The 70,614-nt window shown below is 46.9% G+C and overlaps 2 protein-coding genes across 6 annotated transcripts; one reads left to right on the forward strand and one right to left on the reverse strand.

Annotated features, from left to right (window-relative positions):
- The first annotated feature begins 2,845 nt into the window (after positions 1-2,845).
- Positions 2,846-11,385, forward strand: Ddx39a (DExD-box helicase 39A). 2 transcript variants are annotated; one of them, XM_041663461.1, is made up of 11 exons: positions 2,846-2,975; positions 7,545-7,756; positions 7,918-8,045; positions 8,717-8,809; positions 9,126-9,309; positions 9,934-10,052; positions 10,370-10,501; positions 10,584-10,693; positions 10,776-10,920; positions 10,999-11,146; positions 11,237-11,385. In XM_041663461.1, exons 2-11 carry the CDS (start codon positions 7,549-7,551, stop codon positions 11,251-11,253), a joined length of 1,284 nt encoding a protein of 427 aa, XP_041519395.1. In that variant the 5' UTR covers positions 2,846-2,975; positions 7,545-7,548; the 3' UTR covers positions 11,254-11,385. The 2 variants fall into 2 exon arrangements, with proteins under 2 accessions (XP_041519395.1, XP_041519396.1); XM_041663462.1 differs by lacking the exon at positions 2,846-2,975 and adding an exon at positions 3,218-3,916.
- An 18-nt stretch (positions 11,386-11,403) lies between these two features.
- Adgre5 (adhesion G protein-coupled receptor E5) lies at positions 11,404-31,507 on the reverse strand. Of its 4 annotated transcripts, none has more exons than XM_041663458.1 (19): positions 31,324-31,507; positions 22,893-22,943; positions 22,562-22,693; positions 22,007-22,165; positions 20,118-20,255; positions 18,602-18,748; positions 17,873-18,019; positions 17,749-17,792; positions 17,567-17,644; positions 16,602-16,779; positions 16,405-16,521; positions 16,015-16,238; positions 13,997-14,164; positions 13,220-13,411; positions 12,851-13,077; positions 12,693-12,759; positions 12,513-12,604; positions 12,231-12,399; positions 11,404-12,122 (listed from the first exon to the last, which is right to left on the reverse strand). In XM_041663458.1, the coding sequence occupies exons 1-19, from the start codon at positions 31,352-31,354 to the stop codon at positions 11,988-11,990; spliced, it is 2,496 nt and encodes an 831-aa protein (XP_041519392.1). In that variant the 5' UTR covers positions 31,355-31,507; the 3' UTR covers positions 11,404-11,987. The 4 variants fall into 4 exon arrangements, with proteins under 4 accessions (XP_041519392.1, XP_041519391.1, XP_041519393.1 ...); XM_041663457.1 differs by having other exon boundaries at positions 20,118-20,273; XM_041663459.1 differs by lacking the exon at positions 20,118-20,255 and having other exon boundaries at positions 11,405-12,122.
- Between the last annotated feature and the right edge of the window lie 39,107 nt (positions 31,508-70,614).

A 70,614-nucleotide genomic window follows, 5' to 3' on the forward strand; every position in this document is an offset into this window, starting at 1 on the left:
CAAATAAATAAATAAATATAAACAAAGGACCAATGAGATGGTGGTACTTGCTGCCAAGCCTGGACGACCTGAATTTGATCTTCAGGACTCCCTGACTTCCATACACACTCCTTCCCCCTCAAAAACCAGGGAAATATAAAAATAAATGACCCCATGTGTGTCCCCATCCTCCCAAATGATAATGGTCTAATCATCTGAAAGTGTAAGGAAACCCCCAATTAAATGCTTTCTTTTATGAGTTGTTGTGGTCATAACTGGGAGTAGTTTCGGTTCTGCAGGGATGGAAATGATTCAGGCATACTGGGCTAGTGCTGTCTTTGAGTTGTAACCCAGATCTCTTTGGACATTTTTCTTTTCTTTTCTTTCCTTTTCTCTTTTTTTCTTTCTTCCTTTCTTCTTTCTTTTTTATTTTTATTTGAGACAGTGTCTCTTCATAGCTCTGGCTATCCTGGAATTTACTGTGTAGACTAGGCTGGCCTCAAACTCAATAATACTGCCTGCCTCTAACTATACTATGTAGATCAGGCTGGTTGAACTCACAATTCTCTGCGTCTGGATTGTTGGGATTAAAGGAGTGTGCCACTATGGCGTGGTTTTGTTTTTGAGATTGAGTCTTACTATGTAACCCTAGCTGTCCTGGAACTCACTATGTCAGCTAGAGTCCACTGCCTCGCTTCAGCCTCCCAAGTGCTAGAATTAAAGGTGCTTTAAATTTTTTTCTTCAATATAAGTGTGGAACACAGGATCTTGTGAATGCTACCTAAGTGCTCTGCCACTGAGTTACACCCCAGCTCTCGGTAAAGTTTTGTTAACGACCGGGTGATGGTGGCACACACCTTTAATCCCACTCTTGGGAGGCAGAGGCAGGCAGATTTCTATGATCTCGAGGCCTGCGTGGTCTACAGAGAGAGTTCCAGGACAGTCAAGGCTATGCAAAGAAACCCTGTCTGGGGAGTTGGGAGGTAGGTAGGGGGACAATGACTACATCAAAGCACCCAGTTTGGAATCTCCAGTTGACAGGGGAGCATTCCAGCCCCTCCACCCCAGTATGCTAAGCAGCAGCTCCCTGTGGAGATCAGCGGCTCCTCCTGGGAGATGCCCTGGATGAACCCACACCCCACCTCCCACCCCCGTGGTTCTCTCTCCTGGATTTCTCTTCTCTTGGAACCACCTGACAATACTTTGCTTAGATTAAATCTGGATTTATGAATTCTTAATTCCGGCTCGGTTTGATTGGCTGTGTCAGCGGAGAGCTTTAATACTGGGAACAGAAACCATCCACAAGTTTTGTTCATTACTGTCCAAGGCAGGCCTGGTGGTGGTCTCCAGTGATCCCAGCTACGAGTGTCTGAAGAAAGAAAGAAAGCAGGGTTTAGACATTAGCAGCTAGAGCAGGCTTTATTTTACCTGGTAAATGTTCTCTGTATCTGACTACACCATGACCAGGATGTAGCACCCAGCAACACAGTGACCAGAGTTCCAGACAATGCAGACCACGTGTGCTTTAAGACCCGGTTTGTTTTTGTAGCTAAAGATGGGGAAGGGAGAAGGGGGTTTCACAGGGACAGAATGGGGAAGTTTTTCTATAAGGTGGATTTGAGGCTGCAGGGTCTGTTGTCTCTTTCTGTAATGTCCAAATAGCTGGCTTCCTGGAGCTATGAGCTCAGTTTAGAACCTCCACTTTTTTTTTTTTTTGGAGGGGATTCTTTTACTAGGGAAGATGAGCCCATTGTGTACAACGTAGGAGTAAACGTTTTGTTTTTGTTTTTGATTTTTTTAAAGGTTAAAAAAAAGTTGGGCCACCTCTACCTTTAAAATGATTAACTGACAAGGCTGGGTTGGCAAAGATCTATGGCATCAGAGAAATTACAGGCCTTAAAATAGCTGGCTCAGAAGAAGCTAAGTGCTCAACATATTTTTTGGCGGGTGGAGACTTTTTATGACTGCTTCTATTTCCTTAGGGGTTATAAGTATATTTATGTTGTTCATTTGGTCTTGATTTAATTTTGATATGTGGTACCTTTTCAGAAAAAAAATTCATTTCCTTTAAATGTTTCAATTTTGTGAAGTACATGTTTTTTTTTTTTTTTTTTTGGTTTTTCGAGACAGGGTTTCTCTGTGGCTTTGGAGCCTGTCCTGGAACTAGTTCTGTAGACCAGGCTGGTCTCGAACTCACAGAGATCCACCTGCCTCTGCCTCCCGAGTGCTGGGATTAAAGGCGTGCGCCACCACCGCCCGGCAAGTACATGTTTTTGAAGTATGATCTGATCATTCTCTGGATTTCTGAAGTGTCTGTTATTAAGTTCCCCTTTTTATTTTTGATTTTGTTCATTTGACTATTTTCTTTTTGCCTTTTGGTTAGTTTGAATAAAGCTTGGCTTATCTTACTGATTTTCTCAAACAAACAAACAAAAAAGTTGGGGCCAGGCGGTGGTGGCGCACACCTTTAACCCAAATATTCAGGAGGCAGAGGCAGGTGAATCTGTGAGTTCAAAGCTAGCCTGGTCTACAGAGCGAGTTCCAGGGCCGCCAAGACTACACAGATCCCACGACAGCCAGGAAACTACACTTTAAAAGGGTAGGGCACAAGCATGGGCAATTAACAGGCCGTTGCCAGTACTAAATATGGCAGCATCCACTCAGGGCTCAACTCACCTCACGTGACGGGGCGGAGCTTATGATTCGCTCAACACCCCCCCCCACACACACACCCGGACACGCCCACTTCTGGATTGCCCAATGAACCTGAGTTTTTTTAGGCACGCCCTTTCGTCCCTTCCACCAATAGCCGGCCGACAGCGTCCTTATAATCCAATCGTCATTTCCCTTCTCCGTTGAGTGATAAGACAGCGGCCCAGTGAGCAGGACTCGAGTCGGGCTCCAGATAGGAAGCGTTGCAGCTCGCGTCCAGAGGCGCGACGTACAAGCCGCCGGGCGGGTCTCTTCGCAGCTCGCGGACGCGAACCGGGCGACAGGTAAGTGGTGGGTTCCGAGCTCGGGCCGCGGTGCGGGGCTGTGGGTTTGCTGAAGCGGACGCCGCAGTGCAGCGGGAGGAGCCGGCGCGAGGCGGCTGGGCGGTTAGGCACCCACCTCGATTTGGCAGCCGTTGGGGTCCCTTGCGCATGCGCCAGGGGCGGGCCAGCCGTTAGTGCGTCGGCTTCCGGGAGCGATGTCAGGGCTGCACCCCGACTCCCGCCTGTGTATGGTGGCGGGATCGAGGCAGAGGGCGGTTTCACGCTGGAGTTCGGGACGACCCAGGCTTCGGCTTCGCGAGTTTGCAGTCACCTCCCTCCCATGTGGCTCTGCCGCTCCCCCGGCCGGCGTGGCGACCCACCGGAGCCCGATTCTTCACCCGGGGTCGCTTTCCGCGTGTGAGCCGGTCCAGCCCGGTTGCAGCTCAGCTTCCCTGGACCTGATTGGAACTTGTTTGGGGCAGCCACTTCCTGGGTTCACTTCTTTCATTTTCTGTCCCTGATAAAACCGAGGCCTGTCGCATTTGGGGGTATCCGCTCCAAGTAGCACCCCAACCCGTTCCTGGAACATTTGGTGTTGGTGTATCAGATCTCGTTTTTCGAGACAGGATCTCTCTACAAAGTCCTGGAATTCATTATGAAGACCAGATCAGCCTCGAACTCACTGAGATTCACTTGCATCTGCCTCCAGAGCTCTGGGATTAAAGACGTGTGCCACTTGGTCCCTCTTCACATTTATTCCTTAAATAGCACAAGAAACGTTTTTAGAGCTATATTGCCTAAAAGCATGAGGGGCCATAAGATAGGTTCTCGTTGAGTCGAGGCTGTCCTTGAACTTTTAATTTGTGTGTGTGTGTGAACGAGTTACTTGTGTGCAGGTGTTCCTGGAGGCCGGAAGAGGGAGTCGAACTTCCTGTACCTGGAGTTAGAACGTGGTTGTTAGGGTAGGTTGAAAGTTAGGTTGAGAACACTAACTCAGGTTGTCTGAAAGCAGCATTTTAACCGCTCCGCCCCCTCTCCTGGCTAGTCTTGAACTCTTAAGATTTTTGTTGTCGTCATTGAGACAGGATCTCACTCTGCAGCCTTTGCTGGCCGGAATTCACAGGGTTCTGCCGGCCCCAGCCTCAGGCATTTTTTAAAGTTCATTTTAAATCCCTGCAGCTGTGACACAAGCCTTTAATCCCAGCACTCGGGAGGCAGAGGCAAGCTGATCTCTGAGTTCGAGGCCAGCCTGGTCTACAAGAGTTAGTTCCAGGACAGGCTCTGAAAACTCTCAGGGGAGTGAGGGAAAGTGTTAATTTTAATATATGCTTGGCATTGCTTAGAAATTTAAGCACACATGTCCTGGGCTGTCTAGCTTCTCTCTCCTAGCTGTCTGCTTTAGTCCTGTCGCTGGGGTCTGGTGCTTTAGTGACTGATAAACTTTTTTTTGAAGATTTTATTATGTATACAGTGTTCTGTCTGCACACTAGAAGAGGACACCAGATCTCATTACAGATGGTTGTGAGTTGCCATGTGGTTGCTGGTACTTGAACTTAGGACCCCTACAAGAGCAGCCAGTGCTCTTAACCTGGCAGTGCTCTCCAGCCCCCACTGATAACTTTTGAAGGCATTTTTATTTTGTGTATGTGTGTAGATCAGGGCCATTTGTCAGTTCTCCGCTATGTGGAGTTTGGGGAATCGTACCTTTACCTACTGGGTAGTAAGTAACCTTTCTTGATGGGCAAATGTCCTGGAGCTCAGAGATCCTGCCTCATCCTCTTGAGAACTGGGATCAAAGGTGTGTGCCACCACACCTAACTGAGGAGAGCTTTTTAAAATTGATGCTAAAAGGAAGTACACGTCTGAAGAATAAGCACCCGACTAAGTGTGCGTTGGAGAGGGGAGGTCATGACCGTGTGCAGGCAGCAACTGCAATAATATAAGGTGTGTGTGGGGTTTGTTGTTAAGATAGGATCTCATTGCAGTCCTGGCTGTGTAGACAAGGCTGGCCTGGAACTCACAGAGATCTGCTTGCTTCTGCCCTGAGTGCTAGGATTAAGGATGTGTGCTACCACCTGGCATTATGAAAATATTTTATTTGATGGTGGTGGTGACCAACAACTTAATCCCGGCACTTGAGAGTGGGAGGAAGATCTCTGAGTGTACAGAGCGAGTTCCTGGACAACTAGGGCTACACAGAGAAACCCTGTCACAAAAAAGAAAAAAAATGAAGCATTGGTTTATGTTGCATTGTGGATGTGCACTGAGAACAGTGCAGAATGAAGGATTGAAGAAGTGAAAGGCCATGTGATGCTGTCTGAATCTGTTTATAGAAAATGTCCAGGAAAAGCTAGTCTTCAGAGATGAGAAGCAGATTAGTGGTTCTGGGAGGTAGGTGGAGGCTAAAGGGTAGAGGTAGTTTCACTTTTGTGGTTGGGGATGAAGACCAGGGCCTCTCACATGCTCCGCATCTACCCCTGAGCCACACCTCCAGACCCAGAGTCTTTTTTTTTTTTAAGTTTATTCATTTTATTTTCTGTGACCGTTTTGCCTAAATACATTTATATTTACTGAGGGCATGCTTTATGACTGGAGGTCAGAGAGGACATTGGGTCTCCTGGAACAGGAGTAAACCATGTGGGTGCTGGGAATCGAACCCTAGTCTTCTGAAACTTAACCACTGAGCCATCTCTCCAGTCCATCAGGTTTTCTCTTATAAAGGTGGTGGCGTATGTTAGAGTTGATTGTGCTGATGCCGACATGTTTGTTGACTCCTAAATTATGTACTTTGGAGAATTGTATAGCATTTTACTGTTTTCAGTAAAGCTGTTCCAATTTTAAATAAAAAAGGCCTTCACCTTGGGGCCAGCATGGTTTCCTATGTGAGAAGTGACTAGGTAGACATGACTGGATTTGGTGAGTGGGCTTGCTGGACAGGATTTGCTGCTCAGTCAAGACTGTCTCTGAGAATAGAATAACTTTCTGAGATGGATGCGGCCTCGAGGAGAAACAGAAATCTTTGCCCTAGGCCTTTTGAATTCAACTCCTAAGGGTATGGGAAGATAACTGAGAACTGGTCTGGAGTGGAAAGGCATATGACTGGAAACAAAGTTGGGACCTTAGCATAGACGTGACTGAATTTGGATAAAGTCAGAGGGAAGAAAGAGGGCCAGAAGTGGGTCTAGTATGTTAGCGTCTGACCTCAGCAGACCAGGGACAACAGTAGATGAGCCTGGCTGGTATATGCCTTGTACTTGGCATTTGAGGAATTAATGAAGTGAGCGGGGAGCTTGTCCCCTGTGGATTCCATTTAGCATCTCAGCTGGCTGGCTTTCTTGCTTGCCTGGCCCAATGGGAACCCTTTTCATAAAAGCACTTAATGATTCCCCTGTGTTGACCACAAACAGCCAGGGTGGGGTGGGCAGGGCAGGGCAGGGCAGATGCTGCCTGCTCCCTTGCCACCATTCCTTTCTCAGCACCCAGGCAGCCACAACTGCAGGTCCTAGGTCTTGCTTCATTCAGGTTCTGGGAGGTCCTTGGAGGGGATGGGTCTGAGGAGCCTTATTAGTGCTGAAATTTGAATGTCAGGGAGGGCACATTAATCAGGCAAGGTGGTGTCTGCCTGTAATTCAGAAACTTGTAAGGCAAAGACAGGAGGATCACTGCAAGTTCTGGACCAGCCTATATATATAGTAAGATCTTTTGTATTTTTTTAAAGATTTCTTTATTTATTATATATACAATATTCTGTCTGCATGTTTGCCTGCACACAGTAGAGGGCATCAGATCTCATAGCCGTTGTGAGCCACCATGTGGTTGCTGGAAAAGCAGTCAGTGCTCTTAACCTCTGAGCCATCTCTCTAGCCCTATTAAGATCTTTTAAAAAACAAAACAAAAACCTCACAAAGAAAGGGAGGAATTCCTCAGTTAGTGAATGCTTGTCAAGGAGACACAAGCCCCAGCATGATATTAAAAAAGGAAAAAAGTGAGGTGGCATACACCTGTGATCCCAACACTTGGGAGGCAGAGACAGGCAGATCCCTATGACTTCGAGGCCAGCCTGGTCTACATAGCAAGTCTCGGACAGCCAGGGTGATGTAGTGAGATCTGTTTCAAAAACAAAAGTTGAGTGTGCAGAGACTTAGGAGCAGGGCATCCTTGGGGTGGAAGGATGGTCTGATGAGATGAAGAAGGGGGAAGGAATCAGAGGCCAGGCCAGGAGGTGTGATCACTATCACGTATTTTATCTGTGGTGTTGGGGACAGAACCTGCTAGGTAAGTGCTCTATCACTGAGCCTCATCTCCAGCTGTAATGTGGGATTGGTATTTCACTGAAGACCTTAGCATGCTTGACGGTGGTGGCATTGGATGGGGGAGTGCGGTATGTAGCAGATGAGAGGTTGCTGGGAGGGTGGTGATGAGGGGCAGTATAGGCCAAAGTGGGAGGCACTGTGTAGGCACACCACTGAGCTCTGCCTGCTTAAGGGTTTGCCCTGCCAACCCCTTTCCTGACCTGCCTTCTCTACCAAGTGGATTTTCCTGCCTGCATCTCAGCTTCATCTCTGCCTTCCCTCTGCCTTCTGTTCTCAGTGCCATGGCAGAACAAGATGTGGAAAATGAGCTTTTGGACTATGATGAAGATGAAGAGCCCCAAGCACCCCAGGAGAGCACTCCAGCTCCCCCAAAGAAAGATGTCAAAGGGTCTTACGTGTCCATTCACAGTTCCGGTTTCCGGGACTTTCTGCTGAAGCCGGAGCTCCTGAGAGCCATAGTTGACTGTGGCTTTGAGCATCCTTCAGAGGGTATGTTTCCCTGGTGTCACCCCCCTCCCAGCCACACCCGCCCCACGAGTCAGTTATCAGCAGTCCCTGTGCAAGTAGGTGGCTGGTACCTGACCTCTGCCAGAGGAGTGTGTAGGGAGGCAGCATCCAGTCTCTTACTCATTTACCCTTTTCTTCCCCAGTCCAGCATGAGTGTATTCCCCAGGCCATTCTGGGTATGGATGTCCTGTGCCAGGCCAAGTCTGGGATGGGTAAGACAGCTGTGTTTGTGCTGGCCACCCTGCAGCAGATCGAGCCCATCAATGGCCAGGTAAGGGTGTGGGTTTCTTTCTGGGCTGGGATCCCATGTGTGCAGCTTTGGGTGTCATGAAACTTTCATAGTCTCTGTGTACTTTTGATTTTAAGCTGGGGATTGAAGCTATAGTGACAGTAACAGTCCCCAGTGTTACTGCTGATTTGTTAAGCAGGTGTTCTAATACCACCATTGTAGGTCAACTACAAGGTCTTAAGAGTTATACTTGAGTCCAGGATAGGAAGCTGAGGCAGGATTGAGAGTTCCAAGCTATGGGAAGACTCTGTTTAACAAAGAATGTCAGGTTGGGGTGTGCTGGAGTTTGACTGTGTGGTAGAGCTCTTGAGTGGCATGTGTGAGGCCGTGGTGTGTATCCTTGGGTGGGTGGGTGTCTTTTTCAGGGCCTGGCACGAGTGTGGTGAGGGCTATGCTGTGGGTGGGTGAGAAGACATGCCATCCTGGGGTAACCCTTTCGTTGCTACCTTTCTGTTCCTGGCCTCTTGAGGGAAACAGGCTTTAGTTGCCATGAGAGAGTTTGAGGAGGATAGGTAGGCTTAAGGAGAAGGTGGAGATAGATGTTCGGGCCTTCAAGCAGCTGTGTGGAAGGAACTATCGTGATAGGCACACCGTGTGTTGGGGTGGATAGGTGTGGATTCTGGGAAAGCATGTGTTTCTTGCCTTCTCTACAGGTATCAGTACTGGTCATGTGCCATACAAGGGAGCTGGCCTTCCAGATCAGCAAGGAATATGAGCGCTTCTCTAAGTACATGCCCAGCGTTAAGGTAAGCCTCCTCGGGTGCTGTGTTGGGTCATGCTGGCCTCAGCTCCAGCCCAAGAGGCATTTATCAAGCTTAAGGTTAGTGGTAATTTGTGTTCTTAAGTCTGATGAATTATGCCCAGCCTCCACAGGCTTGTGCTGGTCCCAGGTGTCTCTTTTCATCAGAGCTAGCCTCTCAGGCTTGCCCCTGCTCTTCGGGCTTGCCTGGGTTTTGAGAGAGTGGGGCTGGTGTACCAGATGCCCCCAGGATGGGTGGAGCCTGTGCTGCAAACATTACTGATCCCAGAAAGGTGAAAACAGCTCCTTTTCTGTCCCCATAGGTATCTGTGTTCTTTGGGGGCCTTTCCATTAAGAAAGATGAAGATGTGTTGAAGAAGAACTGTCCCCATGTTGTGGTGGGGACACCAGGCCGGATCCTGGCACTCGTACGGAGCAGGAGCCTCAACCTAAGGAATGTGAAGCACTTTGTGCTAGATGAGTGTGACAAGATGCTGGAGCAGCTGGGTGAGCATCCCACTGGCCTGCCCAGCCAGTTCCCCACTCAGAGTCACGGCAGTTTTCTAGGGGGCCTGATGGATGGGACAGTGGGTCACATGGGTGGCCAGAACTCAGGGCTCCTGGGAGAAGCCTAAGGGGAATGTCCAGTGTTGACAGAGTATGCGCTGCTTCTGAGCCCAAGTTGAGTGGAACCATAGGCCCCATGAGTTGCCATCCCTTTAGGACATGTAGGCATACCCAGGGGATCTGGAGGAATAGTGTGGCCTCTGCCACCCATCGGGGGCTGGGAGAGATGGGCATGTGTCCTGGGAAGCCACTGCAGCTCTCACGCCAGCGGGTGTCTCTGCCTCAGGCTCCCTTTCCCGAAGCATGGCTCAAGGCGCACTGGCAGAGCCGCTCCATGCTGGCAGCGAGTAAGTGGACCGCGGCTCCTCCCATGCCTGCGCTCCCGCACGCCCGCCCATCCGAGCCCAGCCCCTCAGGCAGCGGGGGACACCCCTGGGCCCACTCCACCATGACCATGGTGCCAATGTTCTCTGGCCCAGGTTGGGGAGGGCTGGTTCCTCTCTGGTGTGGGTCTGCTCAGTCAGACAGGACACTCAGCTTGTTGTATGTTGGCATCCCATCCAGACATGCGCCGGGACGTGCAAGAGATCTTTCGCCTGACACCCCATGAAAAGCAGTGTATGATGTTCAGCGCCACCCTGAGCAAGGAGATCCGGCCAGTCTGCAGGAAGTTCATGCAGGATGTGAGTAGGGGATGGCCCGGCTAGCCACCTGCCAACAACTGAGGGCAGCAGCTTTGGCTCTCCCAGGGCCTGAGCCACTCCACGACACACCAGCCTCACTTCCTCTGGTTTGTCAGACTAGGAGCTGAGAGTGCTCTGCACCCGAGCCAGAGCAGAGCTTACATCTGGCTTTTGGGAGGGAATTGTTTACTGAGGTTGGATGCAACAGGCCCTCTGGAAGTCATACTACAGAGGAACTGTTCCCTGGAAGGTTCCGGGCACATGAGATGCCCAGAAGTGAGCCCTACTTGCTCCTTCCTGCTTCCTTTCCTATACAGCCCATGGAAGTGTTTGTGGATGACGAGACCAAGCTCACACTGCACGGCCTACAGCAGTACTATGTCAAGCTCAAGGACAGCGAGAAGAACCGGAAACTCTTTGACCTCCTTGACGTCCTAGAGTTTAACCAGGTGATGTTCCTACTTGCCCACACCAAGATCTGGGACCATGGGTGATTCTCCATGGGCCTAACTAGCATTCTCTTTTCTTGAGGTGGTGATCTTTGTCAAGTCTGTGCAACGCTGCATGGCCCTGGCCCAGCTCCTAGTGGAACAGAACTTCCCAGCCATTGCCATTCACCGAGGCATGCCCCAGGAGGAGCGGTGAGTGCATGATGTCCACCATGGCCAAGGGTGCCCCTGGGACCCACCTGTGTTTGATGTCTCTGTTTGTCTCCCACTCTAGCCTGTCCCGCTACCAGCAGTTCAAAGACTTCCAGCGGCGCATCCTGGTAGCTACCAATCTGTTTGGTAGAGGTATGGACATTGAGCGAGTGAACATCGTCTTCAACTATGACATGCCAGAGGACTCAGACACCTACCTTCACCGGGTGAGTGAGTGCCCCCTCCCAGTGTGGGTGGATCAGGGCCCTCCCTTTCTCAGATCTGCTGACCCCATCTCCCTGCAGGTGGCTCGTGCTGGTCGCTTTGGTACTAAAGGCCTGGCGGTCACTTTTGTATCTGATGAGAATGATGCCAAAATCCTCAATGATGTTCAGGACCGGTTTGAAGTGAATGTGGCAGAGCTTCCAGAAGAAATAGATATCTCTACATACAGTAAGTTGCTAGGGCCATTCTGGGCACAGGAGAGCTGGGCTTCCAGAGCAAGGCCCCTCCTCCCTCACTGCCTCACTCTTGTCTTTACAGTTGAACAGAGCCGATAACCATACGTGTAACCAAGTACCACGGCCACCTTTCCCACCTGCTGCTCCAGATCCTCTTCCTAGATAATAGATGGGTGTATCTTTTTATTGTTCCAAAGCTGTAGTTATGTAAGAATAAAGTTTTATTGTGGACTCCTGGCTCCCAACCATCTTTCTTCTCTTGGTCAGCATTTCATGAACTTGAAGGCCAAGCAAGCACCTCTACCAACAAACATGCCACCTGTTTTGCATCAGGATATTTAATTTTATGTGTCAACATTGAGAGGTTTACAGGTTTAAAAATGTTACAAAACATAACAATGAGACCCTTCTGCCCTGGATGAGGGACAGCTGGGCCTCTGTACCGTGAGCCTCGGCAGCAGGCAGGATCACTGATGGCTGACATCAGTCTTAGCTTAAGGAAATTGAACCCAGCACCCTGGCCTCTTACGTGCCAAAGACAGTTGCAAAGAGCCCAGGCCAAGGGACCTGCACTCTATCCCCAGGACTGCCTGCTTCATGTACCACGGCAGTGGGCTGCAGCTCTGTACTGGCTGGCTTCTGTTTCTGTGGTAGGCAGTAGCTGTGATGGGGCAAAGAAGCAACCAGAAGCAGGACCCGTGGCCCCATTCCCACTCGCTGCCCGGTGTACATCCCTTTATCAGAAATGGGCCAAAGCTGGGAAGATGGCGGCAACAGAAGGCAGGAGAGCGACAGCTTCGAGCATGTGCTGGTGACCCGACTGGAACTTGCCTTCACATCCCTGATTCTGAGGCCCTGAGAGACCGTGTTTGACTCTGGCTGGTGCCAGTGCCCGCTGTGGAAGAGCTGAACTCCGAGTACTTGTTGCCAGCAAGCATGCAGGCCCACTTTCGGTATTCTTCCCTCACCTGTGAGCCAGAGGGCGCCAGGTTAGGGTCACAAAAGGAATCAGGCCTGGCCCGGCCCTGTCTACCTCCACCCCAAGCTCTTCCCACAGCTGCCTCTGGTCTGCCTACCTTCTTGTTGAGCAGGCAAAGCATCAAGAAGAGGAAGAGGCCTTGTAGGCAGTTGAGCAGGGTGAAGATGTAGGACAGCCATCTGCTGTGGGGGTCGAAGAGGAACAGGCCGAAGACCCAGGTACTACCCAGCACGATGAGTTGGGCAATGGCTGTGATGGTCAGCACCCTGGGAGGGGGTGGGCAGTTGCAGCTAACAGTCTCTGCAACTCCCCAGCTCCCTGCTCAGGCCCTAACTCTCCTCACCCTGGCTCCGCCAGCCTTCCCCGCTGCCCCTCTCACCTTGCTTTCCTTAATTTCTTCATGTTTGGGTTGATTTCAGAAAACTTTGCTGTGAGCTTCCAGACAGTGATGAGGAAAATGGCAGAGTTACACTGGGTGGAGAATATGGGTCAGGGTTAGGGGGTTGCTGGTAGTTAGGAGGCTTGCTGTTCAGGTCTCCAGTCCCCAGAGAGCACTTACAAAAATGATGAAGGCCAGGGGTCCCACAAAGCTCCAGAGAAAGCCGTCCTTATAGTTTAACCAGCAGCTGGGGAGAAGACGACAGTACCTTGTCAGTGGCCCCGGCCACCAGGTCCCAGCCCTCCACTCCAGCCTCACCTCGACAGAGAGAGACTCACTATGTTTGCTGTCCATAGCCATCCAATTTGGCAGCCGCTGAGATGGCCACAATGAGGAGGGGCACCCCATAGCCTATCAGACAGCGCCACTGTATGCTCAGGCCTTGGCCCTGGAACACACGCACCACGAGGAAGTAGAGCTCCACACCTTCCAGGGCCATCCAGCAGAAGGCCGCCAGGAAGAGGTAGTGCAGCAGCATTGCCACCAGGCGGCAGCGTGGGCTCACCTGTGGGCACAAAGGGTTGGGCTGGCAGCTGGGCTCAATCAGCCTGATGGGGCGCCTTCCACACTGAGCCCCAGGACAGACTGGGCTACCCTACTCCTAGGTCTTCACTCCACGCTCTAGTGAGGTCAAGACAGGAACATACCTCACCCCCTTCATTCTCGACGCCAACCAGGAATATGAGCGAGCCCAGGAAAAGGCAAATGCACAAGTGCAGGTGCACCATGGTCCGGGAGCTCTGGATGGGCTTCACCAGCAGGAAGGTCAGGATACACAGCAGCAGGCAGATGAGGGAGAGGGACAGCCCCACCTTGGTGATCAACTCCAGTCTCGGGTCCTAGGGGCGGGCAGGGGCAGGGGTTGAGGGTGGGCTGGGGGGGGGTTACTCCTCTTTTCCCTACACACTTATTAACTTGTTAGCACCCTCACACGCCTGTCTTGAACCACAGGGCCAACTCTGCCTGGCTAAAATAATTCCAGCTGACCACGAGACTCAGGTTCTGGTCATATTCAGAAAGCTGTACTTTCTGGGATATTCTACACAGGGTCTTTTTATTACATTTATGTATTTGTGTGTATGGCATGAAGCATCTGCCTGCCCCTCACTGTATGTGTTTTCTAGAGATGAAACTCAGGTTATTAGGGCTGAAGTGTATAGGCATGTTTGTTGGCTTACTAGCTAGCCCATCTCATCTGCACAGACTTGCATTTTTAGCAGTGCCTCATATTTGTTCAGGGACTCGGGTGGGGGCCTGCATCCATCAGCTACTGGGTCACAGGACTCCAGGGGAGGAACTGAGACACAGGGCATGGGGCTATTCAAGGGGACCTACTTGAACACCCAGTGGGGTACACCCTTGAGTGGGTCCTATGGTTTGCCTTAGGCAAGCCTGGATAAATGGTGTGGGGACTTACCACTTACCTGCACGTGGTACTGGGCCATTAGGATGGCGAAGCTGCTCAGATGGTTGCACTGGCAGAAACCAGTGTCATTCATTGAGCAGCCGTCAGTGGCCCAGCGCCCACTCCCATTGTCACCAGTGTCCCAAAAGGCACATATCAGCTGTTCACGGGGCCGCTTTGACTCCACCTACAGGCAGACAAGCAATGAGGGTGTCCAAAGCACAGTTAGAGTCTGGGGTAAGCAGAGGACCTTGCTTTTGGTCGCATAATATGTCTACTCTGCGCAGAGAGCATGGGGAGCCAGCAATGGGATGACAGGACACCAGTCCCTGCTGTGAGCTGAAGCAAATCACAACCAGTTAACAGGTAATAAATGCCAAAGAAATTAAAAGAATCTGTGGGGAATGGTTGCTTTAAGATTGTAATTTAAAAACAAAAACCAGGTTTATTGGATGTACTGCAAGGGAAGGGTCCCCATGCTACCATGCTCCATCCATCCATCCATTCACCCACAAATTTAAGACAGTCTCAGTATTCCAGATTGCTCTCAAACTCACTAGGTGGCTGAGGACGATGATGCTTTTATATTCCTGCTTCTACCTCTTGAGTGTTTGGATTATATTTTATGTAGTCATTTAATCTTTGAATCTAGGGCTTCATGCATCCTAGACAAATACTCTACCAACTGAGCTATATCTCCAGCCTAGACTAATTTGTTTAACTTTAAAATTTTTGTTTTTTCAAGACAGGGTTTCTCTGTGTAGTCCTAGCTGTACTAGAACTTGCTATGTAGATCAGGCTGGCTTCAAACTCAGATCTGCCGGCCTGAGTGCTGGGAATGAGCTGTCACTTCCACCTTTAATCCGCTCACAGCAGACATCAGCAGACACAGGTGGTTGTTCTTCCAGAGGACCCAGGTTCAATTCCCAGGACCCACATGGTAGCTCAAACTGTCTAATTCCAGTTCCAGGGAATCTGATGCCCTCTGTGGCCTCCGTGGGACCCGGCATACATGTGGCGCACAGATTCATATAGGGAAAACACCCACACACATAAGACTTTTTACAGTTACATTGGTGGGGTTGTCCTTGTGCTCCAGCCTGCATAGGGAAGGCAGAGCATGTCTTGGGAATTGGTTTTCTCCCACGATGTAGGTCTTGGAGATGAGCTCAGGTCAGGAATTAAACTGAGGCCTGGTGAAAAGCACCTGTCTGCTGAGCCATCTTGTTGGGCTTAGACTGTAGTGTTGTTTTGTTTTTTAACCTTTTTATGGTACTGAGGATCAAGCCCAGACCTTACTTACTATGACAGGAAAACATTCTTCCTGAGTCAACTACTAGCCTTGCCTGCCAGCTGTTTATTTGCTCGCTCATTCATTCATTCATTCATTCAGCAGTGAACCCAGACCCTTCTGAATTCTAACCAAGTACTGTATCACTGAGTTTGAAGACAAGTCCTCACCCAGGCTGGCCTTAAATTGACTCTGCTTCAGGCAGGCTTTGAACCTTGACTCTCCTCCCTCCCTGCAGCTGGGAGTGAGACACTTATGCCACAAGACCACAGCTCATGCTTTGCTTATTTTTTGAGACAGGGTCTCTCTTGAGAGCTCTATCCTGTAACTCTCTCTATAGACCAGGCTGGCCTCGCTCAGAGACCCTCCGAAGTGCTAGAATTAAAGGCATGTGTCACCATACCCAGCTGTAATTTAAAAAGTTTTCTGTACTTTTAGTGTTTTTTAAATTATAGCTAGAAAAAGAGTAGGTCACTTTTGGTTTTTCTTTTCTTTTTGGGGTGTGTGTGTGTGGCCCTGACTGTCCTGGAAATCACTCTGTAGACCAGGCTGGCCTTGAACTCAGATCCACCTGCCTCAGCCTCTGAGTACTGAGATTAAAGGCATGTGCTACCACCACCCGGCTAAATTGGTTTTTCTTTGGTTCTGTCCTTCTACCATGTGGGTCAAGAAGAGCCACCTTGACTTTGGGTAGGGAATGAGCAGCAGAGCATCCCCTCCCCCACTCTTCCCATTCAGGGACTCACAGAAGAATAGGAGAATTTGAAGGTGACGTTCGAGGTGAGCTTCCCAGTGTCTGTGTTGGTCAGGAAAATGGAGCTGATGTTTGAGAGGAGCGTGAGTGACACATTCAGAACTGGGCTTTCGTAGAGCTCCTCCAGTAGATCCCGACTCTGGGTCAGGTCCATGGAGGCATTGGCCAGCAGCTTCTGCATGTTTGGACTGGACAGGATGCCTGCCAAGGAGTAGCCTGGGGGCAGAGATGCAGGCTTGCCTCCTGTCCTCCCTCCATTGCCATCCTCCCAGTGAGGACATCCACCTCAGTCTAAGGTCCTCCCGAGGAGCTGCTGTCTGCCTGTCCCACACCCCAGACCTCACCCTGGCTTCCCTGGAAGGTCCTCTTCCCAGACCCCTACCATTTTCTGAGTGTCCAGCTCCAGCTGTCAAAGCCCAGTCCAGTTTCATCCAAGCTTGGCTTTGGTACACTGTGGTGATATCTTTGTTGTCTTGTTCCTTGATCATCAGGGACAGTTCTGAAAAGACAGGGATAGTGGGTGACTGGGGAAACCAAGGACAGGATGGTACCTGGGGGTGGGACCAGAAGAAGCCTTACCAGTGTTTGAAGGGGACGTGTAGGTGAAGGGACCTTTGGGTAAGAACTGGGCCAACATTCGAAGGCTTTGTTCCATATACTTGAGCAACATGGTGGCCACTAGGTGGCGGTCAGTGGCGTTTAGAGTATCTATGTCCGTGGGGGCTTCCAGAAGCTTGTCCATGGCTTCAATGAGTTTCTGGAGGTGGAGAGTGACAAGAGTTGTGGAGGTTTGAACTACAGGAACTGAATAAAGGGGCCCGGACCACCCTTCCCATCAGCAGACACTGAAGAGCCGCATGGGTTGCTTGGGGAACCAGCTGGAGGGATACATTAAGATTTACACAGTAGCCAGAAACCAAAGAGATGAGGTTTATGAGCCTGTGCATGTCACAGTGGAACACACACACCAGCAGGCATGACTGCCAAGGCTCTGCTGAGTCATCCCCCAGCCCCTCATTGGGGTAGTCCAGGCTGGTCTTCCACCACCGAGCCACACCCCAGCCCTATAACCTCGAGCTATTGATCTTCCTGCCTCTACCTTCTGGGGTAGAGGCACATCACAGACCACCACACCTTGTTTGTTCACGGCTAGAAGTTAAGTACCCCAGGGTATTTTGCATGTTGGGCAAGCATTCTATCAACTGTGCTACCCCAGCCCTGTTCCATTGTTTTTTTTTCAAAGGGTCTACAGAGAAACCCAGTCTCGAAAAACAAAAACAAGAAAACAAAAACAAAAAAACACAGGGTCTTGCTGCGTAGCTCAGGAATCTGAGATCCTTCTCCAGGATCCAAGCAGCATAGGCCTCCACACTCTGCTTAACTCCACTCTTAACTGCTGCAATCATTGCCATTACAGCCCTTGTGTCCGAACCACACACATGGCTGCACGTCAGAGCTGTGCCTCAAACCAGAAGTACTGCTTGGATGGATGGGACACTATGGTTTTCCCCTACTGCACTGGGGTCCCCAGAGCTCTCCCATACCTGGATGGTGTAGTTGGCTGTGGCTGGATCGAAGTCCCTGAGCAGATTCTGGACTTCAACGGAGAAGTGAGAGAGACTCTGGGAAGGGAAATGGTGGGTCACGGGTGGGCAGCAGCACAGCGGAAGGGGATGGACAGACTGTGTGAAGGGATCCGACCTCCTGGTCCCCACTGGCTACTCACCCGGCTCTGGGCTGTGGGCAGCAGTGTCCAGGCAGGGAATGGTTCTGTAGGGACAGGACTGTGGTTCAGTAATCTCAAAGTGCATGGGCAGGACATGGAGGTGCTGGGTAGCTAGGGCAAGTACCTTGGCACCTGATGCTCTTTGGGTCACTGAGCAACCTAGAGATTAGCTTCCAACCTGGGCGGCAGCGGCACTTGTAGGAGCCTTGGGTGTTATTGCAGACAGTGGAGTTGTGGCACTGATGCTGCCCGGTGCTGCACTCATCAATATCTGGGGACACAAAACAGGGGTTAGGTCCTTTCCTGTATGGTCCCAGTCTCTTCCTTAGTACAACCATAGTGCCTGGCTTGACGTACTGGTCCCTGGTGGCCTCAGTGAGTGGTACATGACGGGTTAGGAATGTGGAGAGGTCTAAGGCGAATGTACAGGACTATGGACTTCACCTGGGGTCCTCTGGGATACCTCTTAGTGTCTCACCTCCCTTCCTGGGCCCCTCAGCTTTTTACATTCAACCTCAGGAGATTAAGGCCTGACCCCACAGAGCCTCCTATCATTCCTTAAGTAAACATGAGGACAGCAGAGTTAACCTTCGGGGTTCAGCATCCACACCAGGTGGCTCACAAGCAGCTGTAACTCCAGTTCCAGGAGAGCTGACGCTTCCTCTGACTTCCCTGGGCACCTGCACCCATGTGGTGTACACACACACACACACACACACATATATACTCAAAACACATATATTACATATATATATTTTTAAGCAGGGTCATTGGGATTAAAGGTGTGTTTCACCACACCTGACGAAATAAATCTTAAACAAGACTGCGGGTCCTTAAAAGGTGGCATCCGGACCTTCACACACTGTGTTGATTGGGCCATTGGGGGATCCAAGAACAGGTTTCCAGCCGTGACGACAGTTGCAAGAATAGTTGCCCAACTTGTTGATGCAATGGGTAGATGGGTGGCAATGGTTTTGCCCGGAAGCACATTCATTTACATCTGAGAACAGAAGCAAAGGGTCATCCCGGCCCCCGCTCACACCTCCATGCATTGCACCCACTTTCCATCCTCTCACTGCCTCAAACTCAGTTGCACGTGACCTCTGCAGGACAGGCCCCGCAAGGATCAGGGGACTCAGTTTATAGGAGGTAAAACCAGGAAGCAGATTGGGTCATAGGGCTGGACTTCATGACCCAGGCCTCTTGTTGCTTTCTGACCCTTCTCGGAACAGGATGTGATACTGTTCTCACAGATGAGGAAGAGCTGAGCTCTGGAGGCTCCAGAGCTTCTGGGCTCACCCTGAGGCCTCCCTACCCTGTCGAAACATGTTGCCGGGAGCTGTATCCTCAGGGGAGTCTTCATAGTTCTGGGAGCTCCCGAGACCCCGCAGAACTTCTCCCTCTTCAGGCTACAGCCCTGCCTCTTCCTCCCAGCTCCTGTCCAGTCTTGCAGATGCTTCTGGGGGTACACCTGTGCATACCTTTGGGGCCTCAGCCTGGGCTTGAGGTCAGGTGACACCTGCGTGCGTAGCTGCCCTGGGTGTTGGTGCAAATGCAGTGTTCCTATAGACTGGGGTTCTGATCCTCATCTACCTCATGAGAAGAAGCGGGGGAGGGGGGGCGTTGTGTGCTTGAAGTTGAAGCCTCAGGCTCAGGGTTGGCTAGGTTCATGACACAGAAGCATCTGGAATATACCAGTCTCCTGTGGGCACACCCCCCTTCTAACTCATATGAAGGTATCACATGATGCCTTCTGTTCTGGGCAGCGGAGAAGGATTGAGCCTTGCTCCCAAGCCACACCCCCTTTAGAAAGAAGCTCAATAGAATGGGCAGGGCAAGAAGGAACCACACTAGATAGGCCAGGGAGCCAGCCTGTATGGTGAGCAGTGACCAGCTGGTGCACAACCAGCCAGGCATCACTTGGAGTTAGGGAGGTAAAAACATGCATTCTATTGATGCCAACCCTTCAATATCACAGTGTTCACGGGAGTAGGAGTGACAGGCATTTCTGTTCTCTCTCCTGTCAGGGTCACAGACCTGGGGATGCATTGAGTGTAGCCCCGCCTCCGTGTCCTGTGTCCTGAACTGCTTCGCCTGGCAGTGGCAGGTTGACATCCTCAGGTGAGGGTGGGTTCTGGGGCAATGGTTATGGCCCTCCATAGCTCTTCTTTTGCACAGTGCTTGCCTTCAACTCTCTGAATGTGTTGGGGGCTGATGTCACCCTGCCCAATCTGGTCATACCATTCTATGCTGTCTTCAAGGGACCAGGATTGCTGGGGATAGTCAGCATGGTGATTGGGAAGAGCAGTGGACAAGGCGGACCATACTGTCGTCTTCCAGCAGGAGCAACGGCAGGGAATGTGGCCTACCCTTGGGTGTCTTTTCTCCTGGGTCTCCAGGCTGTGTCCGTGGGTGTACTGTAGCTGGCTGCTTAGGGAGACTTCCAGGCGCAGCAGTAACTGTGTGGCTCCCGGAGGGCGCGGGTGTCACCCCAGTGTCCACTGATGCTGAGAAGAGGACAGACACTGCAGCGGAACGTGCTTGTGAGAGAGGCAGAGTATTCCGACCGCTATCCCTTTGGCTTATGCAAATGAGATGCAGATGGGCAGAGACACATCGGCTTATGCAAATGAAATGTAGATGAGCAGGAGGATGGTGGTTTATGAAAATGAGATGCAGATGAGCAGAAGGAACTTCTGAACTTCCTGAACCAAGTAGTAAAGAAGCTGCAGAGGACTTGACCCAAGGGTTCCTGCCGTCCTTTGAGTGCGATCCAGGTGGGCGTGTCCTCTAAGCATTTCAGGCTGGAGTCTGGAGTGCTAATCGGTGGCTAAGCCAGGGCCTTAGGCATTGACTGGGTCCTGCTCTAAGCTGGGCGCTATTTGTCACCTTGAGGTCCATGGAGACTTCCGTGTCACTCATGTATTGACATATTTTTCTGAAAATCAATCTCTCTCTTTGTGTGTGTGTGTGTGAGTCTTTCTCTTTGAGACAGAGTCTCGTTATTTAACCCCTAGCTGTCCTGGAACTTGCTCTGTAGACCAGGCTGGCCTTGGAACTCACAGAGATCCTCCTGCCTCTGCCTCCTGAGTGCTGGGATTAAAGGCTTGTACCTCATACCTGGCTTTGAAACTGTCTCTTGCATTCAGAGAACGAACTTTTCCCAGATTTTGCCATCAAGTTAATCACCTGCCTTGAAATCACCTGAGTAGGCACTTAGGCTGCTGTCCTGCTGTGCACAGCCTGTTGAAGTTTAAACTGCGGTTAAGAGAACAATGCTACCAACCTTTCTGGGCCTTGGATTGCCCAGGTAATCAGCCTCACAGCCTAAGCAAATGCACAGCTGTGCTCTCCCTTGCTCCTGACCCAGAATAATGTATATGTGTCCTTTGTGTGTGTGAGTGTGTTGTGGTAATCATTTGCTGAAAACAACCAGTAAGTTGGAAACAACTTTATATAACAAATATCCACCATAAATTCTGTAAACAACATGTGGATATAGGTTGGTAATGCCTGTTTGCCATCATGTTTGCTGTTCTGGGTAAATAAAGTCATTTTTCCCTTATAAAATTCTGTTAAAGATTTCTGTAGTGAATCCCTCATTCCTCTCCCATGCTGCGTTTTCTTTGCTGCTTAGGAAATACAGAGCGAAGCCCTTTGTTATGGACAGACAGAAGATATGGGGAAAGAAGGGTTCAGAATTCTTTTTGTTGTTTGTTTTTTTTTTTTTGTAACTTTTTTTTTATTTATTTACTTAACTTTATTATGTTTGTTGGTGTGAAGGTGTCAGATCTCATGGAACTGCATTTTCAGACAGTTGTGAGCTGCCATGTGGGTGCTGGGAATCGAACCCGGGTCCTCTGGAAGAGCAGTCAGTGCTCTTAACCGCTGGGCCATCTCTCCAGCCCTTGTTGTTTGTTTTTTGTTTGTTTTCTGAGACAGGGTTTCTCTGTGTAGCCCTGGCTGTCCTGGAACTCCCTCTGTAGGTCAGGCTGGCCTTAAACTGACAGAGATCTCTTTGACTCATATTCTAGCCTCAAACTCCAGAGTGTTGGATCATAGATGTGCACCACAATACCCAACTAAACAGGGCTTTCAGGATGAGGCCTGAGCAGGGGGTCCAGAATGTCCCCTTCCCCCTGCATCTCTATGCTTGTGGATGTGACACATGACCCAGAGCAAACCACAGAGGCGGAACCAACATCAGGACCCTGCCCTGTGCCTGCTGTGGTAATGGGTGACGCTGGCGGGCTCTTACCTTCACAGGTGTTCTCACTCTTGTTAGCGAAAGATGTCTCCCCGGAACGGAGCTTATATCCCAGGTTGCACGTGCAGTGGTAGCTCCCCTCTGTGTTCTGACACGTGGCGAAGGAGCCACAAATCGTTGACATACCAGGGAGCAAACACTCGTTGACGTCTACAACACAACAAGCAGTCAGGGTCACCTCCCACCCCACCTGACTACAGGGTGGAGCGGTGACAGCCAGCATCGTTGAGGGGAATTACGGGCTGTGCTATAGCTTGAGCTAGCTTTTCCTGAAGGCTGCAACTGTCAGCTCTGCTCCTCTCATCCTCCTCTGGATGGACAATACCAATGTGGGGGTGGAATGGAAGACCAGCCTCCCCCTCCCCACTCCTAAAGCCAAGTTCAGGCACCGATCTCCAGAACCCAGGCCCCCCTCTCAGGTAACCCTAATTGTTAGCTTCTTGCCTCTCCATCTTGCTGTCTTTTTCTGTATTTGACGCAGCTGAGACCCCTGGCCCCAGACCACACCTTGTCATCTCTCCATATGCCCACCCCAAGCCTCTGTACCTTCACAGGTCTGTAGGAGATTCGTGATGAGCCCGTTATCATTTCTGCCACTTGAGGTGAAGCCTGGCTTGCATTGACAGTTGCTCTTATCCACACAATCTGAGTTCTCAGGGCACGGCCAGCGGGGACAGACTGTGGGGGGCAGGTACTTTGGTAAGAGAGTAAAGGAGGCCCGGTAGAGGGGACGTGCCACCCGGAACAGAATCTTGAAAGGTGTGAGGATTGGCCCCAAGCTCCCCCAGCGGCTGCCCATCTGCTCCTGGGGCTCTGTGGTCAGTTGGGATTCCCTCCCCAGCTCTGGCCTTGGAGCCCTGGTGTCCAATGGCCTTACCTCTGGTCTTCTGGGTTTGGGCTCCTGACAGGCTCAGTGGGATGCACATCACTGCAACAAAGCAAAAGATGATCAGCCGGAATCCAGAGCAGAGATAGGCAGCCAAAGCTGTGTGTCAGTGGGAGTGGGTGCGGACCCTGCCCAGGCTAAGATTCTGTAGTTAATACTCAAATAGACCCATCAGGCAAGGATGATGACACTTGCTTATAATTCAGTCAGTCAGGATGTTGAGGAAGGAGAATTAGGAGCTCAAGGCCAACCCTGGGCTACAGACTGAGATTCCCATCTCAAAAAAATAAATAAATAAAAATAAAAATCAACCAGGGTTGGGGAGATGGTTCAGCAGTTAAGAGCACTGACTGTTCTTCCAGAGGTCATGAGTTCAATTCCCAGCACCCACATGGCAGCTCACAACTGTCTTCAATGGAATCTGATGCCCTCTCTGGTGTGCAGACATACATGCAGGCAGAACATGCATATACACAGAATAGATCTTTTAGAAACATTAAACAAACAAGCAAACAACAACAACAAATTTCACAAAGTAGAGCATGGGACGCATGCCTGTAATCCCAATATTTTGGAAGCGGTTACAAGAGGATCAGAAGTTTGAGTTATCCTTGGCTACATAGCAAGGTTAAGACCAAATCGCCTACAAGAGTCCTATCTCTAAAACAACAAACAAAACAAAAAAAAACAAAACCAACAAAGAAAACAGAAAGCCGGACGAGAGCTTCCAGATGCAAGTTTTAAACTAGCCTACGTCACATACTGAGAATCTGCCTCAAAAACAAAGTACAGAGAGGAAAAACTACAAAACCCACGGGTTGCTTCCTGTGGCTCAGATACCTACAGCCAGAGGATCAGCACCCACAGCGGCCCATCCAGGGCCTGAGCACCAGACAGCCTGCAAACAGGTGGCTGAGCTCTAGGCTCTCCAGGCCTGTGGGGTGGAGAAAGGAAGCCACAGGCTTTTGGATGATGGATGAGACCTTCATTACTCTCTCACCCATTTTCCCTTTTGTGGCAATGGAGGTGATGATGGGCTCCCTTTATGGCAACAAACCCTATGTGCCCAGGGATTAACACTTTCTTTTAAGACATAGTCTCTCTATATAGCTCTGAAACTCACTACGTAGACCAGGCTAGCTTCGAACTCACAAAAATGCACCTGCCTGTCTCTCAAGTGCTGGGATTAAAGGTGTGCACCACCACTGTCTGGCTAAACAGTCTTTTTTTTTTTACCCAATATGTTTTTATTAAAAATTTCTGCCTCCTCCCCGCCTCCCTTTTCCCTCCCCTTCTTCCCACTCCCCTCCCTTATTCCCCTCCCCCTCCCTCTCCAGTCTGAAGAGCAGTCAGGGTTCCCTGCCCAGTGGGAAGTCCAAGGTTCTCCCCCTCTCCATCCAGGTCTAGGAAGGTGACCATCCAAACAGGCTAGGCTCCCACATATAAGCTACATTTTTTTTCTTTTTCTTTTCTTTCTTTCTTTTCTTTTTTCTTTTTTGCTACTAATGCAGAATCAGGAAGAGCTCTCTTAAAGGAGCCATGACACCCTTGCTTACCACCAGCAAATAGAGCCCATTGGAAAAAAATGTGGCTACCAAGAAACTGTGTTAAACCGTGTGTGTGTGTGTGTGTGTGTGTGTGTGTGTATCTAGAATTTATTTTTAAGTTTTCTCAGGTTTTATCAATCTGCTTGGAATTCCTGCCTTGTTCTATTCTGCTAAGCCACTGGCAGAAACAGCTTCTTTATTAACCAATGGCAATAAAACATAATCACAGCATACAGAGGGAAATCCCACCTTAATCTCCTAACACAGATTAAACTTTTTTTTAAAACTGAATTTATGGCCTAAGGAGCTGGATCAGTGAATAAAGCATAAATACCAGAGTTCCCCAGAACCTACTAAAAAAGTGGGCAGTTGTGGCAGCCTATGTTTAATCCAGCACAGGATTTTTTTTTTTAATTTATTTATTTATTAAGGATTTCTGCCTCCTCCCTGCCACTGCCTCCCATTTCCCTCCCCCTCCCCCGATCAAGTCCCTCTCCCTCATCAGCTCGAAGAGCAATCAGGGTTCCCTGACCTGTGGGAAGTCCAAGGACTGCCCACTTCCATCCAGGTTTAGTAAGTAAACACTGTCTTTTACACTTAAATCTTTGTCTTAATTTGAACTCTATGCTGTGATAAACACCATGATCAAAAGCAAGCTGGGTAGGAAAAGGGTTTATCTGCTTACAGGTTACAGTCTACTTTCAGGGAAGTCAAGGCAGGAGACCGAAGCCAGGGACTGAAGCAGAGACCATGTGAATATGTGTTAATATGATTGGGGTAATAAAGAAGCTGACTGGCCAATGGGTGGGCAGATAGAGGTTAGATGAGACTTGCAGGAAAAAAAAAGAGCTTGAAGAAGAGGAGGAAGACTCGGGAGTCGAGAGAGCCAGACACAGAGGAAGCAGGACATGTAGAAAATGAGGCGACAAACCATGAGCCACGTTGTAGAATTTAGATAAGAAATATGGGTTAAGTCGTAAGAGCTAGTTAGTAACAAGCCTGAGCTATCTGCCAAGCATTTATAATTAATATTAAATCTCTGTGTGGTTAATGGGGGAGATGGCTGACTGGACAGAACTGACAGGCGGGACAGAAAAGTTTATCTACAGAGGAAGGCTACTCACTGGCTTGCTCAGCCTGCTATTTTATATAGCACAGGATCACCTGCCCAGGTTATGTGTGTGTATGCTTTATCACAGCATAGAAACCAAACTAAGGGGCTGGAGAGATGGCTCAGTGGTTAACAGCATTGCCTGCTCTTCCAAAGGTCCTGAGTTCAATTCCCAGCAACCACATGGTGGCTCACAACCATCTGTAATGAGGTCTGGTGCCCTCTTCTGGCCATACACACAGACAGAATATTGTATACATAATAAATAAATAAATATAAATATATATATATATATATATAAAGAAACCAAACTAAGATAAAGAGTAAGTGTACTACTCTTAAATGTTAAACCAGGGCTGTGGGGCACACCTTTAATCCCAGCACTTGGGAGGCAGAGCAGGCAGATCTCTGTGAGTTCGAGGCCAGCCTGGTCTACAGAATGAGTTCCAGGACACTCAGTGCTATATAGAGAGATTATGTCTCAAAGAAGGGGGGGGGGGCATTGGCCCCTCCCACATCAATCACTAATCAAGAAAATACTCCACAAACTTGACTAAGAGGTCAACTTGTGGCCTTTTCTCAACTGAGGGTCCCTCGTCTCAAACGGCTCTACAGCTTGTGTCAAGTTGACAAAAAAACTAAGCAGTGCATTTACATTTATTTGTGTGTGTGTGTGTGTGTGTGTGTGCGCGCGTGCGCCACAACATCCTGTGTGTAAGCTGTTTCTCTTTTTACTACATGGAGCCCTGGATTAAATTTAGGTCACTGGGCTTACATACAGCAGCCACCTTTATGGACTAAGTTATCTTGGCCACCTCAGGTGTGTTTGAAGTAGGATCTCCTGTAGCCCAGGCTGGCCTGAAATTGGCCGCATAGATAAGGATGACCTTGAACTCCTGACCCTCCAGCCTCCACCCTGTTGGAGCAACCACATTTTATATTGTTTTCTCTCAGGAGCCCTAAGCCTTTGCATGCTAGGCAGTTGCTCTAACCACTCGTTCCCAACCCCGCTTTTTACTTTACTTCTAAATTGTACAGGCTGGGCTTGAACTTGAAGTCCTCCTACCTCAGTGACCTAAGGAGCTGAGACCAGGCCAGACCCTTGTCGTTCTTTTTGTTTGTTTCTTGAGACAGGGTTTCTCTGTAGAGCTTTGGAGCCTGTCCTGGAACTCACTCTACAGGCCAGGCCGACCTCTAACTCACGGAGATCCACCTGCCTCTGCCTCCCAAGTGCTGGGAGCCACCACTGTCCGATGACCCTTTAGGGAAGAGTGACGACTCGGACTGTGTTTCCCAGGTCCCACCCAAGCTCTGACACTCCAGCACCACCCACATCTACCCACTGTCAACCGCATGAGCTGGTGGTAACAAGTCAGAGAGGCCTCCTCACACACAGGAAGTGGCTGCGGTGGAGGGCGGGTGGCTGCAAACACAGCCTTGCTACCTCGCTGTAGCTGGCAGGCATCCCGTCAGGCAGGACTGGAAGCCGTAGGTAGCAGCAGTCACTAGAGACAGACATCCAAGAAAGCAGGGGCGGAGAGAAAAGAAATGATGGGGAAAAGAGAAGGGGAAGCAGGGCATGACGGCAAGAAGTGTGTGATTCACTGACTTGAGGCTGAGGCAGGAGGCTCTTAAGTTTACACAAAATTCGAGTGCAGCCTGGGCAAATCCGTGGGAATCTGACTGAAACAAGGCCCTGGGTTTCATCTCCAAGGCCAAAAATCGAAAGGAGGTGGTGGAGGAGGAAGAAGAGGAGAAAAGAGCTCGAACAAAGGCACAACCTGACTTCTGAGTCAATAGCCGGGATTCACACAGTGGAAGGAGAGAACTGACCTGTGTGTGTGTCATGCCATGAGAGCACACACACACACACACACACACACACACATGCACACGCACGCACACACACGAGCACACACACATATCCACCCCACAAAAAAATAAAATGAAAAATTTGAAAAAAGAATTGGGCTGGGTGGTGGTGATGCACGCCTCTAATCCCAGCACTTGGGAGACAAAGGCAGGCAGATCTCTGTTACTTTGAGGCCAGCCTGGTCTACAAAGCAAGTTCCAGGGCTACACAGGAAAACACTGTCTTGAAAAACAATAACAAAACAAAACCAAACAAAAGAATTGGCAGCAGGAGAGATGGCTCCGCAGATAAGAGCACTGGCTGCTGTTCCAATGGACCCAGGGTTCCATTTCCAGTGCCCACTTGGTGGCTCACAGTTCCAGGGATTTCGGTGCCCTCTTCTGATCTCCAGGGCTACTAGGCATTCACACGGTGCATACACATATAGGCAAGCAAAACAAGCATGCACGCAAGCTAAATAAATCTAAAAGGAGAAAGCCTGGCAACCCATGCAGTGGTGCAGCACTGTGATGGCCGGTTACAGGGATGCAAAGCCAGAGGACCGGAAGTCTCCTCCCGGGCTACAGACCTAAGGCACGAGAGCCTGTCTCAGAATAGAAGTCAAAAGAAAGACTGGGGTGTAGCATGTGTGAAGATATGGCACTAGCAGGTGTGAAGCCCAGTTTCCCTCTCAGTACAGGAGGAAGGGGGGGGGCATGCTGACAGAAAGTGGGAGGGGAGGTGTCTGAGAAGCAGGGGACCTGGGGAGAGCCTAGGGGACAGAGCTGTTCCCACAGCATCAAGAAAAGAATCCTAACAGAATCCTAGAGGGAGCCCTAGGGTGAAGGGTTGGTTGGTAGGGGGAGATGAAGTGAGTCACTTCCTGGATGATCCACTCCCCACTGGGCTGGCTGCATGCCAGGTTCTTAGGGGGGTTCCTGGGGTCGGTCACTATGGGCAGGGTTCGGGGGAGGGACGGGGACAGTGTCTCTAATAGGGTCTCAGTCTTTGTCTGACTGGGTTCCCACGAGGAGGCTCCGGGTGAAACTCACCCCCTTAAAGCTGGGGTGATCCTGAGGCTGGACCACCCCAGCCTGGTGACTGTCAGCCTCAAGTTAGAATTCTTCCTTTTCTGGGGCCACAGTATGGGATTTCTCCTCCTTTCACCCATCACAACCCAGTTCCTCTTTGTGTGACAGACCACAAAACGACCTTCCCTCCAGGATGGGCTCTGGGGCAACTTCACAGTTTCTAAAGTCTAGTGCCAGTACTTGTCTTTCTCTGTGTGACCAGTCTTGGTGCCTTCCACCTTGAGTTTTGAGACAGGGTCTCATGGAACCTGTGTTCATCACGCAGGCTAGGCTGGGCAGCCAGCGAGCCACAGGGATCTGCCACAACACTGAGATTACTGAACCCCCTATTTTTGGAAGAACAGCAAGTGCTCTTAACCACTGAGCCAAGTCTCCATTGCCTTAAGTAACTCTATTAAGACTCAAACCATGCGAGGCCAGCCTGGTCTACAAGAGTTGGTTCCAGGACAGGCTCTACAGGTTTTTTTTCTACAGAGAAACCCTGTCTCGAAAAACCAAAAAAAAAAAAAAAAAACAAAAAACAAAAAACAAAAAACATGGTGGAGTGGGTGTGATGGTGCCCATTGGTGAGGCCAGCCTGCTCTACCTAGGGAGCTCCAGGTCCCCAGGCTACATAGCAAGACCCTGTCTCATCAACAGCCACAACACAAAACAGAAGTAGGAGAATTTATTCTAAATTCGAAACCAGTCCAGGATACATAGCTACAGTGCCAAACTCTGCCTTAAAAAGAACAAAACAAATCAAAATCAAAATGAAGTTAGGCCTGGTTGCACAAGTCCTCAGAAGGGGAAGCAGGAGGATGAGAAGTTCAAGGTCATCCTTAACTACCCTGAAATTTTGTCTCCAAAGAAACCGGGAGAAAACTCAGGGCAGCATCAGGAGGCAGAGGCTGGGGTCACGTCTGATCTCCACCAATACAAGTGGAGGTTTGGAGCTTGGAAAAAGATTAGTGGGTAAGCAGGCTGGGAGGTGAAGGCAAGGCTGGAGTAGAGTCACCCAGGCAGGGTGGGATCCTCGTCCCCTCACCCTGAGCTGGGCTCTACGCCACTACCCTGAAGACACTGGCCAGGCTGCCCACATCTGGAGGCTTGGAAGTTAACCAAACAGGAGCACAGCTGCTCTTTTCTGCTCCCAGACACATCTGGTTCAAATTCCCAGGCTCAAAATGGGAAGCCAGGAGTGGGGGTAGGAAGGCAGGAGTGGGGGTAGGAAGGCAGGAGTGGGGGTAGGAAGGCAGGAGTGGGGGTAGGAAACCAGGAGTGGGGGTAGGAAGGCAGGAGTGGTTCAGATTCCCAGGCTCAAAATGGGAAGCCAGGAGTGGGGGTAGGAAGCCAGGAGTGGGGGTAGGAAGGCATCTCACCCAGAAAATAATTATCACAACAATAAAACAGTGCCCACTTAATTCTCTCTCCCACCCCCTTTGTATGTGTGTGTGTGTGTCCCCGCGCGCCTGCACTGAACTTGCTATGTAGACCTCCAACTCACAAGATCTGCCTTCTTTAGTGCTAGGATTAAAGACACCAGCTAGGCTGGTTGGTTGGTTTTGTTTTTTGCGATAAGGTCTCACTGTGGCCTCAAACTCACACACACACACACACACACACACACACACACACACACACACACAGCAGAGAATGACCTTGAACTAGCAGAGAATGACCTTGAACTTCGAAACCTCTTGGCTCAACTACCAGGGTGCTGTGACGGCAGACGTGGACACCACACCCATGTGTTCAGTTAATTCAAACTGTGAACCAGAAAGTTTCTGGACAAACTCTTGGCCCTTGAAACAGTACCATAAAATGCAGCTGGTCTTGTTCCATTTCACAGAGGAGGAAGGTGAAGCCCAAGGTCACTGTGACCCAGCCCAGTGATGACAGGCAGACCCATCTCAGCAGCTGTCTGCCACCAACTGTGCCCCACTGGGACTCTAGTTCCTGGTTCCAGAGGCTACAGGCCCCTGAGCTGCCTGACACTTGCCACCTGTTGCTGGCACGCAGGCCAGTCATTGTGGTTGGGGTAACCCCAGCTTGCACCTCAATTACATTTCTTCATTGTTTGTTATCGAGTTACTTAGGTAACTCAGCAGTAAGATAGCGGTTGGAGGAACCCAGGGTGGGGCGGGAAAGTCCAAGTTCAAACTCGATCTGACACAATCCCTTCAGCCAGCAGCTCAGTCCGAGGCAGGTCCCAAGGAGCATCTCTGCGGGGGGTTCCCACTCTCTGGGGTCATTCTCACACCGGCAAGTGTCCGCCTAAGAGCGCCTGTACAGGCGACCGACCAGTGGAGTTTACTTTATCCTGTATTGTTTTTTCTTAATTTTATTACTGTATGTGCATTTTGCCTGCATGTATATTTGTGAACTGCATGCATGCCTGGTGCCTGCGGAAGCCAGAAAAGGGTGTTGGGTCCCCTGGAGTTACAGACGCTTGAGAGCCACCATGTGGGTGCTGAGAACCAACCAGGTCCATTCTTAATGCTCTTAACCTCTGTGCCATCTCTCCAGCCCGCAGCCTGAATTTCTTTTTCTTTTGTTCTTTTGAGGCAGGGTCTCGCTGTGTAGCCCAGGCTGACCTGGAACTAGTGACCCTCCTGCCCCAGCCTCCCTAACGCCGTGTGTCACCATGCCGGCTTTGCCACTCCCTTTATATGTCCCCGTGCCTCAGTTTCCCCTCTTAGCCTCCAAATTGGCAGCAGTAGAGCCCAGCACCCCTGAGAGCCTTCTGGGGCGCACAGGTGCGTGGACTTTGCCTGTCCCTGCCCCGCCTGGCCACGTCCCGCGAGCCTCCTCCCGGCCCCGCGCAACCCCGAGGACTCACGGAGCAGGAGGCGGCGGTGGGCGCCTCTCATGGTGGCGCGGAACGGCTGGCGTCTGGGCTGGCTGCGGGTGGTGGCGGCCTCTTGGGCTGGGCCTTTATGCACGGGGCGTGGGCAGGGCCCTCCCCGGAACTGTCCTCCCCGCTGGAAAGTAACAGGAAAGTGCCGGGGAAACAGCCTCAGGGCGCGGCGCGCGCCCGCGCCTGGAACAAACGCGACCCATCGCGCGCGCGTCCCGGACACCCGCCCCTCGGACAGGCGGCCGGCCGGCTGCAGAGCTGGGCGGCGCCGACGAGGTGTCCCGGGACAGTCACTGCGAAAAGAACTGGGTGGAGCTCCCACCGGAGCGACGCCCCGGGCTCCTGAGCGAACCCCATTCCCAATAGTAGGACTTTACCCCCACCCCTCCTCTTTTCCAGGAGGGAAACTGAGGCTCATAGAAGTCAGAGGTCAAATAAGAATCAGAGAGGGCAGAGGACCCTTCTGGAATGTCAGGCCGGGAAAGAGAAATGTCAGGGATTGGAGATGTGACTCAGTGTGTGTAGTGCTTGCTTGACAGGCTCGAGGCCATGTCTAGTTACAGTGTCACCTAAACGGGCGCGGGCCTGTAACCCTAGCCCTAATTAGGCGATCAAAGTCAGCTCTCCTGTTGTCGTTTAGTCGCATTTGAAGCCTGCCAGGACTTTGCCTCACAAAGAAAAAAGGGGTGTGGAGGGTTGTGCCCTCCTATTGTAATCCCTGCATTTTGGAAAGCAGAGGCTAAACCCAGGCTGTCCTTGACCTCGTAAGAGTTCCAGGCCAGCCAGAGATATGCAGATAGGTTCTCTATCTCATAAAATAAAATAAAATAAAATAAAATAAAATAAAATAAAATAAAATAAAATGGAGGAGTACCAGCACAACATCTCAGTGGGTAAAGGCACTTGCCCCGAACCTATCCACCTTACTTCGACACCCAGGGCCTACATGATGGATGGAGAGAACCAGCCCCTGCCAGCTACCCTCTGACCTTCACAAGCACAAGTCCTAAATTGTATATCAACAAGTACAATGTACTAAGAACTTAGAATTAAACAGAGGAGATTTGACCACTGGACATCTCTAACCACTTCAGGGCTTTTTGGTTACACGTGTTGAACACTGGTTTCCTGTTTGAAGAACATATAACTATCATATCTTTTTATGTGGTGTGTGTGTGTGTGTGTGTGTGTGTAACCCAGGGTTTTGTGTATGCTCAGCAATCACTCTACCATGTGAACTATGTTCCCAGATACATCTAGTGATTTTTCAAAACATCACTGACTTTTTTTCCCCTTTTTTTTCTCTGAATCGGTGTCTCAGGTATCTCAGGCTGAATTTGAACTCTGTGTAGCCTAGGAGAGCCTTGAACTCCTGATTTCCCCACCTCTGAGGCCTAAGTCTGCAGGAGCCACAGGCCTAAACCCCCGGAGCTGGAGGCCTCCTTTCACCTCCCTAAATTCCAGGGCACAGTGATGGATGTAGCTATGAGGCACACAGCCTGTCATGGTGGCCAAGGCGAGAGGGTTTGTGGCTAGCCTGACTTATGTCACGAGAGAAAAATAAAACAAAATTAAGGAAGCTGTAGAAAGCACGTGCTGTTAGGGCCAGAGGGATGGCTTCCTGGTTAAGAACACTGGTGGATAACAGCACTGGCCACTCTCCCCGAGGTCAGGGTTTCCTGGTTAAGAACGCTGGTGGATAACAGCACTGGCCACTCTCCCCGAGGTCAGGGTGGATTCCCAGTTTTCTCACGGCAGCTAACCACTGTCTGCAACTCCAGACCCAGAGGATCTGATTCCCTCTTCTGATCTCCACTGGCATGGCTTACACTGGTGCATAGCTACACACACAGAGAACTGACCAAGGCCAAACAAAATCAATAATGAAAATAAAGACATGAGTCCAGGCAGTGGTGGCGCACACCTTTAATCCCAGCACTTGGGAGGCAGAGGCAGGTGGATCTCTGTGAGTTCGAGGCCAGCCTGATCTACAGAATGAGTTCCAGGACAGCCAAAGATACACAGAGAAACCCTATCTTTTTTTTTTTTTTTTTTTCGAGGCAGGGTTTCTCTGTAGCTTTGGAGCCTGTCCTGGCACTAGCTCCTGTAGACCAGGCTGGCCTAGAACTCACAGAGATCCACCTGTCTCTGCCTCCCGAGTGCTGGGATTAAAGGCGTGCGCCACCACCGCCCGGCGAGAAACCCTATCTTGAAACCCTCCCCGCTGAAAGACATAACGTTTTCCTCAACTTTCTATTCCAGAAATATTTTGTAAAAATAAAATAATGTTTTATTTGGAAAAATTCAGCTTCTTACACAGTTTCTAGATTTTAAGTTCAAAATATAAATCTTTATTTTCATCTTGTCAACTATAATGGTGTTTTAAATGCATTGGGGTACCTATTGGCCATCATATATCTTCATCTTCCTACCTCTGTTTAGAAGGGGGTAAAAATATCGCAATTCCTTTCTGGTCTGTCCTCCTCCTGTCCTTACACTAGACCCATTTTCCATATTTTAGTAAGTAGAAAGGCCATTGGGATTGAAGTTTGTGGAAGGAACATTATGGCCAAGGATTCTCAGCATGTAGAAGTTTCTCTTTAAGCCTTAGTGTGTGAATTAAAAACTAAAAGAAAATGTGTGGTACAAAGTAATTCACAGGGGACGTTGAGAAGGGACCAGTGGCGGCATCAGGAAAGCATGGCTGTGAGATGGCCAAGTCTTAGCTCAGGATTTAATCCCTTGGGGTTTGAGCAAGAGACAGTAGAGAGGAGGCGGAGGGGAGATAAAGGGCAGTCCAAATCCAGAGTGGAATTTGGGCTTTTTTTCCCCCCAAAATGAGAGACCTTAGGGTCCACGGTCCCTAGAGATTGGCAGTCAGAGCCTCCCTGGGATTTGGTTTTCCTGCGTGTTGAATGGGATTAAGCCAAACATGGAGGCCCACGCCTATTATCCCAGCACTAAGAAAGTAGAGTCAGGAGGATCAGGGGTTCAAGATGGACATATCCACAAAGCGTGGTGGCGATTCTTGGTTGTCACCTTGGCTACATGAAGCCCCAGACGATTGGCGCACCTGTGAGAGATGCTTTTAGTTGCTTAGATCCTCTGAGGTAGGAAGAGTAGGGGGAGCCACCTTAAATATGGCCACACCTTCTGGTGGCAGCCTACACAAAGGACATGGTAGACAAAGCTTTTCCTCTTCGCCTGCTGTCCTCACTGCCACTGACAAGTTTGTTCCTTCCCTGACATCAAGCCCACTTCTTCAGTATCCTGCCGTACCCTGAAGATCAGCTGAGACCTCCAGATTCATGGACTGAACAGCTACTGGATCCTGGACTGTCGGGGGACAGCCATTGTTGGACTACCTGGACCACAGCCCGTAAGTCACTATAATAAATCCCATATAAATATTTATTCTACCAGCTCTGTTACTCCAGAGAACACCGACTAGAACACATAGCAAGTTCAAAGTCAGCCAGGGCTACACAAGACACTGGCTCAAAACAAAACAAAAACTAGACTAAAATAAAAGCCATGTATGGTGGCCCGCAGGAGTCATCTAGCACTCGGGAGGCAAAGGCAAGAGGATTACTGTGAATTCTGGGCCAACTAGGTCTACAGACAGACTGGACCTCAACCAAAACAAAACAAAGGGTCTGGAGAGATGCTCAGAGGTTAAAAGCACTTGCTGCTCTTCCTGAGGACTAGGGTTTGCTTCCTGCATGCCCACAGTGGCTCACAACCATCTTTAACTCTAATTCCAGGGGATCCAACACCTTCTTCTGACCTCCCTCGGCACCAGGCAGGCTCAGGGTGCACAGATGTATGTGCACACAAGCATGGATATACAGAAAATAAAAACAAACCTTTAAAAACAGAACAGCAGATCCCAGTGTTCTGAGGGTCAGGGTGAGGATGGACAGAGTAACAGGGGAAAAAATTTCATGCTGATGGCTCTATGATGTCCCCGCCTCTGTCACTGACATCCCGAATCTGACCTGTTTGCAGGTTGAAATAGACCTCTGGCTCCACTTCTCATGCCCCATCCTGGTTCCCATCCTCTAGACTCTCCCCAGTGCACACTCCAGTCAAGACACAACCAGGCTGTTCTGGAACTCACTCTGAAGACCAGGCTAGCCTCAAACTCAGAAAGAATTTGCCTGCCTCTTTCTCCTGGATGCTGAAATTAAAGTCGAGGTTTTAATCATAGCATTATTGTTGTTGTTACAGGTCTTAGAGTGTTATCTGACACTTACTTTGTGTACCTGGCTTGTGTTTGTTTGTTTTGGTGTTTTTCTCAGTGCTAGGGAAGAATCCCACGGTCTGGAGTATGCCAGACAAATGCTCACCACTGACCTAAGTCCCTCGTCCCTGGCAGGGTCTTTGCAGCGGGGGACACCTCTGTCAGACTCACTAGGTAACCTCTGAAGGGCCCCTGCTCTTCAGTTTGGGTTTGAATATCACTGGGCCTCCCACATCTTCATCTCAACAATAAGGCCACCTCTTGGACCAGCAGTTCTTCTTGCTCTTTCTTTCTTCTTTTATCTTCTCTTTTATTTTCTCTTTATTTTTCTTTTGGTGTGTTTACAGTGTACATAGGTATGTGTGTATGTGTGTGCTTGCCTGTGCATGCTGGTGTCTTTCTCAATTTCATTCTATGTTATTTTCTTGGACAAGGTCTCTCAGCGAACCTGGAGCTCACCCCCCGGGTTAGCCTGGCTGGCAGCAAGCCCTGAGAGTTGCCTGGCTCTGCCCCCTCCCAGGCCCGGGTGTTTTGTTTCTATTTCCCACAGCATTATCGTCTGTCCACCAGAAACTCGGTCTTACTTCTGACCCTCTTCCCTCTCCGCTATTTAGTCCCCAGGCAGGACTTTTATCATTTTTTTTAAGTTGGAATCTGGCCTTATAGCTCAAGCTGGCCTTGAACCCATGATCCTCCTGTGTCAGCCTCCAGAGAGATGGGATTACTATGCCTGATATACTTTTTTTTTTAAATGTTTATGTGTATGGGTATTGTCTGCATGTTTCTGTGTACCACTGTGAGGCTGATGACCACAGAGGCCAGAAGAGGATCAATTCCCAGAACTGCAGTTACAGTACAGTGTAAGCCACCATGTAGGCGCTGGCAATGGAACTCAGATTGTTTGTTTCATTTTTTGTTGTTGTTTTGTGTTTTGAGACAGGGTTTCTTTGTGTAACAGCTCTGCTGTCCTGGAACTTACTGTGTAGACCAGGCTGACCTTGAACTCGTAAAGATCCGCCTGCCTCTGCCTCCCGAGTGCTGGGATTAAAGATGTGCGCCACCACCCAGTACTTTTATCTCTTTTAATCTTAGTAAAATTTTGTTTTAATATGGAATTTTAAAATTTACTTTTATGTATCTGTGTGCATGTTCATGGTTCATGCAGGTCCCCAAGGGGGCCAGAAGAGGACGCTGGGTTCTTTGAGCTGATGGATGCTGAGCTCTGAACTCATATCCTCTGTTGTTGCAGAGTTCTTTTCTTTCTTTCTTTCTTTCTTTCTTTCTTTCTTTTTGTCTTGTTTTGTTTTGTTTTGTTTTTTGAGACAGGGTTTCTTTGTGCAGCTTGGTTGTCCAGGAACTCACTCTGTAGACCAAGCTGGCCTGGAACTTGCAGAGATCCGCCTGCCTCTGCCTCCTGAGTGCTGGGTTCAAAGGTGTGCGCCAGCACTCTCAACTGCTGAGCCGTCCGGCCTCCCTCTCATACATATTATGCTTATTCTTATTATAGGTGCAATAGATAATTGATATCTATTGTGCACCCCACTTTTTTCCACAGTGTTGTGGATGAAAGCCCGAATTCAGCGTCCTTTATTGACTAGAATGTCAGCCATTGCTCTTTCTGTAGCCTTTCACAGCAATTAGAACTTGCTCGTCCTCCCAATAGCTCCGGGCAGCTTGGTTTCCACTTGACATATGGGGGAAGCCTGCAAGAGTATAATGAATTGCTTGGTGGCTCAAAACACTTCAACCTACCTCAAAGCTCTGCCCTTTAGGGGAGTGATGTGTTTTCTTTGAGCCTCAATTTCCCCATCTGTGAGTGGAGCTTCTCCTGGCGCCCATGGGGATCCTGAGGGAATGACCAAGCTGCAAGAGAATAAACGAAAAGACTTTGGGGTGTGGCAAGCAGACCGGGACCTCGACGTCCCACCAGCGCAAGCCCAACAGCGCATGCACGAGCCTGGGCAGGGCAGGGGTCGGATGGGATCCCGGGCGGAGGGACCATAACAGGATGCCACCGGCTGGAGACAATGGCAGAGGAAGAGGCCGGGCAGCTCCTCGCGGATGAGTGGGCACTGGGCTCCAGCAGGGCGGCCGCGCAATTGTGAGCTGGGACAGCTGTCGCCGAACCAGGAAGCCCCACGGGAGAGGGAAGAGGGTGGGAAAGCTGTTCTTCCTCCTACAGTCCCGGGCACCCGGGTTCCCCTAGTCTGGCGCCCCACAGCTGCAGACTCCTGGCCTCAGCGATCTACTCCTCGCCCTGTCCTAATGAATCCCGGTCGATCTGTGTGTCGGCAGTCAGCGCAGCGACTGTATTTATAGTCACTGACAGTGCTGTGACAGCGCCTAAATATAGACGTTAGGTTATTTGGAGCCCCGGCCCTGAAGTAGGGTGAAGGGAGGCACACCTGCCGCCTGATTTGTCACTGTCTCTAAAGTCACCCGGCCTGACAGTGCTCTGAGGCTGGAGCCGTGGGGGTTCCCTGGGGGACAGATGTTGGTGCTGGAATGTGCCCCAGCAGAGATGAAAGCTGGGGAGAGAGAGAGAGAGAGAGAGAGAGAGAGAGCGCTGGTGTCTTACTCAGAACTTGCAAGGCTGAGGCAGGAAGATCTTGAGTTCAAGGTTGGCCAGGTTGCTTAGTGAGAGGGGGAAAAGAAAGGAGGGGAGGGAAAGGGAGAGGAGGAGAGGGGAAGGGAGAGGAGAGGAGAGGAGGAAAGATTCAGGGAAGGGGCAGGCAGCAGTCAAAGTGGATTCCACATAAAAGGAGAGGCGCTTGGGGTGTAGGTCCCTGAGAGAGAGACAAACTAGTTTTGGGGGAATGCACCTATTAGCGCCCTGGGCACCACACCCACCTCCTCTCCCCACTGTGGGGCCGCCTGAGAGAAAGGGCAGAAGTGTGACTTGAGTGTCCCTAGCTTCTAAGAAATAAAGGCTTCAGGAAGCTGCAGGGGCATCCCCAAACCCCAAACAAGCCTAGCACCTAGCAACACACTTCCCCTTTCCCATGGGCCTCAGCTCACTAGTGCCAACAGCTGGGGCTGGGACAGAAGTGGGGGTTAGGGCTATAAATAGACCAAATATAAGCAGCTGCTGCCGCTCAGTCCCACAGGAAGCCCTGCTGAGGAGGTTCTTCACAGCCAGCTGCACCCCATCCAGACAACCATTGATCACCAAGGTTTGGGGCAGGGTGGGAGAATTCAGTACTGAGGTGTTTGACAGGGAAATCATGGAGTTTCTCCTCTTCCTTCCGTGGTGGGCGCGGAGCCCAGAGTTTCGCTTGGGCTAAGTGTGGGTAGTACCCCAGAGACACGGTCCGGCTCCGGTGAGTAAGACTGTCAAAGGCAGTGTGTTATCATGAGTGCCACTGAGATTTTAATGTAAACCTTCCCCAGAAGCCCTGCAGAAAACCCCTGGCATGCTATACAGCTATGGAAAAGGGCGGGTAACAAGATGGCTCAGTCTCCATAATATATTCCATTTATTTACTTTAAAAGCTGAGGAGCTGGAGACTGTAGCTCCATGGCAAAGTACTTGCCTAATGTCTGAGAGGCTGTGGACTCCATCCACGGTACCACAAACACAGACACAAGAGCCAGGTGCAATGCAGCACGGATGCTTAAAATCCCAATTCTGGGGATTTGTTTTATTTTTGTTTTTTTCAAGACATCTCTGTCTGTCCTGGAACTCACTCTGTAGACCAGGTTGACCTCAAACTCCCAGAAAAACACAGAGAAACCCTGTCTCGAAAAACAAACAAACAAATAAATAAGAGCTGTAAGGAAAAGCAGAAGCAAAGGTTGGGGCGGGGAGATGGCTCTGTCAGTACAGTGCTTGTCATACAAGCACGAGGAGCTGAGTTCGATTCCCAGAACCCATGTAGGAATCAAGGCAAGACATGCCTGTCATCTCAGACTGCGGAGGCAAAAACAGGAGGATCCCTGGGACTCACTGGCCAACCAGCCTCGCCTAACCAGCGAGCTCCAGGTTCTTTGTGAGTGACTGTCTCAAAAAATCAGGCTGCCAAGTTTGGGGATTGGCCCTCATCTCCAGCAGCGTAATAGGAGAGTGATTAGGAAAACGTGGTCCTTGGACGTCCATACACATGCTTCCATTTGTGAACACGCTTAAACATGTAGAAGACACAGAACTCTGACACACGCACATACATGCACTTGTGCACACAGATGAGTAGTATACACAGTTTTTCTTTGTCTTCAGATAGGTTCTTACTATGTATTCCTGGCTAGACTGGAATTCTCTATGTGGGCCAGGCTGGCCTCGAACTCACGGGGATCTGCTTGCCTCTGCATCTTGCAAGGACTGGGACTAAAATTTGTGACGGGCACAAATTTTTTGTCTTAATTTTTTTACTTACATTAAAAAACTTATTTTGCAGCTGGGTGTGGTGGTGCATGCCTTTAACCCCAGCACTTGGGAGGCAGAGGCAGGCGGATCTCTGGGTTCAAGGCCAGCCTGGTCTACAGAGAGAGTTCCAGGACAGCCAGGGCTACATAGGGAAATCCTGTTTTGAACCTCCCCTCAGAAAACAACAACAACAACAACAAAAACCCACTTTTTTTTTTCATCAAGTGTAGTGGCAGGCACCTTTGAATCCAGCGCTGGGAGGCAAAGACAGATGGACCTCTGAGGTCATGGCTAACCTGGTTTACAAAGTGAGTCTTGAAAAAACAATTATTTTGTGTGGGTATGTGTGTGTTTGTGGGTGTGCACACGTCTTAGTAATGTGTGGAAGTCAGAAAACAAGTTGTGGTGGGGATTTGCTCTCTCCTTTCAATCTGTTCCAGTTCAAGCCTTCAGCTCTGGTCTCTGGACTCGGCAGCCGGTGCCTTTACTCCCGTCCAGCTCACTTACCCCACTTTTTAAAAGAAGCAAGAGCTGAGGGCGTGGGATGAGTACACGAGTACACCTCCTTTGATCTGGAGAGGCTCCGTAGGAGGCAGGAGGACCACTGTGAGTTAAAAGCTAGCCTGAGCTAGGCGGTGAGTTCAAGGCCGTGCTGGAAATCCTGTTTTGAAATTAAACAAAAGAAAGAAGAGGAGGAGCCGACAAAACTGGCAAGGAAAGCTGGAGAGAGGGAGGGGTGGGCCAGCTGGCTACACAGCTGCCGGCGTGGGAGTGGGCCTGGACACAGGCAGTCCGAAGCTCTGGTGGCACTTGGTGGTGTCTCTGCCACTTGCAGACTCTTCCTCCTCATTCTACAGCAGCTTTTGGGCACCTGCTTAAACCAGGGGGAGGGCCAGGCCTCTTTAGGGGTATCCTGGGCCTACAGAATGCTAGGAAGAGATTAGGACAAGGGAAAGAAGGGGTTTCCGTGGGCTCCAGGGTCAGTGTCTCCCATTGCTTCAGCTCCCTCCCTCTGGAACTCCTCAGTGTGGTTTTTTTCAGAGTGTAAGCATTGCAGCTGGGATGGGAAGGTATTCTGGCAGGCAGGAGCCAAGGAATACCACCAAGCCTCTAATGGAAGCAGCTTACAGGGAAAGGGTCCTAAAGCCAGTGTTACAACTCTATTCTGGCAGGGGAGGGTTGCCCCAGCGAAGCTGCTACAGAGCCTAAGAAGTGTCTGGGGAAGTGTAACAACTCCGCTCCGCCAGGCAAAAGCTTCTCCGGAAAGTGTTATAGTTCTGCTCTCCCTCTGCTCAACTCAGCCAAAAGTTGTTACACTTGGGCTCGGGAAGTCACACAAACCTCACTCAAGAGCTTTATTGTGAGGGAAGATCCCAAGAGGGTGGCTTCTTGTAAGAAACAGCTACATATAGAGTTTATATAGGGTTTCTGGGGGGCTGGCTTTCCAGGGTGGCTTGGGGTTGGTGGAATTCTGCAGCTTGACTCAGGGATTGGTGGGATTTCAAGCACTGGTCCTGGGGTCAAGTCAGGGTCAGGGTGTTTTTCCTTGACCTCTTTCACCCTTCAGTAAGTGCTGGCAAGTCACAACCAGCGGGAAGAGGCAGAGGCCCATCTGCTCATCTAGTTGGGGTGTCTGCCTACGGCCTTGGGGGTCATGTGTCAGAGCCTAAAAAGGGAGGTGTCAGCGTGTGCTTAACACACTAGCAAGCCCAGCAACCAGGAGGCTGAGGCAGGAGAATCATAATTTTGAGGTCACAATGACCTCACACAGTAAGACCCTGACACTATCACCCTCATACGCAGAAACTGTCCTTGGGGAGACCGCCATTTCACACAGGGATGTATGCGTGACACAGCTGAGAACAGAGGGGGTGGGTGGCTCAGTATAGAACACCTGCCTAGACTATCCAGGCAGGGGCTGGGGATGCAATCATAATTTTACAACAGTTGGGCTGATGAGATGTCTTAGGTTGCCACCACGCCTGGGGACCAGGGATTCCCAGAGGCCACACGGTGAAAGGAGGGACACAACTCTTAGACACAACTCTCGGACCTCCGTGGACATCAGCACCACGGCCATCCACAAACACACATACGAAAAATAAACATATAAATGTAAAAGTTTATTTTTCTTTCTTTCTTTTTTTTTTTTTTTTGGTTTTTCGAGACAGGGTTTCTCTGTGGCTTTGGAGCCTGTCCTGGAACTAGCTCTTGTAGACCAGGCTGGCCTCGAACTCACAGAGATCCGCCTGCCTCTGCCTCCCGAGTGCTGGGATTAAAGGCGTGCGCCACCACCGCCCGGCTGTAAAAGTTTATTTTCTAAATCATATGACTGACACCAGGGTCTCCAGATCTGTTTTCTCAGAAGTGCACAGTTCACAGATGCCCACTGTGGAAGCAACCCAAGGGTCAATCGGCACAAAGGTCCATTCTGCAGCTGAATTCTATTCAGTCATTAAAAAGATAAAGAACCAGGCCTCCTACAGACTCCCGATTATTCTACCTTCAAGATGTGGAGATTAAGGGGTCAGTGGAGACCATTCCCTGTCCCCACCTGGGCTCCTGTCCCACCCTTCTCCACGACTGGAGAGGGTTGTCAGGGAAGAGTGCAAACAAGGGGTGTGTTATTGTCAGCTTGGGATTAGCAACTTTAAAATGGGATAAACACCGCTTAGAACAGACAGCCGTGCTGGTCAAATGAAGAAAGTCTGAAGTCCTGGTGGCGGTAAGGACTTCTGAGCACGTCTCTGGAGTTGGGTCTCCATATTTAGAGGCTGCCAGCTGCCGCCAGTGGTTTCCATCCTAAGCTGGAGCGTGATGTCTCTCAGGCTTAGTTCTGTTGAGTCCTGAAGCCTAGCTTCAGCAAGCACCCTGCCAGCGGTAAGCGTTTTAGGCTCAGGGACTTCTCCAGCCAGTACATTCTCAGCAAGTGTAAAGGTAATCTCCTCTTTCCCTCTGTGAGTTCTACAGCATCCTAGGTTCATGGAGTACCAGCTGGCCGAATATGGGCATGCAAATAAGGGGAAAATAGGACCAGTCAGGAAAGAGTAGTCAGACTTGGAGGATGAGGGCAAGAACCCCAAATCCACCTCTCTGGCATGGAGAGATGACTCGGCAGTTATGAATGTTTGGTGCCATTCAGAGGACTCAAGTTCAGTGTCCAGTACCGTCAGGCTCATCACCTTCAACTCCTTGTTGTTGGTTTGGTTTTGGTTTTATGAGACTGGGTTTTTCTGTGTAGCTCTGGCTGCCCTGGAACTAACTTTGTAGACCCAGCTGGCCTCGAACTCTGAGTTCTATGTTGCAGAATATTTGTTTAACTATGTAAAGATGTGTTGGTGCCTAAGGCACCTGATTGGTCTAATAAAAAGCTGAATGGCCAATAATGAGGGAGGAGGTGTAGGCGGGGCTTCTGGGCAGGAAGCGTAATTGGGAGCAGGAAAAAAAAAATAGAGACAACAGGGAGACGCCAGGGGCCAGCCAGACACAGAGGAAGCAGGAAAGGAGGACATGCAGGATGAAAGAAAGGGAAAAAAACCCAAGGCAAAACGTCAATGAATAGAAACAGGCTAAATCTCAGGAAGAGTGTCCCAAGCTTGGAGAAGGCTCAGGCAGAGGCTCTGGGGCTGGAGCATGCCTGGCATGGAACAGCAGGAAGTAGGGAACAAGAGTGAGAGCAGGGGGTACATGAGAGATGTGTGCATGAATCCTAACACCCTGTGCTCGGGTGTCAGCCAGTAGTAAAGCCTTTGCCTATCGAGGTCCAGTCAGTAATAGGGATCCCTGTACAACAACAAACTAGCAAAATATAGTAACAAGACTCCCAGCAAGGAGGGAAGCTGATCAACAGTCACAGCCTGGCAGCGGCTCGAGGGCCTGGAGGATTGTGGTTGTGTTGTAGCACGGGAGAGCAGAGGTACAGGAAAGACATACGTCACAAGACTGCACCCTGCTCTCCTGCCCCTCCAAGCTGAGCAGTGTCAGGGGCCTGGTGACTGTCCTGTGTCTTCAGAGGTTCCTGCCCAAGACCAGTGTGGCTTCTCTCTGGTCTCCTTAACCCCCAGGACCCTGTCCAGCCACACCCACCCTAGTGCTGTAGTGCTAATGCTTAGAACTGTGTCAGAGAAAGGTCTGCATATAACTTTACAGGTGGGGACATTGAGGCTAGAAAGAAATTGCTCAGGGTCACAGATGGGGCAGAGCAGGGGACAATGGTGTTTTCTTTAGCCCTTAGGTAGGAGTTTTGACTTCTGGGTAAATTCAAGAATCCAGACGACCTGTGCAGAAAGAAGGCTCAGCGGGTAAAGTTAGTGGTCAGTTGGCCACTAACCCCGACCTCCTGAGTTAAATCCCTATGATCCACACAGTGGAAGGAGAGAACCAACTCTCCGAGGCTGTCACCTGAGCGCCATGCACTGTGGCACCTGTGCACACAGAGACACACTGATAAAAATGTCATAAACTGGACACGGTGACCAGCACTCGGGAGGCAGAGGCAGGCAGATCTCTGTGAGTTCAAGGCAAGCCTGATCTACAGAACAAGTTCCAGGACAGGCTCTAAAGCTATACAGAGAAACCCTGTCTCAAAAAACAAACCAAAAAAAAAAAAAAAAAAAGAAGAAAGAAAGAAAGAAAAAGAAAAAAGAAAAGAAAAAGACAACACACACATACACCTCTCCTTGATCATGTGATCCTGACTGTTGAGCTCAGACCCCTCTGACTCACACTTCTCTCAGAGCAAAATCCCAGGTCCCCATGCGGTCCATCAATCTTAGGTTGTGCCTCTCCCTCCTGGCCTCCTCTCAGCCTCCCCCTTACATGCTCCCTTTACACACTCCCCACAATGCCGGGAAAGCTAAGGACCTTTACTGGTTCATTAGTCTCATTGATAAAATGATTTAGAAATGGACTCAGAATGAAGTCTGGGGACAATTTAATTAGAGGTTAAGAGATGAGCAACAGAGCAGGAGAGGGGCAGATCTTGTCAGCTGCCTGGAAGAGAGGGCCGAGAAAGGGGAGCTGGGCCTTTGGAGCTAGGGTCCAGCAGAATCATCGAGCAGCCACAAGGCATAAGGTGGTAGTCTTCAGAGGAAGAAAGGAAGCCCAGGGTGTTGGGAAAAGCATGCAAAGATTTTGGGGAAAGAGACAGAAAAAAGAAAAAGAAAACCTTATATTTTTCTGTCTAAGAAAAGTGGTCGTATTTAGCAGTGGTGGCTGTGAGTGGCTGCTCAGAGCAGGGCTTCTGGGAAGGAAAATGCGTTATCTCATTAAAGGGCAATTACCTCTCCAATCTATTTAGCCTGGCTCAAGGTGAACCCACCTTCCTGAGGTGATCGACAGACCTAAACGATTAACTCTTTTTATAGATTTTGATATTTTATCTTTGTGTCTGTGTAAGTGTGTGCAGGTACCCTCAGAGCAGAAGAGGGCATCAGCTTGGAAGAGCCACAAATGCTTTTTCCACCTTTGAATTAAATGTTTTTTTTTCTTTCTTTCTTCTTAGATTATGTGTGTGTGGGTGTTTGCCTGTGTATGACTGTGTACCATGCATGTAGTACTCATGGAAGCCAGAAGAGGGCATCATTCTCTGGAGCTGGAGTTACATACACATGGTTGTGAGCCGCCATGTGGGTGCAGGGAATTGAACTCAGGTCCCTTTGAAGTAAATCACTTTTTGTTTGTTTGTTTGTTTGTTTTTGTTTTTTTGAAACAGGATTTCTCTGTGTAGCTCTGGCTGCCCTGGAACTCACTCTGTAGATCAGGCTGGCCTCTAACTCAGAGATCTGTCTGACGCTTCCCAGGTGCTGGAATTAAAGGTGTGAGCTACCACCACCCGGAATTTGAATTAAATTTTAAGTGATATTAGAAATAAAGAATAATTTTGGTTGGGAGGCAGAGGCAGTTCAAGGCCAGCCTGGTACAGAAAGTGAGTTCCAGGACAGCCAGGACTGTTACACACAGAAACCAACAAACAAACAAAACAAAACAAAAAACTTCGTGTCCACAAAGGCGCATACAGAGCCAAAATAGCTTGACAAGGAAATTTTTTTTGGAAAAACAGTGTTCAACAGAAACCGGACCAGGCCTGCAAGAACTCTTGGTCAAAAAGGCTTCTGTCTTTTGCTCCTGACATGGGTGGTGACGGCATCTCATCTTATGGTAGGAGAAGGACTTTACAATCTGATGTGATTAATCTGTGAAAAGCGGGAGAAGACGACTCAGGGAATCTGGGTGCTTGAGGATAACTACCTTTGATAGCAAACACACTTACACACTCGTACACACACAGTTTTTCACAGAGAGGAGATAATAGTGTGTGTTAAGTCACTCCGGCTGTCCAGATAGACAGAAATGAACTCAAACTGGATTACAGGAGGATTCCTGATGGTTAGATATAAGCCAGCATTCTTCAGGAACTTGTGAAACTGGTTCCCATCTACCAAAAGGAGTCATTTCCCTTACCTCCGGCCAAAAGGGACATATGGCACCTATGGACCTGTGGCACCTATCAGCATGTCAAACCACATGCTGCCTCCAGGCGTTCTTCAGTATCACAAGTGCCTGTTACACATTTCAAAGTACATGCTTGCATCCTAGCCCTTCTCACCTCCTCCTTTATGGAAACTCCCTCCAGCGCATAGGATTTCCCTCTCCGACTCATCCTTCTTATAAACCAACTACTCTCACTGTTCTCTCTCACTCACTCTTGCTATGCTTGATGCTTTCTCTCCCTGCACTAGTCAGGGTTCTCTAAAGGAGCAGAATTTATAAAATGAATTTCTCTCTTGCTCTCTCCCCCCACCCCCCGCCGTGTGTGTGTGTGTGTGCGTGTGTGTGTGTGTGTGTGTGTGTGTGTGATATAGCATTCAGTAGTTATTCAAGTTATTCAGCCCATGAGGCTGGGTATCTCAGCCGATCTTCAGTATACACTGGAATCCTGAAGAAGTAGGCTCTAATGCAGTGAAGGAATGGACTTGCCAGCCAGGTGAGAGCAAGCAAGCAAAGAACAAAAGTTTCCTTCTTCCCCGTCCTTACAGGATTCCGGCAGAAGGTGTGGTCCAGATTAGAGATGGATTTTCCCACCTCAAAGATCCAGATTAGAAGTGGATTACTTCAGAGTAGGCAGAAATCCCTCAAGTGTGCCGCTCCCTTTCTGAGGCTTAGTTCATTTCAGGTGTAGTCAAGTAAAGAACCAAGAATAGCTGGGAGGTGGTGGCGCACGCCTTTAATCCCAGCACTCGGGAGGCAGAGGAAGGCGGATCTTTGTGAGTTTGAGGCCAGCCTGGTCTACAAGAGCTAGTTCCAGGACAGGCTCCAAAGCTACAGAGAAACCCTGTCTCAAAAAAACAAAAACAAAAAAGAACCAAGAATAGCCATCATAATTGTAATCTCTACCATTCTCTTCTCTTCTTGGTCCTGGCCATGTTCAATTGTAGCATGAATAATAAAAACCCAGAGACAGATTTGGGGTTCAAGCTGAAGATCAGAAAAACAAAACAGACAAGCCACTAGAGAGTTCTTACCTCTCCCAGGGCTCAGACAAACAAAGGGGTAATCCTGTCTTCAGTGTGACTGCAGACTGCAATGCTCTCCACCAAACCTTAGACTGCAATGCTCCTGTCTCCTCCTCCTTATACACCTTTCTCTGCCCAGCCATATCACTCCTGTCTCCACCTCCCTAGTGCTGGGATTAAAGGTGTGTGATCCCCCAAGGGCTGGGAATACGTTTGTGTGAGATCTGTTTCTTTTTTAGACAGATTCGATCTCCTGTAGCCCAGGGTGGCCTTGTGTCCTGGGACTAAAGGTGTGTGCCACCACTCCCTGGCCTCTAGGAGCAGTCATACCACTGTTAGCAGGTGACCCCACCCCCACCCCAAGCACCAAATGCCCATCAATCTGTTATGGGCGCTGAGATAAAGTGCTCCAGACAGGGCTCCGGGATTAGCGTCTGTTTTATTGCACGTGAACAACCACTTATATAGTAGAAGTCTGTTGTCTGTGATTGGTTAGTGTGTTTCCACTGACTGGACAGTGACAGTTCATGCCACCAGGGTCTCATGTGGAAGATACACGTTACAGGAGACTCATTCATAGGCCAACTGCTGGCTACCCATGCGACTTCAGAATTCAGTGTTCTGCCTTCAGGAGCACGGCATGCCATGCTTCTTATTTAGAAGTGCAGTCTGCCAAGTAGGCTGGGCACCAGGTCATGCCTGCATTTTCTCCTATACACCCCCCGACACACACAGTATGGCATGTTCTAGGCTTTATTTATTTATTTATCTATTTATTTATTATTTTTTGGATTTTCAAGACAGGGTTTCTCTGTGTATCCCTGCCAGTCCTGGTCACTCGGTCTATAGACCAGGCTGGCCTTGAACTTAGAGATCCACCCACTTCTCCCAAGTGCTGAGACTAAACATGTGCACCACCACCACCCTGCTTATTTTAATTTTAAATTATATGTGTGTGTGTGAGGGGGGTATGCACAAGCAGGCTGTAGAATCTGCTGTGTGGAGGGAGGACTTCTAGGAAGTGTAAGTCCAGTCTCTCATTAATGGGATGATTATTCTTCCCATGAGTTATCAAATGAATCCGCTTTCTTGAGGGGAGGCATTCTGGGGAGGGCACTGATGGGCTCAATTACATTAACGCCTAAGGGAGGAGACACTATAATATGTAAGAATCTAATATTTAAGGCAGATCACACTTCATGATTTCAGCCTGAAGAAGAACTCAGCTTCCATTCTTTGGACAGGAGGAAGTAGCTTTGGATTCACAGATCTCACCAAAGCGAAAATACTCTACCTTGTCACATGGTAGTTTACATCTCAAGGGGACAATTGTGATGCTGCCTTTGCTAGTGGACTCAGTGAAGCCAGAGCTGACCTGCAATGCCACTGATGAGGAAAGGGGTCCTTATCGAAACCTCCAAGCCTCTCAGTGTCTGCCTGGCTATGTTAGCAGGAGGGGCACTGGCATGTCTTAGCGCTAAGCTGTAAACCTCTTTCTACGTGTCACTCCTTTGATTTTCCTGCAGATGTCACAGTCTTGTCTGCATGCAGGGACAGATGCAGGTCAGGTGCTAGGCTTTAGAGCAGAGATCAAGTGACATGATCAGTTAGACCAAATGTAAGGCAACAACAGAAGAATCTATACAAACCCTGTATGTAGGAGGAGGGAATAGTTTCCTCTCCGTGGAACTGAGCTGCCCCCTCCCTGTCTTCTTCCTTCTGGAGCTTGTCTTGTACTGGAACTTTCAATCTCTGCAGCTGTAACTTGTGATTCTCCCCTTCCTTAAAATTCCTGTGTTTCTAGGGTTGCACACAGTGTGTCCAAGGATGACTTTGAAGAACAGGACAGGTCAAGCCTGGGCCTCCAGCTCCTCTCCTGAGGAGCTCAGAGGTCATTTCCTGGAACACAACTGGGCCAGGAGCTGGATTCCTCTCCCCATCGTCACTTGGATTCCACGCGAGCGGTCCCTTTTGGGAAAACAGAAATAACTTTCTTGGAAATGGATTGTCTATTTGAATTATGATGTTTGTTGTTGGTTTTTAAATAGACTTCATTTGGAATTAACTAAAACCTAAAAATGGAAGGCACAAATGTGAGAGATTTCTGCTTCATTTGAAGTGGGGAGATGCTTGAGATAAGAAGACACACTTTTAATCCAGACCTTTCATCTTCATCTACTCTGGGCCACACCTTCCTCTGCAAGCCTACAAGAGGGCATGGACGAAGGAAGGTTTTCCTCTTTACTGGCATTAGAGCCTCCTTCTTCAGGGTCCCCGCATACACTACAGACCAGGTGAGACATCCAGTCTTGTGGACTGAGCAGCTACTGGATTCTTGGACTTTCCATTCATAGACACCAATTTTTGGATTAGCTGAAGCACAGCTAACTGTAAACCATTCTATAAATCCTCACATATATATATATATATGTATATATATGTATACACATACACACACACACACACACACACACACATATATAAGGAGAGAGACAGATTCATTCTATAAGTTCTGTTACTGTGAAGAACCCTGACTAGGCCGGGCGGTGGTGGCGCACGCCTTTAATCCCAGCACTCGGGAGGCAGAGGCAGGTGGATCTCTGTGAGTTTGAGACCTGGTCTACAAGAGCTAGTTCCAGGACAGGCTCCAAAACCACAGAGAAACCCTGTCTCGAAAAAACCAAAAAAAAAAAAAGAACCCTGACTACTGCAGATTTTGGCACCAGAAGTGAATCCAGAGCAGCAGAAGGATAAGGGTGACTTTTTCAAGTATCTGGCATAAGCTTTCCCATTTGCCAACAGCTACAGCTAATGAAGCCTCTCCTGGGAGCTCAGAGAGAACTGAGAGCCCATGGTGAGGACACTTTACAAATTAAGGAGAAGAATTCCATCCATTATCCCGATTCACCAATTGTGAGCAGGAATGCGTCTGGTGGTTCTATATAGGAAACTTTGGATGGTTTGTGGAAGATAGGTAAAGTGATGGCGCTGGTCAGTTGCTCTCAGCATCTCTGGTAAATTAACAAAGGATAGGAACGAGTTTTGTGTTAACCAAGGTCTAGCTTGTCAGCAAGTGCTGAGGACAACAATGAATTTAGTGATAAGATTGACAGGCTCTGTTGTAATATGAGCGGTGGGGCTCGGTACCCGGCCGCCCACGTGGCTAGCTTATGCCCCAAAATAATTACACGGACACTGTATTCTTTTAAACACTACTTGGCCCATTAGTTTTAACCTCTTATTGGCTAGCTCTTACATATTGATCTAACCCATTTCTAATATTCTGTGTAGCACCATGAGCTGGCTTACCAGGAAAGATCTTAATCTGCGTCTGTCTGGAGTGGGAGAATCATGGCGACTCACTGATTCAGCTTCTTTCTCCCAGCATTCTGTTCTGTTTACTCTGCCTATCTAAATTCTACCCTATCAGAGGCCAAGCAGTTTCTTTATTACTTAACCAATGAAACAACAGATAGAAAGATGACCCTCCTCCATCAAGGCTCCAGTATAAAAGGAAACAGTATAAAAGTTTCTAAGTATGCCCCAGAAGAGAATCTTTCCAGCAGCCATAGACCTCAAGCTACAGAAAATCAAAGAGTAGCCCACATGATAAGGTCAGCTGAACTACAGCAAATACTCAAGCCCCAGCCTCATACAGTGTCTGCAGTTAGGCAAGGACATTAGTTGGTAAAGTATGGGATCCTGGGACTTGAGATGCAGATGTGTGGGAGGACTCTATTAGGGCTGAGAACTGTGAGCTCTCAGGTTCTCAAGGGTTAATCTCACCTGAGGGGGGGTGGGTAGGGGTAATCACTCCACCCTCATCCCCCCTTGAAATGTTATCATTGTCACCTGTGACTGAGGAAGTTCATTCTTCATTGTCTTCTAAACCAGCTGTGAAGGAAATGTCAGGCAACAATACTGATGCCCCTCAGGGCCACCAATAGCTGCCTCTAGACCTATAACCAGACTTAAGGCACAGTAGGCTGATAAGGGGAGGTAGAAAGTGTAGTTCATGACAGTGGGCCCATGATCACGGAATCCACTGGTCTCACCCTGTTCTCCACTATCCCGAAGGAGCTGACCTGATGAAAGATGGGATGGTCTTCTGAAGACATAGTTCCAGTGTCAATTAGATGGCAGCAGCATGGAGGGCAGGGGCAGGGTTCTCCAGAAGGTGCTATATGCTTTGAATCAGCATCCAGTATATGGTACAGTTTCTCCCATAGCCAGGATCCATGGGTCTAGGAGTCAAGGCAGGATGGAATAGGAAATATGTACAAACATTACACCCCTAGTGACTCCCTAGAAAAACTTTTCCTTCCTGTTCCCACAACCTTAAGTTTTGCTGGCCTGGAAGTATTGGCATGATATTGGGGAGCACTCCTGCCAGGAGCCACACAAACCTTCAATTGAGCTGGAAGATCAGGATTCCCTCGGCCACTATGGACTTCTACTGACCTTAAAACAACAGGCTAAGCCAGGCGGTGGTGGCGCACGCCTTTAATCCCAGCACTCGGGAGGCAGAGGCAGGCGGATCTCTGTGAGTTTGAGACCAGCCTGGTCTACAAGAGCTACTTCCAGGACAGGCTCCAAAACCACAGAGAAACCCTGTCTCGAAAAACCAAAAACAAAAAACAAAAAACAAAAAACAAACAAAACAAAAAAAACCCCCACAACAGGCTATAACTGGTTTTCTGCCCAGAAAGGTGAGAACAGATGTGTTTAACAGCCTGGTGACCTTTGGGCTACCTATGTGGCCGAGACTACACCCAGACCCTCATCTCGAACTTGTTTTCTCAGTTAATCTATAGAATCCATTGTCTCTCCACAACTGTTGTTCCTTTCTCATCAGCATTTAGAAAATTCAAAGTATAAAAATCATTATGCAGTCTATTTCTGGGAGTATTTATCACCCTTTCTGTTTATTTATATCCTTTAGAGTTTGATTTTATTTTTCTATAACTGCTTGCCATGTAGGATTATGTATTATACCTATAATGTGGTTTACATTGTAATAAGCAAAACACTGTTTCATTTTACAAGAAATATATGCTGGAGCACTGTCAGTCTTAATTTGTGCAGGTCTACCCATGATGGCCATAACTTCTAGCAAATGTGTGATTACCAAATCAGCCTTTTCCAAACTCAAAGCAGTTGACCATTGAAGTCATGAGTAGGTATCAATGGTGTGGTGTACATGTTTTAATTTTCCAAATTCCACAAAATGGAACACATCCATCTGCCAGATTTCATTCCTTTGAGTACTCTTTGGGTTACTTCCTGCAGGTAGTGGAGTTTGGTTGTATAAAGAACAAGGACATTTCCTTATGATTTTCTTGGCTTGTTATCAAGTGATGGAAAAATCTTTTTTAAAGTCTTTGCTATTGACTTGATGTTTGCTATAAAATTCTGAGGCCTTCAACACACTTCCAATCTATAACTGATCAATTTCCACGTTACCTTGTGCTAGAGGACCTGGCAGACCTGTATGGGAACGGATGTATATTATGTATATGGGATGATGCCTAACCTGATTATATCTTGTAACTGAAGAAATAATAAAGTCAATTGTGTATCATACAGTATAAAATCAGTGCTTTTAATATTCAAAACAACTTGTTCTGTATATTGTGAATAGGTAATTATGTTGAGAGTTTCTTTAAGATCCCTTCATTCCATGAGAATAGCATATAATTCTGACATTTGGACAGAATCTTAAGGGTTTTATTTTACTTTACTTACATTTTCTGATTTATAACCTGCCTTTCCTGATTTACTTGCATTAGAATAGAATGTAGGGGTTCCAGTTATTGGTGTGTCCCATACAATGTGAGGATGGAACCCATTAGTTCTCTTTGTAAGTCAAATTCTCTTGCTTTTGTGATAGTTGTTAATCTCCCCCAAAAAAATTACTACAAACTCTTTGTCAGGGTTCACTTTCTTCCCATAATTTGTCAGTTTCATTAGTAAAAGGTACTATAATTTCTGCTCAGTTTATTTCTTCCAAGCAGAAATAAAAATATAAGTTTTTATAAAAATATAATTTTTTCTAAAAAATAAAAAGCATAAGTTTTTAATTTTTCACTCATTTTATGTGATCCATTCTAAGATACTATCTTCCCTCTGTATTAAAATTTCTGTAGAGGAATGTTTGGAGGGTAATATGACCAGAATGCAGTTAAGATTCAGATCCACATGATCCACATGTGCCTTCTGTAATTTCTCTTCAATCTAAGTCAATTTTCTCTCAACTTCAGCTGGTAATTCCCTGGGACTATTTAAGTCCTTGTCACCATCTAAGGTTTCATTTAAATTAACCAGGTCATCAGGACCTATCCCAATAGTGCACTGTAGATGGGAAATATCTTCTAGCAATCTTTGGAAGTCATTAAGAGTCTGCAATTGATCTCTCCTAATTTGCACCTTTTGGAGTCTAATTTTTTGTAAACATATTTTATAGCCTAAATAATTAACAGAATCTCCTCTTTGTACCTTTTCAGGGCCAATTTGTAATCCCTAACAAGGCAAAGTTCTCTTTACTTCTTCAAACGTTCTTCCTAAAGTATCTACACTTGAATCAGATAGCAAAATGTTATCCATGTAATGGTAAACTGTGGATTGTGGACACTGCTTACATATAATTTCTAATAGCTGACTTATAAAATATTGGCACAGGGTGGGGATATTTAACATTCCCTGTGGGAGAATCTTCCATTGATACCTTTTAGCAGGCTGAGAATAATAAGTAGACACTGTGAAGGCAAATTTTTCTCTGTCTACTTCTTGTAAAGGTATAGTGAAGAAGCAGTCTTTTAAATCAATAACAATACGAGGCCATCCTTTAGGTAACAGAGAAGGCAAAGGAATTCCGGACTGTAGAGAGCCCCTTGGTTGACTCACTTCATTAATGGCTCTTAGATCTGTACCATTCTCCATTTTCCAGATTTCTTTTTTATCAACAAATACAGGAGAATTTTAAGGGCTGGTTGATCCTTCAATATGCTGGGCATCTAGTTGCTCCTGTACCAGTTGTTCTAAAGCCTGCAATTTATCTGTTGTTAACCTATACAGATTTGTTTGTCAATCATTTTAAAGGTAGGGCTGTTGATACCTTTGAAATATCAGCAGCTGTTGTGTCCTGTTCTTGTACAACCTGAATGGTTCGCTACTGTTCTTTACCAAACCTTCTAATATTTTGCCCAGAAACATAGTTAATTTATGATTTGTTTCTAAGATTTGAGGAATGTTGAGCAAGTATTCCATTGCTTTAACCAATCCCATCCCCACAAATTCATGACCCATCTTGTGCTCTGCTTTACCTGAGATAAAGTTCCAGTCCCTAAAAGCTGAACATTTACCTCCTAAAGAGGCCAATTTGGATGCCAAGGTTCTGGTTTAGTTATTGTGATGTCTGTACTTGTGTCTACAAGACCTTCAGTGACACTGCCATTTATTCATATTCTTTGTACATTTGTAGAAGTTTGCCAAAATACTTTCTTTATGGTTTCTCCCGATTTTTTTGTTTTCTCTTCTATAGTTGTTCTACCATCCAGAGCAGTATGGTTTCTTACAATAGGCACTAGGTTCTGTAATTGCTCTGGGAAGGAGCTTTCTCCATGACGACAGGAAATGACTAAACTGAACTTGGCATGGGGCCTGTAAGAGGCCCCTCAAGGAATTTCCCAATGACAAAGGATTACCATAAATATTTCTTGCTGACCTACATTCACTAGTCCAAGGCCTGCCTTTGTCACACCTTCCACATAATCCAGAAGGGAAGGGTGTTCTGAATGGATTATGCTTTTAAAAAATTGTTTCTAGGAACAACCTGTTTACAATCCCTTTCAAGGTGACCTTGTTTGCCACGATTATAACATTTGACATTTTGATTTTTCCTCAAACCTCTGGAAATCACCTCTTCTATCCATGCATCATTATGGTTATGACATTCAATATTAGTTATATCTTGGATCCGTTCCTCCACCTTGCCTTTAACAGCCTAATTATCCTTTTGCATTGAGAATTGGCATTTTCAAAAATCAGAGATTCAATTATTATTTGTCTAACTTCTGAATTTGATATCATTCCATTTACCACTGAAGTCAATCTTTGTAAGAAATTGGTGAAGATGTCAATGTAATCCACCATATAAACAAGCTGAAAAATAAAAACCACATGATCATCTCATTAGATGCTGAAAAAGCTTTTGACAAAATACAATATCCCTTCATAACAAAGGTCTTGGAGAGAGCAGGGATACAAGGAACATATGTAAACATAATAATGGCAATATACAGTAAGTCAACAGCCAACATCAAACTAAATGGAGAGAAACTCCCAGTGATTCCACTGAAATCAGGAACAAGACAATGTTGTCCACTCCCTCCATATCTATTCAATATAGTTCTTGAGGTCCTAACTAGAGCAATAAGACACCGAAAGGAGATCAAGGGGGTAGAAATTGGAACAACAACAACAACCCCCCCCCCAAAAAAAATCTGGAAAATAGAGAATGGCAACAGATCTAAGAGCTGTTAATAAGGTGATTTAGTCAGTGGGCTCTCTACAGTCTGGAATTTCTTTGCCTTCTCTGTTATCTAAGGAATGGCCTCTTGTAGTATTGATTTAAAAGATTGTTTCACTATATCTTTACAAGAAAAAGACAGAGAAACATTTGCCTTCATGGTACTTACTTGTAATAATTCTCAGCTTGTTAAGCGATATTAATGGATGATTCTCCCAAAGAGAATGTTAAATAGTTTCACTCTGTGGCAATATTTTATAAGTCAGCCATTGGAAATAATACATAAGCTATTTCCTCAATCTATAGTTTTATGAATGATATTTTACTAGTTGACTCAAATGTAGATACCTTAAAAAGAATGTTTGAAGAAGTAAAGAAAATTTTGCCTCTTTGGGTATTACAAATTGGTCCTGAAAAAAATACAAAGAGGAAATTCTATTAATTATTTAGATTATAAAATAGGTCTACAAAAATTAGAGCCCAAAAGGTGCAAATTAGGAGAAATCAGTTGCAGACTTTTAATGACTTTCAAAGATTGCTAGGAGTCACTTCCAATATAAGGCTCACTATTGAAGTAAAAAAACTGAGTAATTTGTTTAAGGCCTTAGATGTGACAAGAACTTAAATAGTCAAAGACAATTATCAGCTGAAGATGAGAGAGAATTGGCTTTGGTGGAAAAGAAACTACAGGATGCACATGTGGATTGGATCCAAAGCTTGATTGTATTTTGGTTGTTTTACCTTCAAGCATTCTCCTACAGGAATATTAATGCAGAGGAAAGATATTATCGTAGAATGGATTTTTAGCATATAAACAGAGCAAAAAATTAAAAACTCATGTGGAAAATATCTCTGAGTTAATTCCAAAAGGTAAATTGAGACTTTGCCAATTAGCAAGAATAGACCCAATAGAAATTGTAGTAGCTTTTACTAATGCTGAAATTGACAAATTATGGGCAAAAAGTGAGCCTGGACAAAGAGTTTGCAGTAATTTTTGGGAGAGATTAACAACAAATATCCGAAAAACAAGAGAATGTACAAAGGGAACTAACTGGATCCTTCCTCAAAGTGTATGGGACGCAGCAATAACTGGAGCCCCTACATTCTATACTGATGCAAATAAATCAGGAAAGGCAGGTTACAAATCAGAAAATTTGAGTAAAGTGACTCAAAACCCTTATGACTCTGTAGTGATGAGGCGAGCAGGCCTGCTTTTCGTCCTGCCCGGCTCCCACATGGTTAGTTTTACACCCGAAACAACAACATACAAATTGTATTCTTTTAAACACTGCCTGGCCCATTAGCTCTAGCCTTTTACTGGCCCATTCTCACATCTTGATTAACCCATTTCTAATAATGTATGTAGCACCATGAAGTAGTGGCTTACCAGGGGAGATTCAGCATGTCTGACCTGGCGGCTGGCTCCATGGCGTCTCTGACCCAGAGAGGAGAGGCATGGTGACTGCCTCACTTCCGTCTTCCTCCCAGCATTCTGTTCTGTCTACTCCACCCACCTAAGGGCTGGCCTATCAAATGGCCAAGGCAGTTTCTTTATTAACCGATGAAATCAACACAAAACAGAAGACCCTCCCACATCATGACTCTGTCGAAAAGTCAGAATTATATGCTGCTCTCATGGTATTCATGGATTTTACAGAGCCTCTCAACATAGTTACCAATTTGCAATATGCAGAAAGAGTTGTTTTTGCATATTGAAACCAGTAAATTTATACCAGATGATACAGAACTGACTTTATTATTTATTCAGTTACAAGAAATAATCTGGAATAGAAATCATCCTGTATCCACCAGTCTCTGCCCCCTGAGTGCTGGGATTAAAGGCGTGCACCACCACAGCCTGGCACAGCTTTTCTCAAGGTATAAGTATTTTCTCAAAATTTATAAGATTAATATATATCTTAAACTTTTTGTCATGATGCTAATTAGTACTACCTAATTCTAGAAAAAGGTTTTATCTACCTTCCTGTACATGATTTTGGGTTTGAGTCTCTATATATTTTCTGCAGTGAACCATGACCACATCTAACAACAACTTTTTAAGTTTCCCAAAGGAGGATGGGGCCCCACGATGATGATTCCACCAGGATTATGATAACACCACTAAGATGAAAAACACCATCTAAAGATCATCTTTGGACTGTAAACTGCTCAGGACCTTTTCGAGGTGGCTAGCTGAGATGATCAGCCTAAGAGACTCTAACCTGGACCTGAGACCCCTGCACTTTCCCAGTATGCAGAGACTGGACAACAAGGATACAGCTACCTCTCCCAGGACCTGACAATTAACCCACATGTTTCTTTTCAGGATTCCCTAAAGATACTAATGCCTCTAGGCAGCAGGAAATAAATTTAAGTATATGGTGCTCATATTCCCAAAAGGTGGGGGTGGGTGGGTTTTGGTTGTTCAGTGGATTATGGATGTTTTTCATTGTTTAGGGGTGTAGGCCCATATTTCTGTATAGTGTGACAACCAGGCACAAAAGCCATAGGTCACGTAGCTCTGCAGACAAGCTGTCTCTGCCTAACAATAGCCAGGATGTGCTGCTCTTTCTCTTTTGTTATAAATGTAGATCTCCTGAGGAGAGGTGTTGGCTGAAGCTGGTGACCTAATGGTCAGGATGTTTGGTGTTTCCTCCTTTGTAATTTGGAGGATATCTTATAGAGATGCTAATTCAGGCCTATGTGACAGCTAGCATACAGGTAGATGTGGATGTGACAGAAGGCATTCACCTGGTTACCTAACAGACCGCTCAATTGATGTGATGGTATATAAGCTGTTTGGATAATAAACGTGGGATATGGTCAGGAGAAAGGACCCTGAGATGCCCTTCCATGATGACCGTGTAAGTTGCGTCTGATTATTCCTTGCGTCTCCGTATCAGTCCAGTTAGGGAAAAACAGTTATCTGTGTTGGAGCGACACGGGCCCCAACATAGGGGGATTGGTTACAAGTTGTTATTGGTAATGGTCAGGAAAAAAGCTAAACAAAGGAAATTACATTCGTGGTTTTTGTTTTGAAAAAAAAAAGAGAAGATATAGATTTGATAAGATAAGGAGTAGATTATTGTTTTTTGTTTTTGTTTTTTTTTTTTTTTTGTGGTTTTTCGAGACAGGGTTTCTCTGTGGCTTTGGAGCCTGTCCTGGAACTAGATCTGTAGACCAGGTTGGTCTCGAACTCACAGAGATCCGCCTGCCTCTGCCTCCCGAGTGCTGGGATTAAAGGCGTGCGCCACCATCGCCCGGCTTAGGAGTAGATTATTGACTAAAAAGCAACTAATAATAGTTTAAAATGTTTTACTTTGGATTGAATTTTTGTACATTGTATATAAATTTTATATTGATACAAACTTGAGATTAATTTTGTTAGAAATATACTGTACATACATTTCTACTCTTGATCAATGTATTCTATCTATAGAACCCATTTAGCAATGTAATGCAAGCTTCTAGTCCTCGAAAATTATTATTACTAACTGTTTAGGATAATAAGGAAATGCAGGTTAGTATTTAATTACCTATTATAATTGAACATTAGGTATGTTTTCAAGGTCAAACAAGTATATATTTTAGATAGGTCATTTTCAAACACTTCGGAGATCTACAGAATATGGTGTTTAAGATGTTTTAATAACAGATTCTTTTTTCTTTTTATGATGAGACATGTCTGCTTTTGGCAGCACCAATCTACTTCAGAGAAGATGTTGGGCATCAAAGAAACTCCACATGTAGTATTGAAGGCGTAAGTCACAAACAATGCCACACCAATTTGGGGTTATGATTATTAGGGTGGTATTTATTTAAAGGGGAAAAAACTTACAGATCACTGTCCCAGGCAACAGCCCTCTATGCAACCAGGAAAGGAGTCTTGATGGGGTTGAAGTGAAGAGAGAGAGGAGAGGGAAGTGGCCGCTTTTTTAAAGGGAGAGAAACCACGCCCCAGTGGGCTGGTACCTCAGCGGTGATAGGCTGGAGGAGTGGGAGGACCTCCCGCAACACCTCCCCCTTTTGTTTAAATAAGAGAGTTCTAAACCTACTATGAAAATATATACAATAAGTACAAATATCCTATTCTAACTAGCTTAGGTCTTGTATAATAAATAACTTGGCCAAGTCATGAGAGAAAGTAACTACATTTATATAGTCTTCAACCCCATCAAAGATCTGAGAAGGCAAATAATGTTACCTGGGTAATTAGGAAGTTCAGTAAAACAACTTCCAAAACATGCAACAAATCACAGAGACAACTGGCTACCTGGGCAATCACCCAAAATCACGTTAGCAGCGTTGAAGCAACCAACTTTGGCTAAGGCCTAACATAACTGACATACCATTTTCAAAGGCAAGCAACTTTTCAAAACTATCTTACCCTGTCTTGGCAGGATATGACAGCCCTGTTTTATCCATTGATGCACGCTCTGTATCTTTGTCAGTCGTTGAGGTATGGGCATTTCTTTGCCCCAAGGCCAGTTCTGCCAAAAAGAAGGCTCCAGGTGGAGTGTCTTTGGTGCTCAACATTCTCTCGGGAATAGAGTGGTGTTGCCAGGAGCAATTGTGTCTCACTACCACAAAACTCTGAGTTAGATTAAAGGCCATTTTCTACAGCTCTTTGAAGAAGTTGAAGATTATCTATCTATACTGAGTATAATCTCTATATATCTAAAGAACCTGATTAGTCTATTATAAATGACAAACTTAGATGACTATTAGTCTATGTAATTCTCAATATCTATCTAACTTAAAGACTAAGACAATAAACGACTGTGAAACAAATGAGGACAATGGCCTCCAAATATAAACAATGTACAAATATACATTGCAGTAGGTAAATATATATCAATACACAAATATTATATAAGTATCTTAATCAGAGGTAGAAATGTACACTGCAATATGGTAAATATATACAATATATATATATCAATACAATATATGTCAATACATAAAAAATGTTTTAAACAGAGGTAGAAACATGCATGCGTACAATAGTCAATATAATTTAACTTTGTATCAATATACAAGAATCTATACCAATGTATTTGTCTAAAAACAGTAACTCACAATTACAAATCTATTATCCCATCATCCCTCTTTTTTTTTTTTCAAAATGATCCCTGAGCTTATAAAATTCCTCCCCCAACCCTCAATCGTATACTAATTATAATCAACCCCTAAATGATGTCCCTAAACCCAAGGGCAAACTTTACTGGGAGAGGGGACGTTGTCCTCTAGAATTACTTCCAGCTGTCATGGGGGCGACGTTCTTTCTGGGGGATGCTGTGAAAGTAAAATGATGGTTAAATTTCAAGATCAATGTCTTTTAAAATTGCCAATAGTCTCTGAGTATTTTGTGCAGGTCTGGCCAGAATGTTGTACAAGATGTGCACCATTTCAGCTAACCAAGTTGGAACTGTCTTGTGCAGCTGGTACCAAAAGCAGGTCTTGTAGTAGCGCTATCAGTATCATGACGTCATATCAACCAGGTGGAGTTGTTGTTATGGGGCCCCATCTTCTTCCTGGAAACTTCAAATGTCACTTCAGGAAAAACTCATTGTTCATTATGAAAAACTTAAACATTAATCATATAGACATATATAGACATATATATATATATTCAATGAAAGACATGATAGATATATTCAATGAAAAGTATGATAGATATGAAGAAAAGCAAAGATGTTTTCTAAACTCATATTTCTTTCTGTCCCATATCATGGCTCTTGACATGAGACAGAAACTCCAGAAACTCTGGGTTTTTCTCTTACTAACAGGCTTGGAATTGGAGAGGGACTGAGCCAGAGTCCAACTTCAAAACCAGCTTTATAAATTTAGAAATATGGTTTAATATTACTTACACAACCCATTCAGTTGTCTTGATATTTCCTATTGGGCAGGTATTTTTCCATCTGTCAGTATCCAAACATCCAGGGTCCCTTGAATTTCTCAAAGACGAGTGTTTTCCTGTGGAGATAAGAACAGAACCCTGCCCCCATTCTATATGTTTTTCTTACCACCTGTATGAATGTCATCGTTGTGGATGAGTTGTCATTTCTCCTTTCCAAGAGGTTTCTCCTCTTCAAATCGAAACTTTATTAATTTTGATGGTATCCACAATTTTTCTTCTCCTGTGGAAACAAGAGCAAAACCCCTTCCCCAACGTAGCACATCTCCTGGCTTCCACTGAGAGGTCAGCACATCTTTGAAATAAATCGGTTGATTTAGTTCAGCAGACTTTTCCATTATCCAATGTCTTTCTGCTGCTGTCGTTCCTTTCTCATTAGTGTTAAGAAAATTCAAGGTTAATAAAGCATTATGTAATCTATTTCTGGGGGTATTTTCAGTCCCTTTCTGTTTGTTCAGCATATCCTTTATAGTATGATTTGATCTTTCTATAACTGCCTGACCTGTAGGATTATTTGGTATACCTGTAATGTGTTTTATATTATAATTATCAAAAAAGCGTTTCATTTTCTTAGATACATATGCTGGACCATTATCTGTCTTTATTTGCGCAGGTATACCCATGATGGCCATAACTTCCAATAAATGTGTGATTACTGAATCAGCCTTTTCTGAGCTCAGGGCAGTAGCCCATTGAAAACCTGAATACGTGTCTATGGTGTGGTGTACATATTTTAATTTACCAAATTCCATAAAGTGGAACACATCCATCTGCCAGATTTCATTTCTCTTAGTACCCTTTGGGTTACTCCCTGCAGGCAACGGTGTTTGATTATAGAAAGAACAAGTAGGGCATCTCTTTATAATGTCCTTAGCTTGTTGCCAAGTAATGGAAAATTCTTTCTTTAGGCCTTTACTATTGACATGATGCTTCTGATGAAATTCCGAGGCCTGCAACACACTTCCAATCAATAATTGATCAATCTCAGCATTGCCTTGGGCTAGAGGACCAGGCAGACCTGTATGGGACCGGATGTGTGTTATGTACATCGGACAAAGCCTGTTCCTGATTATGTCTTGTACCTGGATAAACAATGAAGTCAACTCTGTGTCATCTGGTATAAATTCAGCGGTTTCAATATGCAAGATAACTCTTTCTGCATATTGTGAATCTGTAACTATATTAAGAGGTTCTTTAAAATCCCTTAGCACCATAAGAATGGCATATAATTCTGCCTTCTGGACAGAATTATAAGGGCTTTGTTTCACCTTACTCAATTCATCTGACTTGTAACCTGCTTTCCCTGATTTATTTGCATCAGTATAGAACGTACGGGCTCCAGTTATTGGAGCATCACGTACAATTCTAGGAAGAATCCAAGAAGTACTTTTTATGAGATTAAGTCTATCACTTTTGGGATAGTTGCTATTAATTTCTCCCAAAAAGTTAGCACAAGCTCTTTGCCACGGTTCATTGTCTTCCCATAACTTTTTTATTTCTTCAGTAGTAAAAGACACTATAATTTCTGCTGGGTCTATACCTGCTAGTTGACGAAGTCTCAGCTTACCTTTTATAATTAATTCAGAGACTTTTTCCACATAAGTTTTTAATTTTTTACTTGGTTTATTAGGTATAAATATCCACTCTAAAATAATATCTTCCCTCTGCATTAGAATCCCTGTAGGAGAAATTCTGGAAGGCAATATGACTAGGATGCAGCTAAGATTTGGGTTCACCCTATCCACATGTGCCTCCTGTAATTTTTCCTCAATCATTGTCAATTCCTTTTCTGCTTCAGCTGTCAGTTCTCTTGGACTATTCAAATCTTTATCACCATCTAAGGTTTTGTTTAAATGATCTATTAGATCAGGTGTTATCCCAACAGCTGGTCGTAGACTGGAAATGTCTCCTAACAATCTTTGGAAGTCATTAAGAGTCTTTAACCGGTCTCTCCTAATTTGTGCCTTTTGCGTTTTAATTTTCTCTAACCCTATTCTGTAACCTAGGTAATTAATAGAATTTCCTCTTTGAATCTTTTCAGGGGCAATTTGTAATCCCCACCTAGGCAAGACTTTCTTTCCTTCTTCAAACATCCTTTCTAAAGTATCTTTATTTGAATCAGATAACAAGATGTCATCCATGTAATGATAAATGATGGACTTGGGGAATTGTTTACGAATTATTTCCAATGGCTTACTTACAAAATATTGGCGCAGTGTAGGACTATTGAGCATACCCTGTGGGAGGACAGTCTATTGATATCTCCTATTAGGCTGAGAATTATTATAAGTAGGCACTGTGAAGGCAAATTTTTCTCTATCCTTTTCTTGTAACGGTATAGTGAAAAAACAATCTTTCAAATCAATAACTATAAGAGGCCATCCTTTTGGTAACAGAGAAGGCAAAGGAATTCCAGATTGTAGTGGGCCCATAGGTTGAATTACTTTGTTGACAGCTCTTAGATCTGTCACCATTCTCCATTTACCAGATTTCTTTTTTACAACAAACACAGGAGAATTCCAAGGGCTGGTTGATTCTTCAATATGGTGAGCATCTAGTTGCTCTTGCACCAGCTGTTCCAATGCCTGTAGTTTATCTTCAGCTAGAGGCCATTGTTTGGTCCATATTGGCTTCTCAGTTAGCCATTTTAAAGGTAGGGCTGTTGGTACCTGTAAAGGTTTGGTATTTGCTGTATGTTCTTGTACAGCCTGAATGGCTGGTGACCTTTTTCCATAATACCTCATCATATCCTTCCCAGAATTATGAGTTCCTGGAAATACAGGAATGTTAATCTGGGTATCCCATTGCTGTAGCAGGTCACGGCCCCATAAATTTATGGCAATATTGGCTATATATGGCCTTAGTCTTCCTATTTGCCCTTCGGGCCCTACGCATTCAACCCATCTTGTGCTTTGTTTTACACGAGATAGGGTTCCAATTCCCAGGAACTGAACATCTACCTCTTGAAGAGGCCAATTCGGATGCCAAGATTCTGGGGTAATGATACTTACATCCTCACCTGTGTCTAATAAGCCTTCAATAAAAGTGCCATTTATACAGACTCTTAGCTTTGGTCTTTGATCATTAATAGAAGTCTGCCAAAATATACGTTTACTCTGTCCTATTGGGTTTTTTGACTCATCCTCCACACGTAATTCTTCATTTAGACCAGTATTACTTTTTACAGCAGAAATTGGAGCTTTTAATTTTCTTGGTGAGGCACGTTCTCCACTGTGACTGGGAATGACTGGGCCACTGTTGGCTTGGGGGCCTTCGAGAGGCCCCCCAAGGAGTTTCCCAATGATATCGGATTGCCCCATCTGTCTGTTGTTGACCTACATTCGTTGGACCAATGCCTGCCTTTACCGCATCTCCTACATATACCTGAAGGCCGAGGTCTCCTATTTTTGTCATTCCCAGAAGAGATATTATTCCTAGAAATTCTTTGCCTGCAATCCCTTTGCAAATGTCCTAATTTACCACAATTAAAACACCTGGCAGTTTGATGTCTCCTCATTGCTTTGGAAATCGCTTCTCCTACCCAAGATTCATCATTATAGCTAAACGTCTCAACATTCATCGTATGCTGAATCCATTCATCCATAGGTGCTGATCTAGACTTTAAAGGCCCAATTATCTTTTTGCATTCTATGTTTGCATTCTCAAAAGCTAGAGATTCAAGAAGTATTCGTCTAGCTTCTGGGTCTGTTACCCCTATGTCCAGAGCCTTAATTAATCTTTGCAAAAAGTCAATAAAGGGTTCTCTCTGTCCCTGCCTAATTCTGGTATATGATTCAACCCTTTTTGCTGGATCTTGTATCCTATTCCAAGCATTTAAAGCTGCTTGGTGACATAGACACAGTACTTAATCGTCATAAAGAGCTTGGACCTGTGGATCAGCATATTCTCCTGCACCAAGAATTTGATCTTGGGAAACCTCAATACCTTTTGCTCTTCTTTGTTGTTCCATATGTTTGGATTCTTCTCTGAAATAAATTCCAAACATCAAGGAAGGTCCATTATCTAAAACTGCAGACACTAACTGATGGAAATCATGGGGGGTAGCTCTAGCATTAGAAGCCCAAGTCCTTATCATTTCCTTTACATATGCATTGTGCAAGCCAAAATTAACAACAGCTTGCTTAATTTCTTTCAGATCATTCATTGCTATTGGTGTCCATCTAGTTTCTCTGACTCCCTTTGAGCCTTTAGAAGTTGACGCTTTGTCAGAATTAAGTATAGGGTATGTCGCTAGAACCCTGGGTAAGCCAGTTCTAATAGCTGGTGGAGGCATTGTATCCTGTCCTTGTGCCTCCTTACTCTGTTCACCAGCTGCAATAATTTCCCCAATCTTTTCAAATCTTTTTATCATTGTCTCTCTTAAATCCTGAATCTCCTGACCTGTATATATTTCCAGTGATTTCACTGAGGTATCAATTTTTTGGTCCCCATTCTGCACCTGTGATTCCAAAGCTTTAATTTTTTCCTTCAAAGATAACATGTCCTCCTTAAACTTTTCTTGTATATCATGTAGATTCCCATCTTGGAGGTACATTCTGTCTGTTACCTTATCAAAACTTTGTGATAAAGTCTGAAGGTCAAATTCAACAGCCTGAACCCTTTCAGGTAACTTTCTAATACCCTTGGATATGGAATCAATTTTGTCTGTCATAGTATCCACTTGTTCAGATAACCTCTGATTTTCAATAATTTTAATCCTGTCAATTAGTTGTTCATTATTAGTTCGTAAAGATTCTATCATTCTTAGGAGTGCCATATTCTTCTGTTCATTATTAGTTTGTAAAGATTCTATCGTTTTTAGGAGTGCCATATTCTTCTGTTCATTATTAGTACGTAAAGATTCAATCGTTCTTAGGAGTGCCATATTCTTCCTTAATGATAGAATATGGAAAAGAAAACTGAAGCCTTGTAACAAGCAAATTAAGGTATCCCCATAATCATATAAACCTTGTATGATGTAATTCATTGTATTAGTAAATATAAATTTACTAATCCATTGTATTAGTGAAAACAAAGCAGTAAAATTTGCGTTAGAAACGAAAATTGCAATATTACCTATTATCCAGCAGGTGGCGCTGTTGCAGAGTCGCGGTAAAAACATGGTCCTGTTTCAGTGCCTTAGTAGATGTTAAAAACTGGAAAATGCAAGTTTCTCAACAAAGTAAATGTAATTAAATCAATTCCAGAGACGGAACCAGAAACCCAGAATCCAGGGGTAGAGAAGAGCAATCTGGAAGCCGCTTATGCCTCCACGTGACAGAGTCACCCTGAGGGGTTGCAGCTTTCAGCAACCGCGTGTTCTGGTTCGCGCCACTTAAGAGCTGTGCTAACAAGGGAGATTTAAAAATGACTCAGAAAAGAGCAAACCACGCGGCCAGAGACTACGCGGGCCTGTGGAGTTTAAATCCACGTGGGGAGGCCAAGGCTGCCGCTGGAAGGCACAGGCAGCAGCTGAGGAAGGGAGGGCTCCTGCCTAGCCAAACTCGCGGCTGCCAAGCCGGACTCAAGGCCGCCAAGCCGAACTTGTGGCCACCAAGCCGAACTCGCGGCTGCGAGCGGGGAAAGGAGAGGTTCTGAAACCAAACGTTGGGTGCCAAAATGAAGGCATAAGTCACAAACAATGCCACACCAATTCGGGGTTATGATTATTAGGATGGTATTTATTTAAAGGGGAAAAAACTTACAGATCACTGTCCCAGGCAACAGCCCTCTACGCAACCAGGAAAGGAGTCTAGTCGCCGGCGGAGCAGGAAGTGAAGAGAGAGAGGAGAGGGTAGTGGCCGCTTTTTTAAAGGGAGAGAAACCACGCCCCAATGGGCTGGTACCTCAGCGGTGATAGGCTGGAGGAGTGGGAGGACCTCCCGCAACATAGTATGCTTTGTTTGTGGCAAAAGTTAGTCACTGGGCAAGAAAGTGCTCTTGCCTCAACTGCTGGCAGCATGCTGTCCTAATTGGACAAGCAGGACACAAAAGAGAGTGACTGCCAAACCTTGCCACGACAAGTAGGGCAATCCTTCAAAAAATCCTGCTTCAGGGGCTGGAGAGATGGCTCAGCGGTTGAGAGCACTGACTGCTCTTCCAAAGGTCCTGGGTTCGATTCCCAGCAACCACATGGTGGCTCACAACCATCTGTAATGAGGTCTGGTGCCCTCTTCTGGCCTGCAGGCATACACACAGATGGAATATTGTGTACATAATAAATAAATAAATATTAAAAAAAAATCCTGCTTCATAGAAAAGTCTGTCAGGTATTCTGGGCCTGTAGGCCGAAGATAGGTGCCCCAACATTGCTGAGGAACTTTGGGTGACTGTCTAGGCAGCCCGCTGTTTCTGTCATTTTTCACATTTTTTGTAAGTCACTTGCTCACACTTCCTGCTTACTCAGTTAATATTATTTCCTTCTTGGGTTTCTGAGGGACTTGAAGACTAGACAGCTATAGTTATAGTTTTTCTTGTTTATTAGACGCAGAAAGCAAGTTATGATAGGAAGTAAATTAGATATAAATCTTTGAACTCATCAAGATAGGATAGATATGGAGTATTTTCTCTGAATTTGTCAAATGAAAATGGACTAGACATTGTTGATGTATTGATTGCCTGTATATATTGTATATAGTCATTGTATTTATTATATATAGTTATAGCCTTCTGTTTTTATTTTAGACAAAAAAGGGAAAGTGTGGTGACATTTCATTTGTGTTTTAATAAATAAAGCTTGCCTGAAGATCAGAGAGTAAAACAGCCCCACTGGTTAGCCTTACAGACCAGGCGGTGGTGGCACACAACTTTAATTCCAGGAGCCACACTAGTTAGCTGTGGATGCCGAAAATGCTGGCCTGCTTCCACCTTGTCTGAGATCAGAGAGTTTGGGGATTGACAAGCATAGTTGCACATCCTAACTCCGTAAGTGATTGCTTGGTTCTTTCGAAATTGAGATAGGTCATGACATCCTGACAGGTGGTCAGGATATGCAAATGCACTTCTGCTCCTTCTTTTATAACTATGAGGTCACCTGGGGAAGGGCGGTCTTCAGAATGTGTGACCTAGAGCAGCTTCGCTACCTAGACTATAGAAAGCTAATGATTTGGTGTCTCATCGTGATAAAGTGATAGACTGTGTGAGTTGTCCTTTGTATCATGTTAATAAAGTCTTTTGTTACTGTCTCCCCCCATTTACAGTTTATATAAAATCTGTGTAGCATGTCTGATCTAGAACACAGGTGGTGCACAGCCTAGCTGTGCTACAGCTAGCTACCATGTAACTGTGAACTGAGAGTGTGTGGCAGCATCCCAAGGAGAGGGTGTCTAGGGAAAGCCTACAACCTACAGGGCAGAGGGTGCAGGCTATCTGAGACACACACACACACAACCCACAGGGTAGAGGGTGCATGCTGTCTGAGACACACACACACACAACCCACAGGGCAGAGGGTGCATGCTGTCTGAGACACACACACACACAACCCACAGGGCAGAGGGTGCAGGCTGTCTGAGACACACACACACACAACCCACAGGGTAGAGGGTGCATGCTGTCTGAGACACACACACACACAACCCACAGGGCAGAGGGTGCAGGCTGTCTGAGACACACACACACAACCCACAGGGCAGAGGGTGCATGCTGTCTGAGACACACACACACAACCCACAGGGCAGAGGGTGCAGGCTGTCTGAGACACACACACACAACCCACAGGGCAGAGGGTGCAGGCTGTCTGAGACACACACACAACCCACAGGGCAGAGGGTGCAGGCTGTCTGAGACACACACACACAACCCACAGGGCAGAGGGTGCATGCTGTCTGAGAAACACACACACACAACCCACAGGGCAGAGAGTGCAGGCTGTCTGAGACACACACACACAACCCACAGGGCAGAGGGTGCAGGCTGTCTGAGACACACACACAACCCACAGGGCAGAGGGTGCAGGCTGTCTGAGACACACACACACACACACACACACAACCCACAGGGCAGAGGGTGCAGGTTGTCTAGACACACACACACACAACCCACAGGACAGAGGGTGTAGGCTGTCTGAGACACACACACAACCCACAGGGCAGAGGGTGTAGGCTGTCTGAGACACACACAGGATTGTTTGGAAGAAGTGCATGTGGTGGGAGCTGCCTGGAAGCAGAGCTAGACAGCTGGTCAAGGGCGGAGAAATCCAGCAGTGTTTGGAGCCCAGGTGTCTCTTTAGTTTGGGTGGCAGCTGGGGACTATTGCAGAGAGACTGCAACAGAAAAAATCCCAAACTTGGTCAGAGGCTTGGGGGAAAAAAGAAAAGAAAATCTAGCCAACAGGGCAGTGACTCTGGCTAAAACCCCTGCATGCAGCTCCGGCGTGTGCCAGCGACTGCGCCACAGGCAAGCAGCATTTTCGTGAATTCATATCCCACGCCGAGTGCCAAAATGTAGCACAAATTCTAATTTGTACTAATAACTAAAACACAGAGCCAGATCAGAGAGACAAAAGAGCAGGCCACAGCCAACTCTTACCTTACTAATTCCTCAGCCAAAGAAAAAAAAGCCAAGCTCCTGTCTCTTCTGGCCTTATATCCTTTACCCAGATTTATCACTTTCTTCCTGTACAGACCTCCAGACCTCTATGGTTAACTAGTGGCTAGCTCTGCCCTCTGATCTTCAGGCAAGCTCTATTTGTTGGAACACCAACAAA

This window comes from Microtus oregoni, unplaced genomic scaffold (genome assembly GCF_018167655.1).
Source record: "Microtus oregoni isolate MIOR12 unplaced genomic scaffold, Mior012 000014F_ref0000157, whole genome shotgun sequence".
NCBI lineage: Eukaryota > Metazoa > Chordata > Mammalia > Rodentia > Cricetidae > Microtus > Microtus oregoni.

Bases quoted from the DNA above. Each gene is read 5' to 3' on its own strand.
- Ddx39a (XM_041663461.1), top strand. From the start codon at position 7,549: ATGGCAGAACAAGATGTGGAAAATGAGCTTTTGGACTATGATGAAGAT. The intron at 7,757-7,917 runs GTATGTTTCCCT...TTTCTTCCCCAG, and splicing joins CTTTGAGCATCCTTCAGAGG to TCCAGCATGAGTGTATTCCC. The intron at 10,921-10,998 runs GTGAGTGAGTGC...ATCTCCCTGCAG, and splicing joins CAGACACCTACCTTCACCGG to GTGGCTCGTGCTGGTCGCTT.
- Adgre5 (XM_041663457.1), bottom strand. From the start codon at position 31,354: ATGAGAGGCGCCCACCGCCGCCTCCTGCTCC. The intron at 18,749-20,117 runs GTAGGCCACATT...TTCTGTTCTCAG, and splicing joins AGGAGAAAAGACACCCAAGG to ATGTAAATGAATGTGCTTCC. The intron at 17,793-17,872 runs GTACTTGCCCTA...CTGTCCCTACAG, and splicing joins AAAGAGCATCAGGTGCCAAG to AACCATTCCCTGCCTGGACA.